Raw genomic sequence first — 72,089 nt, forward strand, 5'->3', positions numbered from 1 at the left:
TCTCCAGCGTGCCCAGTAAGGCTGTTAGCCGGGCCAACCCCATGGGCTTCCTCTTATCCTTCTGGTGTCCCTGAATACGGCGCCATCCCCTTAAAGCCTTGCGTATCATAAAGGTATTAGTGGGATCCCGGAAGCCCCTAGCTTGAGCGAAGAATGACACTGCTGCCCTATGTCTGGTCGCCGCTGCCACTGAGCGCCCCTCTTTGTGCATCCATTCTAAATAGGCTGCAAACCCATCCTCCTTCGCCCAAAGCACTTCCCACTGTGGCCCCAAGAAAGAACAATAAGACAGAAACGCCCCTTCGTAAGCCGTCTTGGTCCTGGGGGCTAGGCTAGCGACCACGAGGTCCTGTAATCTGGGGCACCAATCTGCCAAAGTACTGCTGGGAAGTGTGCTGGCGAGGGGTCTGCTGTGGGGAGATGTTCCCTGAAAACCTGCATTTTGAAGCGAGAAAGGGAGTCAGCAGCATTGTTTAAAACACCAGGGACATGTTTGGCTCTAAAGTTAGCATTCAGTTTAAGGCACCGCAGAACAATTTCTTTGATCAGACGAAGTATGAAAGGACACCGCGCCCCCTGCTGATTGATACATTCCACCACTGTCATGTTATCTGACCAAAACACCACTGATTGGTTACATAGGTGTTCGGGCCAAACCATCAGTGCCACCCATATTGGAAAAAGTTCCAGGAAGCCAATGTTGCTGAGCAAACCCCATGTGTTCCATTCTTCTGGCCATTGTTGAGCGACCCACCTATTCCCTAGGATGGCACCAAAGCCCACACTACCGGCCGCATCAGTCCATAGTCCCAACTCCGCCGATGTCGTGAGCGGGCCGGGCCAGACCACCCTACCGTTAAAATCCTCCAGGAATGCCATCCAAATGAGCATATCCTGGCGAATTTCAGACGATAGGCGCGTGCGGTGGTGCTTGTCCTTCAGCCCCCTCATCGCGTGCGCGATGGAGCGAGAGAAGGGGCGAGCCATTGGGATGATTCTTAGTGCGAAATTCAATTGCCCTACCACCTCCTGTAATTGCTGCAAAGTGACCTTCTCCTTCCGGAGGCATAACTGTAGCGATGTCTTGAATTTGCACACCTTGTCCCTAGGTAGTCTAAAACATCTCTCCATTGAGTCAATCTCGATGCCCAGAAATTCCAAGCAGGTGGTCGGGCCCACCGTCTTCCCAGGCGCAAGCGGGACCCCAAAAGCCCGCATGAGCACGCAAAATTCCTGCAATGCCAGTGCGCACTCCTGAGAACCCGCTGTACCGAGGAAGAGGAAATCATCTAAGTAATGCATGACCCTTTGATGGCCCGTCACTTGTCTCATGGCCCATTCAAGAAATGAACTAAACATCTCAAAGTAGGCGCAAGAAATAGAACAACCCATAGGCATGCATTTATCCATGTAGAACCTATCCCTAAAGGTGAAACCTAAAAGATGCTGGTCCGCCGGGTGGACTGGGAGGAGGCGGAAGGCGGATTCTATGTCTGATTTCGCCATCAGCGCCCCGGGTCCAGTGGCCTGCAATAAGGTAACAGCCTGATCAAAAGAGGCGTACTTAACACTACAGATACCTTCGTCAATGGCATCATTCAGTGACGCCCCCTTTGGCGCTGACAGGTTATGAATCAATCTGAATTGTCCCTTCTCTTTCTTGGGGACAACTCCCAGTGGGGAACACACAAAATTGGGTACTGGCACTGCGGGAAAAGGGCCAGTTATCCTGCCTAAGGAAAGCTCCTTGTCAATTTTGGCGGCCACAACAGCCGGATTGTGTTTGACTGATAATTGATTTCTACAGTGCGCACTGCCTGTGTATCCCCCGGCCGGGATCCTAAAACCTTTAGAAAAACCTTCCTGGAGTAGGGTGGCCGCTTTGTGGTCAGGGTATCTGTTCAACAATGGAATCATTGCCACCACATCCACTGGAGTGGGGGGGCGTAACCTGTCTGACTTATAGTGGCTTTCCCCTACCCCTCTGTCCTGTGTTACCTTGCTTGGACCTACAGGTAGTTTCTGGATGAGAGGGGTGCCCACAGGAGGAACATGCATGCCTAAACTTACACGCGGCCCTTGTGCAGGTGCGCCTATTAAAATCCCAGCACACCCCTTTCTTCTCTGGCCCACCTGCCCTAAATTTCCCAGGTATTTCACTCGTTTGGGGGGGCCGAAAGGGCTGCTGCGGTCTAGTGAACACCTTGACCGCACCGAACTGAGGGGGCGGTGCAGTGTCAGAGAACTGTTTGTGCCAAGCCATGGAATCTACCGAGTCCCATGGCAACGATCTATTGAATTCCAATGCCTTCCTAAAATTGACATCATAACCCTTCCATGCTTCCCCAGAATACTGTTGACTCCACCCCACAATCCTGCTCGAGTAGCAAGCCAATGCAGCCTGCAGATCTGGAGGACGCTCAGCCTTAATTGCAGTGAAAACAGCCCATGCTTGCATCCAATTATTGAGATTTTCCTCAACCCTGAATCTAGTACACTGCGCCCTCCATTCACTTGGGAGCATCCACTCTTTCAGTGCTTTTGCCTGCTCCATTTCCCTATTATCCAACAATAAAGAATAAATGTACACGTATTTATCAGCCCAAATCATTTCTTTCACAGCTAATGACACATGCTGAGCTAGGTTTTCACTCCTGGAAGGTATCACACCGTCCCCCAAGAGCGGCAATGCCACTTCCTTACCAAGTGCGGGCACCGGGGGCGGCTGCCCTTTTACTCCGTCCAGCTGGGGAACACTTGGACCTGCAAGGGGAGAAGAAATTGGCAATGCAACACTGTCGGCGACCGGTGCCGATCTGATTTTTTCTACAAACCTTGCCGCCTCTGCCGCATGGTCTGCAGAATTCGGGAAGGCTCCCCCTTTTTGGAGCCATGGCATCATGGCCGTTAACTGAGATAACAATTCGGGTGGCATTGAATCTACATTACCCCCCGGGACAACAGGTACCACTGGGGTTATGCCCAGTGGTCCTGGCACAGCTGGCAGGGCGGGCGCCGGGTGTGGCCAGCCTGTACCCGGGATTGTGGGCACCGGAGCGGGAGCAGACCCAGCGTCTACTGGTTGACCTGCCGGCACCGGCACCACAGGGGCAATGGGTGTAGGCACATGCGGGGGTGGGACCACCGCGGGCGGTGCGGCGGGTAACGGGTCCACTGGGCCTGGGGTGGGGACCGCCTCCTTGGGTCTTTTGGACCTAGGTTTCCCTTGCGGGGTGACAAATTCCCCTCTTGGCACTGGTGCCACCCTCTTGCGGATCGGTCTCCCGGACGGGCCCGGTGCCTCGCCCTCTCTGTCCTCCAACCGAGCTTCCCGCTCCTTAATTTGTCCTAGCTGTTGCTTAATGTCGCTCATCTCCCGCATCATAGCCCGCATCATAGCCTCCATGTTGGACCCCCTCTTTCCACCCCTTGGACCTGGCATGACGCTTACCCGCTGCCTACGTAGTTCCCAACAGGTCAACTGTGTGTACCTTTCAGATGGAGGGTCACCAGGGGGCTTTCAGCACCATGCAACGGCGACCGCAACACTAGCGGCTTGTCCGCTTATGTAAGGGGGTGAGTAAACCTAATGTAGACCCACCCGGCGGCCACCAGGAGCGATGAATGCCAGCCCCCCGTACCCCTCTTTCCGACCCCTCCTGTATCCTCGCCGGCGATGGTGATCTGCGGTCACAGCCCTCACCACGTTGCGTGCCCCGTCTGCTGAAATGTGCCAATAATGTAGTTAAAGTTGCCTGAAATTGAAAACAAGTCTTAGTACCGTGTAAGAAAGCAGGAACAAGTTGTAGGAAACCCAACTTAAATACAGGGGACGGTTGAACCCTCCCTGTGACCTCACAATTGCTGTGCGGTACTAAAACACCTTGTATCAATGACTTTAAAAAACACCCTTATGCAAAAGGTCGGTACACTTCCGCGCAAAGACTTGCACTTATTCCCTTTACTAGTGCGCTTTTAAGACACTACTTGAACCAAAAAGTTATTTACTAATTAATACCCCACAGTATTGAGAAACACTCTAAAAAATGTTGATCAACAATTCACTTACTAATTAATCCCATATAGTAGAGAAAACACTTTAAGAAATTCCCCCTCGTTTTTATGCAATATATGAACTGGCAATTACTTCATTAACAGTGCTATACAGTAGTGAAAAACAATTACATCCATGTACCAGCAGTCTCCTCTCCAGGCGCTGCCCTGGTCGACCCTGCCTCACTCCTTAGCACTGTAACACGACACTGCCCTGTGGCCATAAACACGAAATTACAATTGTGCAAAATTGGCTCCAACTCTCACTAGGTTTATGATAAATTTGCTCCCCCCGGCCTTATTGTGCCGTTTAAATCGAGTGCGCATGGACAAAACCGTTCTTAATTCAACCTTATAGCACAGCGCTCTTCAAGTAATCCACATTTGTAAAGCGCGTAATCATTCATCGGCACACTGTGTGGCGCCCTCACCGTGCACAAGAGCACCACTCCGACCTGACTCGATATCTAGCAACCGGCCCGCTGCTCGTCCGTGCCCCCCGTACCAACAAATACCTTGTCCGGTCGACGTGCACCCTACCAGGTGGCGCGCAGCTCGTGATACTTGTATCCCGGGCCCTTCCTCCGCTGTTGCCGCCCTGTGTCCCTCGCCGACGATGATCTCCACCGAGCACAGATCTCGCGACGCGGCTGGCTCCACGCGGCTGGGCTCCCCCTCCTCCGTAAACCCTTGGGTTCACCTGTAAAAGAAAGGGAAAAAGAAAGGGAAAAAAGCCGCCTCGCGTCCCCGGCCGACTACGATCTCCCAACGCGGTTCCACGCTGTTATCCTCCGGAACCGCTCGATAAATCTGAAAAAGAAAGGGGCAAAATTTACTAAACAAAGAAGCCCCGAACGCGGGGCACAACGTTCAGCGAGGGAGCGTCCAGGGACAAGGGGGTCTCCTGGGCGCTCCCTACCTCTTATTCCCGAGGGGCCGGGTGGCCCCTCCTATCGCCCGCCCCCCCCGACCCGGAACCAGTCCATTGAATCCGGGTCAGGAGGGGCGCCGGCCAATCGGCGGTGGGCCGCGCCCCCAGGGCACGCCCCCACCGTCGAAGGACCCGAGGGGAGAGGAGGTGAGACGGTCGCCGCGCCGCCATGCGTGCGGGGGGGCCGAGGGCCCCCCCTTTTCAGTTTCAGTACATACAGCATACATTCCTGCACAGAGCCTTTCTAATGCCAACGACTCTCCACCAGATGTTGGATCACCCTCAGACTGTCCTCGATGTCATCAATTGGGGCAGGCATGGCCCATATGCTCTGGAGCTTTCCGAAGGCTGTAGCACTATGGGGAGGGGGGTCTCAAATGCATTAACCGAGGAGACCGGCTGCACAAATGTATGCACGATAGAGGGCTCATTTTTGGGGCTGTTTAGGCTCTCAAAAACTGCATATGCCATGAAGCATTTCATTGGCTTGGCACTGCTTATGGCCCGTAAGCTTATTGCCATGCACTGGAAAGGCCAAACATTATGAGGCATTGCCCACTTAAGTGGGGAAGGGTGGAGGCTGTGGCATAAGGAGAGAGGAGGCCCATGCATTACGCAAGATCCCCATTGTAACAGATTGCAAAGTGCTGTTATTGGACTTACAAACTTATGAGGAGGAGCTAAAAGGCTGAGCCAATGCTCAAGCATGCACCTGGTCTTAGCATCTGGGTGCCTAGATTGGTACAACCCTTCCCCTCCTTCTCTTCCCCCCAATCCCTCCCACCATTTGCCCTTGTCTCACACCCCCACCCCATCCTTTCATCTAAACTATCCCGCACCCTGCCATTTGAAACTAAAGATTTGATGGAACCTGTTGTTACTCTCTGTTTAAATGTTCAGACACAGAAGGACCCTTGACTCCTGTTGGCAATATTGCGATGAAACAGAAGTATGGGAAGAGTAACTGTCACAGATTCTGATGCAATAATGTATTTGTCATACTGTTGACATTCAATACAATTGGTTAAAACAAAATATTTAGGTGGAACAAAGAAACTATAGAGTTTCTGCATCTAGGGCCTCCCAAAATGGCAAAACATGGCAGACCAACCTTTACACCAAAAGCACAGACAAAAATAACATGTTTCTTTTTAAATCATTCCATATCTGGTCTCTTAAACACAATCATTTTCTTAACTCATTCGAGCAAAAGTGGCGAGTACTCACCCATGAGTATGATGCTATGGAGAACCAAAATATATGCTAGAAACTCATGATGAGGGTGTATGCACCAGAACTAGTGAACAAATAGGATCAAACAAAACAAATCTCCCAAGGGAACAAGTGCAAGAAAACAGGGACTGACCAGTCAGGGTCGCGAAGTTCTCATGACAATACAAATAAATCAGAATCATCATTATGGCACACTGGAAAATAAGTGGAATTTGATGATGAATTTAAGAGTTATACACAGACAAACCTTTGATTGAATACACCAGAAGTAATAACATTCAAGCATTATTAACTCCCAAAATAAAAAAAGATACACAACACAATTAAAAATCAGAGGAACATACCAATGTTTGAACTGTGGACCCTAAAATAGTATAATTAAGGATCCAGCAGATCATCATCCAGCCATTGAAAAATCAAACTCAAAGCCAATACCTCCTGTGATTACACTTGCTGGGTGTGCCCACCTAAATGCCCATGTAAAGATGCATGCTAAGAAAACTGAAAGAAATGCAACCTAAGAACCTGCAAAAGGAGTTGCGGTACATTTTAAAGAGAAGATCAGATCATCAGTTAACTAGGATTTCAGGGACTATACACAACAACAATAACGCCATTTGGAGGCAACATAAGCAAACAATTATCATTAAGGAAATAGTTTGGTTAAAATGTTTGGCAACTATGCAGCTAAGGGGGTTAAATGATGAATGGGAACTAAGGCCATGATGTATCAACATATTTCCCCATAGACACAGAATGGGTTAAAATCCTTTGATATACGACGCCCTAAGTTGCTATATATAAGAAAATAATTGTAAAGCTTGTATGAAATGGGAGACATCTACAAGAAAGAAAGAAGTTCCTCACAGAAAAGTAAAGAAGTCAACAAGATACATGCAAAGATGAAGCACTACTCCTCTCAGCCCCACCAGTGTCATCACCATCTGACAGCCTTAGCCCAGGCGTGCTGTGCTCATCTACACTGCTAAAAAGGGACTTTGGAGTAACCAGTACTGCTTGTGTTTTCAAGCCCATCATTTTACAGCCTGTAAATTGATCTGGGTCACGTATGTGCATTTTCAGCCATATATTCCATGACCCAGAGAACATACAAAATCGTCACGGGGCAAGGTCAAACCTCAAGGATAGGAATAATTGCTTGTGTCTCAGCGTCAACCCATTCTGTCCTCAATAGAGTGTTTGCTTCTAGCTACAACCTTCGACTACAGTGCTCCGGTGTTGGGGAGACGCACAGCTGTATCATACTAAAAGATGTCTCACATATGAAGTATTTGACTGTATGTCAAAAAGAGGAGTGCCCACTCGACATTATGCCTTCGTGCTGACTTGGACTGTCCCTGTCACCTTGGTATGGACTGTTCCAAACTCTTTGTCTGACATCGCTGGAAAGTTATATGCTTTGTTGTATGCCTATTGTGCGCTTGTCACAACAACTGAGTTTCTTTCAAGCCAGTTTGAGGATTTGACTATGCCACCGGCACATGGATGAGGCTAAGATAACCGAACTGTTGTGAATTACTCTATGTTTTTGGTTCTCCTCATCTATCGCTGCTTTCTGCCTGAACAGTGGCCGTTAAACCTTTTATTTGGCTGTTAAAAACAAAAATGTGCACATGCATTTTACTTCATTCTTGTATCTCCTCGAGGATCCTCTGTGACGTCAGGCATTTCACCAGCCAGAAAGTGACAGTTTGCGGCACTAATGCGCTGGGAGCCATCCTGCACAGCGCATTTTACGTGCCGCCATGTTTTCTTTCTGTGGCATCTGCTGTAAAGCTACAAAGCACTGCCGGTGGTTGTAAACCAGTGGTCATATCTTTGCCGCAGGCGGTTTCTGTTTTGTTGTGTTCGACCAATCACTAGCAGTGTGATAATTAAGTACTGGAACTTTTGCCAACCAGGCACATTGCAGCATCCCAGGGTACTGTTGCGCTACTTTTTTTGATGTATGTAAGGACAAAGCAGTATTTAAACAGTGTCTGTTGCCCATACACTTTAATGTCTTCTGTCCATTTTTATTGAACTTGCACAGCTCACCATTTCTTGTGTGAGGCGTTAACTAAGGTTTGAAGTGCTGCAATAGGTTACCTTACTCCTACTCTCTGCCTCATAGAACTTGTATTTTGGGTAACATATAGCTACTCACAACACTTGGAGTCGCTACAAACTACCAGTTTGTCTGTTATTACAGTAGTTTTGGGCACAGTACCGGAGCATGTTGGACCTAATCTCTCGGTCGTTATGTTCCACTGTGGGAAATACCAGTAATTTTGGGCATACATCGCATTTTGTAGCATGTTGATGCATCTACTGTATGTTTTCCAGTATAAGTTATAACATTGCACCTTAAGTTACTCTACAGCATTGTATTTTTCAGCCCTCATGCATGAGTTTGGCGATGTGTCACATGTTACACTCCCATACATTTGGGTCGGAAATGGGTTCCAGCCCCATTCTCTTATAGCACATTTCCCTACATGGGCCAATTACGGTTTCAACCCTGACACAGGGCATCGTTGTATGGGTCACGGTCCCATATTCACTACTTTCCCATCCTTATGTCAAGTGTAGGTCATGAGTTTTAGTCCCATTTACAATAGCTTTCCTCCCCTATGGCTGGGGGTAGAACATGGGTGTTAGTCCCATTTACAGTAGCTACCACCCTTATCTCTGGGGGTAGGTCATGGGTGTCAGTCCCATATACATTATCTACGACCCTCATGTCAGGGTGGTTCGGGGTTTTAGTCCCTTTTACATTATTTATCCACTCTTATGTCAGGGTTAGGTCATGGGTCTTAGTCCCATCTTCACGCTGTAGTGGTACATTATTACCCTTTCCTAGGGTGTGTCTTATGGGGTGTTAGTCCCATTTCTGCCAGTGGTTTCCCGTACTCGAGGGTTGTCCCTTATGGGTGTCATTCCCATCTTCTACATTATCCCCTGTTGGGGTACAATTTATTTTTAGTCCACTCTTAGACTTTGCTTTTATTCAGACCCTTCTTTATGCGTACATCATATTACATTGACAACTTTGATAACGCAATGTTACGTTTATGGACTTTGCTGTTATGTACTCGCAACATAATCTTAAATTTTATTACATTCTCAATTTGAAAATGGTGAAGGATGAGTAATACTTCCTGTATTTTCTTCTCATCTTCTCTATGTTTTCCTTGTTCAGTTCTCCTTGTAATATCCTATCTTCTTTTCATCCTTGGATTCCGGACCACTTTTGGTTGTTGTTCTTCCTTGTCTATAGTCTTTCCCCACTGTAGGGTCTTTCTTTTTCTTCTATGTTTAGGAGGAGATCCTCCCACCTTTACTTTGTGTGTCTGGGTGAATAGCTTGTTAAGTTTGTGTTGTGCTACTTCTTCCTTCCTTGCATGCCTGTGTGGCCAGTGGGTGTGTTTGTGGGTGGTCATTGGTGCATCTATGTCTATCTTCTACTTGTTGTTTCTCAAGCCTTATTACTATTTTCTTCTCTTTCGTGATTCTTTGTTGGACAGGGTGGGTCATTTCTATTTGTGTATATTTACCCATTGCTTCCTCTTTGTTTTCTTCCACCTATCTCTTCGCTCTTTCTTATTTGTTTATTTCTATTACATTTATTCTGTTGCATTAGTGTTCCTCTCATTTTACCCTTTCCTGGGTTCTTATTGTTATATCCTTTTTAAAGTATAAGACTTATGCGTCTGTTGTACAAGACAGGGGGTTATGTAGTATCCTGCTCATGTTAATGTTCTGCCATTTTCACCATCTGCTCAGCCAGTGTGAATGTACTGGGTGCAGCATGGAATGTTGGAATGCTGATATGGATTGGAATGCTGGGTGCCTGTGAGGTGAAGTCTGACAGTTGAGAATGGGCTGAGCAGCAGGTAGGCTGCTCCAGGTGGGGCTGCTTCACCAGAACGGTACACAGACAAAATATCGAAAAAAAAATATCGGAAAGACAAAATATCGAAGTTAAAATATCGAAGGTAAAAAATATTGGGAAGCAAATATATCGGATACAAAAATATCGTAATAGGTAAGTAAGTAGAAATATCGAAAAAAATAATATCGTATGACAAAATATCGACAATACAAAATATCGTGTAGTAATGGAAAAAATAAATAGTGTAGGAAAAAATATAATAATTGTAAATAAAAATTTGATAAAAAGGTCTATATTAAAAAATTACAATATATTTAATATAAAAATATTTTTAAAAAACATATATAGTTTTAGGAGCGGGTTATTGGGTTTATAGGGGATAAGGGTGGGAAGTAATTTAAAAATAATTAATAAATTAATATATATTTGTAAAAAAAATGTATTAATAATTAATTGGTAACTAATTAATATTAATTAGTTAATTAATTAATATAATTTTGTACATTATTTTATATAATAATTAATTGGTAATTAATGAATATTAATTAGTTAGTTAATTAATATAATATCGTACATAATTGTAAAAAATTAATAATTGGTAATTAATTATAATTAATTAGTTAATTAATTAATTAATATAATTTTGGACATAATTTTAAATAATAAATAATTGGTAATTAAATAATAATAATAATTATATGGTAATTAATTAATATTAACTAGTTAATTAATTAATATAATTTTTAATATATTTTTAAAGAATAAATAATTGTTAATTAATTAATATTAATGAGTTAATTAATGAATATAATTTTTTACATATTTTTAAATAATAATTAATTGGTAATTAATTAATATAAATGAGTTAATTATATTAATTAGCTTCATTTAGTTTAATATATATTTTTTACTTATTGTAAATTATTTTGGAAAATATAATATTAATTATTAAATTTATTTCTTTACAGCTAATGTGCAAATATATTAACTTTATTGTTATTATTAATTAATAATTAATTTGTAATTACATAATAATAATTATTTTTGGGTAAAGGAGTATTGTTAGAGTTCAGGGTCAGTTTTCAGTTCTTGGTTAAAGGGGTATTTTTAGGGTTCAGGGTCAGTGTTCTGTTTTTGGGTAAAGGGGTATTTCTTGGGTTCAGGGTCAGTTTTCAGTTTTTGGGTAAAGGGGTATTTCTTGAGTTCAGGGTCAGTTTTCAGTTTTTGGGTAAAGGGGTATTTTTAGGGTTCAGGGTCAGTTTTCATTTTTTGGGTAAAGGGGTATTTCTTGGGTTCAGGGTCAGTTTTCAGTTTTTGGGTAAAGGGGTATTTTTAGGGTTCAGGGTCAGTTTTCAGTTTTTGGGTAAAGGGGTATTTTTTGGGTTCAGGGTCAGTTTTTAGTTTTTGGGTAAAGGGGTATTTTTTGGGTTCAGGGTCAGTTTTCAGTTTTTGGGTAAAGGGGTATTTTTTGGGTTCAGGGTCAGTTTTCAGTTTTTGGGTAAAGGGGTATTTTTAGGGTTCAGGGTCAGTTTTCGGTTTTTGGGTAAAGGGGTCTTTCTTGGGTTCAGGGTCAGTTTTCAGTTTTTGGGTAAAGGGGTATTTTTAGGGTTCAGGGTCAGTTTTCAGTTTTTGGGTAAAGGGGTATTTTTTGGGTTCAGGGTCAGTTTTCAGTTTTTGGGTAAAGGGGTATTTTTTGGGTTCAGGGTCAGTTTTCAGTTTTTGGGTAAAGGGGTATTTTTAGGGTTCAGGGTCAGTTTTCAGTTTTTGGGTAAAGGGGTATTTCTTGGGTTCAGGGTCAGTTTTCAGTTTTTGGGTAAAGGGGTATTTTTAGGGTTCAGGGTCAGTTTTCAGTTTTTGGGTAAAGGGGTATTTTTCGGGTTCAGGGTCAGTTTTTAGTTTTTGGGTAAAGGGGTATTTTTTGGGTTCAGGGTCAGTTTTCAGTTTTTGGGTAAAGGGGTATTTTTTGGGTTCAGGATCAGTTTTCAGTTTTTGGGTTAAGGGGTATTTTTAGGGTTCAGGGTCAGTTTTGGGTTTTTGGGTAAAGGGGTATTTTTAGGGGTCAGGGTCAGTTTTCAGTTTTTGGGTAAAGGGGTATTTTTTGGGTTCAGGGTCAGTTTTCAGTTTTTGGGTTAAGGGGTATTTTTAGGGTTCAGGGTCAGTTTTGGGTTTTTGGGTAAAGGGGTATTTTTAGGGTTCAGGGTCAGTTTTGGGTTTTTGGGTAAAGGCGTATTTTTAGGGTTCAGGGTCAGTTTTCTGTTTTTGGGTAAAGGGGTATTTTTTGGGTTCAGGGTCAGTTTTAATTTAATGTACGCTGGATTTGGTATAGTAATAATTAAATTATTAGACACCAACATATACTCACATTTAATATACAGTGCAAAATTTCTGATAAGATTGTTACATTATAGTAAGATAATGATACAAATAGTACAACATGATTGTAGAAACATTATTTTTATTTATGTTTCACAAATCAAATGTTATTTCATTACAAAATTCTTTTTATTACATTTGGTTTTATAAACATATTTTATAAACACAATGATAAGCAACTATACAGAAGCATTATTATTTTCATACTTTTTGTACAAAAATGAATATTATTTATTATCTCTTTTACATATTGTAATTTCATAAAGAAATGTAGAAATAACAAAAGTATTTTTTACACTTTATTTCAATACATAAAATATTTATTATGTGAGTCACATATTTTTAACACATTTTTCTATTATTATAATTTTTGACAATGTAGTTATATTTCTATACATTGTTAATATAAATATTATTCTTTTCATAATATGTATTTATTACATTCATTTACATATTTGTTAATCAAATCATTGTAGGATTAAAGTAAATATTTCTTTACAATAATAGAAACTTAATGTTCATTTTTGCATATTTAGTGAAGTATATATATTATATTTTATACTTGGGACTATTTTATTGCATTTGGGTGCTTTATTTTGTAACCGGGTTAGGTCGTTTTGGGTTATTTGGAAGAAGGGCTGATCGCGGTTGGGAGACACTTCACGTCGCTTCAGGTAAGGTTTATTTTATATGTTTTATGTGTATTTTAATGATGTTTTGAGATTAGTGACCTTATATTTTGTGTTGTTGAATGTGAGGGAGGTATGTTTTAGATTTCGAAAACAGATAATTACTTATGGTATATACACGTAGTGTTAGTTAGTTAACTCATTATATATAGAGTGAATTTTAGTCTTTTACGGTATATCTACAAGTGAAATCATCTATTTTAATATGTTTGTACCTAATTACTAGCTAATTAATGTGGGTGGGAATGTCTGTTTTCTATGTTTTTGTCATAGGTGTACGCTACATCGGAAGTTCCGTTTTTTTTTAAAGGAAGTGTTTGTTTGTTTCATTCAACACTGCTTTACAAACACTTCTTTACATTTTTCGGTTTTGCTGGAGCGATTCTTTCTATTTTTCAAATTTTTCGGGTTTTTTATGCTTATTCAATGGCTCTGGATAACGTGGATGTCTTAATTTTGGAACAGTTGTATTTTTACATTTTTTTGGGGTTAATTTGGCACTACCTGGATTACTTTGGTGGACAAGGAGGTTATTGGATTGACAACATGATTGGTAAATCCTTGCTTTCTTATTTTGTGTGGGTGGGTAATGTTATTTTTATTATGGAATAGTTTTTTACTTGTTATTTAGTTTTAATGTGTGCATATATTATAATAATATCTCTATATATTGCATACATTAAATACTTTAGAAGCTCACGTTACATATTTTTCCATACTTAGGTGATACTTTTAGTGTTTTATAACATTTTGGGAATTAATTAGAGTAGTGTTTTGGCAATGATATTTAGGTATTCTATGCCTTTTGTACTAGGGTAAAGTTTAACTTGTTCTTCCAGGTACTTGTGCATTTGTTTATTTTGCTTTGATGTTTTAGGGACAAGTTCAGTTACAGATTGGTCCATTCTAAATTCCTGGTAGCTCTGTTCTTTCTGTAGGCATTTAATGAAATGTTCTAGAGTAGGTTTGGTTCTGCCAGTTGATTGTACAAATGCATTGTGCCAACCTTCCACTGCATTGTTAGTTTTTGAATCTCCGTTAAGGGTACTTCTGTAAACGTTCCACCAGGGTATGAGGAATTTGGGATTTCGTCTGTGGCCAGATCTGTGGAGTCTGCCTACCCAGGTGTCTTCAAAGTAGTCGAGAAATGGACTTAATTTAGCTTCATTTTGTTTGTAGAAGGGGCTGTCTATAAGAATGTTGTAGTGTTCAGCTACGTCTGTTTCAGGTACATAAGCAAGTGCAATGAGTTTTTTAATTTGGAAAGCAAAAGATGAGTTTGTAGCATATTCGACACTTTGGGGTCGATTCCGATCCGGTAAAATAATCCGGCGTATGAATCGTATCCGGAGCCGTTTCCGTACGACTCGTACAGACGCCGTACGACCGGACGATTCCGATCCCGATCGGCCGACCCGTACGCGATTCGTACGGTTCACGTCGATTCGTACGGAAAATCGCGCGCTCACCTACACACCGTACGGCGCGTACCCCCCATGATCGCAGGGGTACGCGGCGTACCCCTCTGGTCATGCGGGGTACGTGCCGTACACCCAGCGTACATGGGGTACGTGCCGTACGCCCACTGTACATGGGGTACGGTGCGTACCCCATGTACGCTGGGTGTACGGCGCGTACCCCGCATGACCACAGGGGTACGGCGCGTACCCCTGCGATCATGGGTGGTACGTGCCGTACCCGGGGGGGGGCCTTCCGTACCTGTTTCGGCGCGAACTCTGCGTTTACGACTGTTTTCGGCTCCCGTAGGAAAAGGGTCGTACGGCGCGTACCCGACACGGATCGTACTTGCTGGGTCGTAAAAACATGCCGCGATGTCGCGTACTGCGGGTTCCGAGTGAGATTCGTCCGGAGATTTGAGTCGTACGGAGTCCTGTACGACTCGTACGGAGTTCGGCACCTAGTACGGATCGTACTTCATCGTACGTACGGGACGTCTACGGATACGATTCGTACGGGGAAAAAACTCTCCGTACGACCATTCGGAGCGCATTTTACCGGATCGGAATCGACACCTTAGGGTAGTTTTTTGAAGGTGTCTCCATAAACACTGGTTTAAATGATAATAGCAGCCTTGAATGCAGGTATGGGGGTGGATTTTTATGATAGTTGAGAGCATTGCTTGCTCAAAATCAAGAATGATACTTTCAGGAGAAAAATCATTAGTTTTTTGTTTAATTATATTTATTAATTCCATATATGTGGAATTATTTTTGTTTGGTAATAGTGCATATAGCAAAGGTATGTTGCAGTTGTGGTAGAGGCCATGTATTGTGTATAATTGGAAAAATGGTTTGGGACAGATGTTAAATGTTCCATCCATCATCCAATATTGGCTTTGCTGCAGTTTAACTAAATTCATACTGGTACCAAAAATTATAAGCCTTTTGTCATTGTTTTCGTTGTCGTAAACTATAAATGGTTGTTTATTTAAAGTTATTATTTGGTTAGCAGTTAAATTTATATCCTGATATGTTCTGGGAGATGGTGTTGTAGAAGTAGTAGCTTTTTTAGTTCGTGCTATAGTTCTTTTTAAGGAGAGGATATTTGGCATTTGAGTTGTGGCAGTTTTTGGGATTTTAGGAATGGCTTCTTTTAAAATGACATTTGTTTGCTTTTGGGAACCAGTACTAGCTTCTTTTATATTTTCCAAAGCTGTTCTAACTTCTATTTCAGTAACATTAGGTGGATGATTGTGTTCCCTAGTATACAGTACTGTAGCTTCTTTAGTTGTTGCTCTGCCATAGCACTTGTTAGAATAATATTTACAACATTTCCAATTAACTTGCATGCCATATTGCTTTTCTTGTGTATAAGTGTAACCCATGTAGCATAGTAATAGTTTTCCTTTCTGGCTGGTCACAAATTCGGCTCCTTCGGTCATTTTGTACTTTGTATATCTATAAAATGTATATATAATAGTTAATGTCAAATTAAATGTGATAAATAATCTATGTCAGTGATAAGTAGGAATGTTTATACTTACGTGTTTTTGAATTTACAGCAAAATTAGGAGCTGCTTGCTTCTTTAGTTGGGGATATTTATTTGTGATGTTGTTGTAGCTGTTATGAAAAACAAAACATGAAAGTAGTATATTATTAATTAATGTTTCGGTACATTTGCAATGTTAGAGCTCATTTCTACTACAAACGTGTATCTTCATGATTCACATTGTGAAGATACTTACATATTTTTTTAGGTTGGTCTTTGCCAGTATAGTTGTTTCTTCAGCTTCTGGAGAGTAGTTTGTAGTGTTACCTTAAATAAAAAAGGAACATATGTATTAGAATAATCACCATGTTGGTATGTTTTTTAATAGATTATCTGGTAATTATGTTCTTTAATATACTTACTTTGTGATTATTATCTGTATTATTCAGAATGTGGAGTTCTGTATTATGTCTGTATATCTATTCGTTGTGTTTGCTCTGTAAATAAACAATATATAATAGAACATATTTAGAACAGTTCTAAATGTTTGTATTGTTTTTCCACATTTATTTCAGTTGCATAATACTTACGTAGTAAAATGTATTGGAGAAATAGTACTGATGTCCTTAGTTCATTAGTAGTGCAGTTTTCAGTAGTAGAATCTACAGAAAAAAAGAAATATGTGGGGCAAAAGTCATTATTTCTGTGTGTTTAGATTTATGTGCACATAATGAATCAATGTGAAATTACTTACATAGTTATTAGAATCTGTATTCCTAGGGTTTGTTCACAGTTATTTTGAGTAGAATATTCAGTACTCGTTGTATCTAAAAAAAATAGTTTCATATAAATATTTAGCATGTTAAGTAGTATGAATAGCAAAGGGGCACTGGGTATTTAGCAGGTAAGTAAGTAGTATTAGCAAATAATGCATTTTCTATTTTATTTACTTACTTAGAAGATGTGATAGTAGGTTGATAGTCTGGTTCTTCTAGTTGTTGTGCAGCAATTCGGATAGAGATGAATCTCCTTCAGTGACTTTTGGCAAGTAGTTTGTGCTTAGATTTTAATTGTTTATATAGGGGAGTGTCAGTAGTAATTATTTTGCTATTGGTTCATTTAAAAAATTAGGTTTGTGATTGGTTAGTTAGTATATTTGAATTTCAGTTGTGATTACTTTGTAATAGAAGTGAAAAACAAAAACAAATTATAAAATTATACAAAGTACTATAGAATATTTTTATATGTGTAGGTGATATAATTATACCAATAGGATATTTTTGACAAATTAATAGTGTGTCTATAGTATTAATTTAAGTATTGTGTGTTTATTTAGATGTGAAAACATATAAAACGTTAATTAATTATGCAAACAGATGCATATAAAAAGTCGATATAGCTGATAATCCGATATTGAAGTGCACGATATTTTTGATGTCGATATTATAGTTAATGTCATTATTTTTTGTAGATAGCGATATTTTTGTTTTCCGATGTTAATGTAGTCGATATAAAAGTAAACGATGTTTTTGTATATCGATATTAAAAAATCGATATTTGTGTATATATCTAGTTAAGTATAGGAACCCGATATTTTTGATTTCGATATTTTTGCTCCGATATTTTTGTACGTCGATATTGTGAATCTCGATATTTTGTCAGACATTCCACAAGAACATATCTACTTGTAACTATCTTCAATAAAACTTCATAAACTACATCCTTCCTGCGTGGACCTCATTACTACAAAATTACTTGGCATAGTGTAAAAATACACAATTATTACCAGTTTTCTCTAGTTGGAAGTAAACTAGTTGAAGATGCTTTCCTGTTGATTTTAAACACTGTTGTTCTAGGCACTGTGCTTTTTCTTCATTTACTTCCATATGTCAAATTGTATCAGATGGCTATGCATGCCTGTGGTGATGATAATGACTTACAGAGCAAGCAAACGATGTTTCCCAACTGCACCAAGAACTCAGAATCTCCTACTATAATATATTTGCCATGACATCAGACTGAATACAAGTTGTTATAATTCCCAAGGGTCAGTGAAGTTTTCAATATCATCCACAGAACGCTCAAAACCACTTGTGAGAGTCTTGTAATTTTGGTCTTCATGAAATAAACTTATAATCACGAGTGGACTGTGGGATATCTGGATCTCACCAGAACATACGCAGCACTCATCAGCAAATGTCTTGCTTCATCAATACGAAGAATATGATTTTCTCTAAGTGTTCTCAGCAGGAGCTACTTCGTCTGTTATTCACCCTTTTGTGCAATGCCAATAACAAACTAAGTTTTTTCATGGTCTGATCAAGAAACAAGGACTTCGTTCAAAAGTAGATCATAGCCCACTGTGCATGATGTTCAGAAGTGTACCAGATGTGGAAACATTTGAACAGATCATATAACCAGGTAGCAGAAGAATTTCAAGTCACCAGTCACACAAAAACAATGTATTCTATCTTCACCCCAGTTTGGCCAGGGTCATCATAAAAGTTGTGTGGAGCAGATTACCGGACATGAAAAGTAGTGTGCTTTAGATGGGCATGAAGATGGAGGTTAGCACCAACCATTGTTCAGGGCCCATTTTGGTAGAGTTACAGTCTTGTCAAAAGCCAGCTACTATTTGGAAGAAATTTTACAAGAAATAAGCTAGTTAAAACTTTACTATACTAGACATTTTATTTTTAATCCATCAATTACAACTTCAGTAAACTTATAAACGAGCATTATGTTTGAGCATATGGTTTAACACAGATAAATAATTAAACCAACCAGTGATGGCTTATGTAGACAGGCTGATCAAAGATGATATTCTAATGTTGTCTTCTAAACAAGGTGATGAGTTAGACAGAGAGTAAGCTATCATTGTTGTATATTTAGGATGTAGATCACCTGTATGAAGTTTGCTTTAGCATGAGGATCAGAAATTTAAAGGAGAGCCTTAAAAGCAGGACCTGTTTCACTTATTGTTGTGGTTCTGAGAAATAGGTGGAATGAACATTGATACATTGCCAGGTCAGCCTATGTTGAGAGCCTGGTAATAAATAGGACTGAAGAAAAGACAGTCTAGACAGGTTGGTTGGTGGCACCATTACATGGCAGCTATGTTCTAAGCTTTCTTGTATATCATGGAATTTGTTAAGTTTTCAGAGGAGTGAGAATTACAAAGATGTGGACATACTTTGAGCCTCAATGTAGTTTGCCCTTCACTGTGCTTTGTCAGTCTGGTACCTTAGTTGCATGTTTCCCTTTTAGATTGAATAGTTATGAATAATTCAGAGAAAACCTCTTTCTATTCAAAGTAAAAAATGCAGAAGATATAGAACATTCTCCTAAAAAGCACAACAGGTTAATGACCTTCGCTAGGTCCTTGTGTCTGTTAAACTTGTTTAATTGTACAAATTATTTCTGTTATCAGTTAGAGTGACGATACGTCAAGGAGATGTTTACCTATGGAACCAGAAATGGAACCTTCTGTTGAGGTTATCAATGCCATCACATGATACAGCATATGAGGCAGAATAAACAATGCTTTGATCAGTAGGCACCACAAAATAATCAGCATCCAGTCCTTGGTTTGTAAAGTAAAGACATTGCACACCTCTGGGATTGAAGGACGCCCTTAGCGTGATCCAACAACTGCCAAAAAGGACTAAAATTGCTTGCCAAATTGGCCATATGACAGGAAACTGATACCATTATTTCAGGAGTTATTTAAAGGTACTAATTACACTAAAAGTAAGATAGCAGCCTATTAATCCAACAAGTAATCACAAAATTAGAAGATAACAGTGGAGGCAGGAAGTATATAAGCAGGAAACAACCAGCTTAGGATCAGTACAGAGGCAAAGATGGCAAAGCTACTCTTCCTTACGGGTAAGTCCAGGCTTCCGCAAACTCATTCTCAGAATTTAATATAATTTCTAGAACACTAGACAGTGGTTTCCAGCTTGCTGCTCATTTCTTTGGAATGGAGATTTCATGTCCTTCACCACACCTTGTGGATAGGTGGGTGGTTTGCAGCATTTCCTCTATTTAGAATAAAGCACCCTTTAGGTCTCCAACTGACCTCATGATTGTGTGCTTGTGGATTAGCAGTATCTTTTTTATTGGTAATTGAGGGCCTGGGAACGGGACATCTGCGTGCTGAAAAATTTAGCTGTTGGTGGCAGTATGATATAGTTATGGTGGCAGTGTGGTCGTTCACGGTTTTCTCACTGAGTGTTCTCTAGCTTTTCTTGGATATGGGTTAACCCCAACTGTTGTGAACAACAGAGTTCACATGTGATCTGCAGATATTCTAATCGATGGAGCCTGGGTGCACCGACAGTCTCCTGCTGTTCCTGTGGTTTAGTAGAGACCAACTGTACATCTGGTTGAGTTGTTTGCAGTACCTGTGGTCTCAGCAAAACAATAATATCTGATTACTATGTCGTGAAATGCATAGGGTAAAGAACAAGATCAGTAATTTAGTCTACTAACACCTGGTAGCAACAGAAACAAGCCACAACATTGTAGAGTTACTTTTTATTGTTCACAAGAGCAAGGCTTGTCAGCAAAAGTTGCACTCTCCAAGGTCTGAGCATAATGTTTTCTCCTCAACAATACGTTGTTAATTACTTAAATTGTCCACACTAACTCATCCTGTATATCATTGCTAAAGATAAGAAAATCAAGATATTTTCACGTGTAGTCGTCATTAGTCATTGCGATATGATTTCCGAAAACGAGCAATATCAAGACAAGAGTAGTGTGATGGAATGTGTGATGGCATCTCTGAACGCAATGCTTTGTCTTATTTCATTACATATCTTCTCCGCTCTGAAGCATTCCGGTCCACAGCTAGAATTTCAATAATTTGAAAACCAGCTTAGCACTGCTGTAATACTGTCTAAGAGTATCTTTTGGCATCATTTTATCTGAAAGAGATTTGATACCAAGGAGCATCTACAACTACACCTTTCTTAAAAAGTCTACTTGTTTAAATGTATTGACTTTAAAATCTGTGTTTCTTTTTTGTAGGTTTTGCGCTACTGCTTAATGCTCAGCTGGGTAAGTTTTATTTAAAAATTGTGCCCATTTCTCTTGGAAAGGCCTGACCTACATTAAGATTACGGTAGAATGTATTCACCCAAATAAAACAATATATAAGCTGTATAAGCATTGACACAACTTTCAGATAATACGACCCTGGCATGTCAGATACTTTTGTAAAAAGTTCCACTGCAATCTGTGATTACAGAATATACAATTTCCCTATCACTTTGTATGGTGACTAAAGAAAAAAAAAAGTTAGACTGGTCAATTTAGCTTATTTAATGCAGTCTAAGTAAACAGTTCGTCCTTCTTCATGAGAATCAAATCTCAATCTAGAAAGGTTTTGGGAAGCTAACATATGTCTCAGAAATAAAAGGTTAGGTCACAAATATATGTTTGAGGGGCCAACAGAGTATAGGCTCCCTATGATCAACAAACTGCTTTTCAGAAAATGAAAAGTAGCATATGTTAGACATTTTATTTAAAATATACACCAAGGCCAATTTATTGCCCAGAACAATCACTCATATGAACTATTGCCACAAGATTACTGAGAAGGTTTACACTTTACTCAAACTATTTTGTTGAGATGAGGTCTGAACTTGAACTGGCTTTGGAAGTGCCTAGAGGCATTTTGCTATGCAGTTTTCCATTGCTTTGTAGTTTCAAAAGCATGCAAAAATTAACACTTCTCTTAAAAGATCACATTTTGTATTAAGAATGTTATCAGGGCCACATGAAGCGACTGACAGCGAGTGCAAAGCACAGAAAGCTGGCTCGATTAGGCTGATTTATTTCTCAAAGAAACCACTTTTGTGATGGGATTTATCTTGATAGAGCATCTAATAGCAAGAATTATTTACCGGTGCTACAAGTGGTGGTCGGTTCTATACTGCAGCAACAAGCCAAAAACTACTTAAAACTCAATAAAAAAAGAAAAATTGTGAAATGTTCACAATCACCACCCCATTAAGCAAAATTATAAAAAATGGATACGCTTCAAATGCCTGCCTTCATAACTCATGGTTTTAAAGTTATATATTTTTTTATTCCCGCTGCAGGCTCTGCCTATGAGCTGACATGCTACTTCACCAACTGGGCACAGTACAGGCCTGGCCTGGGGAAGTTTAAGCCTGACAACATTGACCCATGCCTGTGTACTCACCTGATCTACGCCTTCGCTGGAATGTCCAACAACCAGATCACAACCATTGAGTGGAATGACGTGACTCTCTACAACTCCTTCCAGAACCTGAAGAACCAGTGAGTCCTGTTTTTAGTGCATAGAATTACCTTTCAGTAATTCGTACAGAGCACATGGAGGCATGCCTCACAACAAATAAATCAAGCACGGCCAAATTCAAATGACAGCAGCACAATAACCAAACAATTTCATGTGCTGGCTTGAAAATAATATGCCTCCCAATACCTATCAGATGCTACTAAGTGAATGCATTGGTGTGTTGTGTGGTACATGCAGAGCCCCTTCTTAAAATAAAGTGGAGAACTTACTTTCTTGAGAATTCCTCACCACTGTCCAGAGCTGAAGACCAGTGTCAGAGATCCTCTTCAACTTTTCTTGCTAAACCTGCACATGTTCAACACCAACCATTTTTTTAAACAAATTTTTTATGGGTTTTTATTCACACATCATATAGCAGCAATTACATGATCCACACTGTCTAACCCCTAATAGAAACCCCCTTGTTAGCAGGTTCAGGGAAGGGGCTAGGATGAAAGCCAGTGCAGATACATGAAACCTAGTAAAGATAGAGCTCAGTGTGTCCCCATCTAATAATCTAATACATTCCCCAACAACCCACCCTCCTCCCCGGATCCTGTTCAACACAAACCATGATCATTCTATGCTCAACTCTAGTCAACCTAGAAGTAAAGGGTTGACTAAATTGCAAACTGTTTACTCCTATATAAACTATCACCTCTCCCACCAACTACCACTGCAATATGCACAATAACCACCCTCACATAGCTTAAACTCCACTAAACTACTTATATAATTTCAAATCCTATTCTTTTAGGAGTAGTGTTTAAAGTGTGGTAAACATCTATTAATGTCTTACTGCTCTCTCGCAAAAGCACTGGCTTTTATTCTTACTTTTCAGTGAAAGCTGTAACGTACAATAGTAAAGCCTCTTAAAAGTCATGCACTGGCTTGGAAAGGTCCTAGTGACAAAAAAAACACTCAACACTGACATTCAGTGCCACACACAGTATAAAACATGTACAAAGTGTAATAAAAACCTGAATCTATGATCAAGGTGTGTGCATCGAATATCCAAGAAAAACAAGCCACTATATCACAGCTAATGAAGTGGGTGGGATATGAGATCACACTTTATTACAAGTGGTAAATATTGCCAGATGACGAATGTTTACGAAATATGGGAAGAAATGGATTTAATGACATCCAGTATCACCACGTGCTGGATGGATTGAACACTTTGCAAGGAAACATAGTCTTGATTGGCTGCTCTCTTTTCTAGGAACGGCAATCTGAAAACTCTGCTGGCAATCGGTGGCTGGAACTTTGGCACAGCCCCGTGAGTATTTTAAATGGAGTTGAACTCTAAGGCTTTGTGCACAACTATCCCTCAGCTGTTGACGCTTCTATCCCTATGGTCTTCTTCTTCTTCAGATTCACTGCCATGGTCTCCACCCCACAGAACCGTCAGACCTTCATTACTTCGGTCATCAAGTTTCTGCGACAGTATGAGTTTGATGGGCTGGACTTTGACTGGGAGTACCCTGGGTCTAGAGGAAGTCCCCCTCAGGACAAGCAACTCTTTACCACACTGGTCCAGGTAACATGGAGTGTAAATGGTGGAGGGGAGGTACTATGTGACAAGAGGAGCATATAATATGTACATCAAAGGTACAGTGCCCAGGTTGTTTTCTAGGTAATTTAATACCTTAGCACTCCATTATTCGTGCAGTTAGAGTCTAACAAAAAGTAACTGCATTCCTGCTTTAAAAATTACCCGTACTGGCTGACATATCAGGCAATTGTAGAGATTGATTGATGAACTAAGTCTTGTCAACAAATTGAAGGAAAAACACCATGGCATCAAACAATCTGGCTAAATTATTGTTGCATGGCAACAGAGAAGTGGGTTACCAGTGATACAATGTAGAGACAAGCACACAATATTGAGCACCTAGATGCCAGAAAATAAAAAAAAAATACATTAAAAAAATTGTAAGTGTTTGGGGATACTAGCAAGTTATTGCAATAAAATACATGGAAATTACATTTTTTACTTGCAACTATTACAAAAATGGCACTTTAACTTGGAAGTCAAAGGGCATCACAAGCAGAAGATTCATAATCAAAGATGACTGTTAGTAGTAAAAGCACAAAACTGTTTTTTTTTTTTTTTTAAAAGGACTGAAAGGAATCAAATTCGACGAGAATTAGTCTATCTAGCATTAAAGGATTAGAACATATTTCAAAAGACATTACCAAGAGAGCATTCACTGGTGCACACCTAATAAAATTCAGCTTAGCCACTGAGATCCTCTCATTAGACAATAATTTGTCGTTTTACAGTGTATGGTGTTGGAAAAGGCAGGTGTGGCAGTGGATGTGTGGCAAAGCAGATCTCTGATTGGGCTGGGAACAAAGAGGCAACATTGACTAGAAGCTATTCAATATCCATTTATCATGTTAGATGCCCTACAGTAACTCTTGGGACATCATTATAAAAGTTCTAAATGGCAACCTAGGATTCTGAAAAATAATGCAGCTGACTTACAGCAGCTTGCTACCACTGGTTGAAAGTACCGAATGTTACTTTCCTATTCACTTACACTACACAACGCACCAGATACAAATAAAATGATCACAGGTACCCGGATAAAAACATCAGCAAACTAATCTTCAACCTGCTCAAAAACCCAGAGTACCAAATCATCATGTCTATGATAGAAATTGGCTATACAATTACTAATAACTCAAGGGCAATATCAACAGATTCAACTACATTTCCAGACAAAAAAATGCAAGAGTGTGAAAACTAGAAATTAGAGGTATAAGGTGCCAAAAGACATTGCAGTTATCTTGTGTATGTTTCATACAGGGTTTACAAATGCTGGCTAGTGGTCTACATTTCTGTAGATGAGGCAAGTGAGAGACTGAAAGGGAAGTGATATGCCAGCATAAAATGATGCATTAATGGTGGCAAATTGGGACTGGAATTTGGGTTTCTTGATCCTACATGTAACTACAACTGGCTTCCCCCTCCTTGAAGACAAGAAAATCTTCTATGAGGCATAATGGTTTCAAAGGATGGATTAATGTAAGAACTACACTAACACTAACTGGATTCGACAGACATTTTAAAATAATAAATAATTATAGGCCACCCTTTTTCAATTTGGCCTTGCTTTACTTGTTAACATATGGTTTCTTCTGTTAATTTTTTGCAGGAAATGCTTGCAGCCTTCCAGCAAGAGGCCACTCAGACCAACAGGCCCCGCCTCATGGTGACTGCAGCAGTGGCTGGAGGTATCTCCAACATCCAGGCTGGGTACCAGATCCCTCAGCTCTCGGCGTAAGTACAAGTAAACTAGTCAAAGCTTGGTTCCAAAACTGCTGCAGGCACTGGCATATGGCAGTGGTTTGCCAGAGAATAGATTTTGCATATATAAGTAATGTAGCTTGTGATCGCTTCTATTACAGCTTTACAGCCTGCAGTAGCAGGCTAAGCCGGCTATTAGAGTCCTGCTCCAGCTTCGGCTCGGGCCTTTCACAAGGGAGTGGGCCTTTAATGGCCAGTGCAGCCGAACTACAGCGGGCTATGAAGCTATTAGAACATTCCGCTCAATGAGGGCAGAATGTTCTAGTTGAAAAACATTCTGCCCCTTGGGTTAAGAAACCTTCGTTTCACAGCTCTTGCAGTGAATGTTCTACATCTAAAAGCACATGCAGGGCCACAGCTGTCAGCTATTGAAAATACACAGCAAGAGCTGTGAAAGGGGCTGAAGACAGCCCCTGGTTCCCCCTGGCTTGGCTGAACTGCTTTTTGTAGTTCAGCCAAGCCAGGGAGAGCCAGGGGCTGAGCAGCATTCACCTTTCCCTCCTTCTGAAGCCCTAGTAACACTGAGCTACAGGAGGAGGGAAGAGTGAAGGCTGCGTGTGTCCTCCTGCACAGCTTCTGCCTTTCACGATCCTCTGCCTAAATATTATATTTTCGAGAAGCGGGGGAAAAATAAAGGCAGATGCTGTATATTAGGACATTGAAATGTTGAGAGCAGCGGACCTATACCAGTTCATATAGGCTGCTGCAGCTTCATTGTCTTGAATGAAGGACTCAACATTACAATGTTCTAATTTGCTATTGAAGCTATAACAAACACCATTACTTATATATGCAAATTCTATTCATTTGTATGTTGAGAGCTCTGCTGAAGACAAGGACGTAGCTGCGGGCTTACAGTGGCTGGTATAAGCTCGTAGCTCCAACATTCCAATGTTGGACTTCATGTTTCTCCCGTTTAAATTTAGAGCATTCTACTGTTAGTGGGTGAAATGTTTAATAAACATATAGCCCTAACTGCCACAGGCTATAAGGCTATAATACGATTCCATAAGGAAACTATAAGTAATATCTGAGGTAACATGGGTGCGGTCTAAAACTCTGCCTTTAGCTACCCTATCATTCACTTGTATAGCTTGAAGAACGACATGTGAAACATGTTTTACTTACTATGCAATCTTTGTCAAGATAATAATGAATGCGATATCAAACCAAATAGGGAAACTATAACAAAACAACAACAAAAAGTTGTAACAAACTCTATAACAAAGACATTCATTAAAAACACATTTAGAATGACAGTATGTTTACAATTTGCAAGCCATAGATGTCCAGATACATGACTTAAGACACATTTCCACCTCCCCTTGTGGATTGATATTAGCACTACCAGTGGCATCATTGGCAGAGTTATATACAAACATGTTAAAGTTCCATATATGTACAAAGGAATCCATTAACAATGATAACGTACTCTGCTAAGCTTAGTTGTAGAGAAAAATGTAGATTGAAATGTTAAATGTAAAAAGGGATTGTTACTTTAAAAAAAAGTACATTTGTAGCATATAGGGAGTATCCATGGAAAATACATTTCATGTCTTGTCTTTCGATGGCAAGTTTATTTCTTACAATGCCACACTAATGGCAAAGATACACCATATTTAAACCTCTTGTTTGGCCTTGGTTCACAGAGATATTGTATTTAAAGCAAATTTGCTAAAATGCTCACAAAATAGACAACGAAAAATAGAGTTTGTTTGAGCAAAATATCTGGCATTTAAACACCCTGTGTCTGCAAAAACACTTCTTTTAATAATTCAAAAGATTTCAATTGCTTAAAATGGCAACATGCATTTTTCTGGCAGGGCTCTTGACTATATCCATGTGATGACCTATGATTTGCATGGATCCTGGGAAGGATACACTGGAGAAAATAGTCCCCTGTACACCAACCCTGCAGCCACTGGAGCAAATGCCTACTTGAATATTGTAAGTATAGCTACACGTCTATGTTTTGACAGTTGAATTCCCAGTAACAGTAAATCATACAGAATGCATGAACTGACTGACATATCACATCACAGAGTTTCTGACCTGAACACAAGCATTCTCTTTGTAGGATTACGTCATGAATTACTGGTTGAGCAATGGTGCCCCAGCGTCAAAACTTATTGTTGGAGTCCCGACCTATGGACACACCTTCGTTCTGAGCAACCCATCCAACAATGGAATTGGAGCCCCAACCTCTGGAGCTGGACCTGCCGGGCCTTACACCAGACAGGCTGGGTTCTGGGCCTACTATGAGGTATGTGAGTCAGAGTACCCTTATATAGAATCACCCAGTTGTGACAGATTTTTTTAGTGGGTTAAAATATGCTGAGCAACTACAACATCGTGTTCAACAAATATGATTTTAATGCAAACTGACATATTTACACACCACGCTCCTATCACAATTCAAATGTCTAACATTGCTACTTTAACCAATAAGTAAATAGTACATTACCTTACCAACATAAATCAACAGGTCGATAGAAACATGTAACCTCACAAATTCTCTGATTCAAAGGTCTTGTTCAAACAATTAATTCTAAAATAAAAACAGTACATGCAGTCCAGCTTTTGTTAACACTCATATGATTGTCATATGTCAACAGTAAAACTTTACTTCACTTTACTCATTGAGATTCTAAACCTCGGTAACCTTATCAAATCCTTCTGTAAACCCCCACCTTTGCTTCTGTAAGCTGCGTATGGTGACACTTAATTGATCTGATCTAGGTAATAGCACTGCGCTACCCACCAGGTTTAGGTATACGACATATAAATATCCCCCAGTAAAAAAAAAAAAACGACTTTATTTAGACACTGACATAGAATAATAGAATATTGAGCACAGCATGGTGGGGTGAATTGGGATGTTATAAAAGTGTACAGTTCTATCAGTCCGCTGCCTGGGATTTGAATTATGAGACTTGATACAGCCATCTTGGAGTGTGGATATATGACAGAGAGCGATGTGGTTGCAGGACGCTGTGTTCCATTAAAGTGCACTTGTGTTTCAAATTGAGCAGCAATTCTTCATCTACTGGTGATATTTACTTTAAAGCAAACTTTATTCAAACTTAAACCCCTACAGATCTGCACCTTCCTGAAGAATGGAGCTACTGAGAACTGGTCGTCTGCTGAGGAGGTTCCCTATGCATACCAGGGTAACGAGTGGCTTGGATACGATAACGTGAAGAGTGTTACTCTCAAGGTACTAGTTGAAGATTGACCATTTATACAATTACCTTTCTAAAACCAATGCTGCTTTCCAAACATAGGGGGAATTTCCCAGTGGCAATGGATAGAATAAATAGTGAGCAGATGGCCAGTGCAAGCTGAAAGGACAAGGACACTGTGATACAAGGTGGAGAGATGTCTAAGACAGATCCTGATTTAGCCATTGCCAGTACCTTCTAAAGAGAGTCAGGCAAGAGTGGTTTAAATTTGCCCAAGGTAAAACCATTGGTTGAGAGTGATAAGGAATAAACTGCTGGCTGTCTTGCTGAGTTATTTTGCGAAAAGTCTGATAAATGATATCGATTTTTTTCTTTGTAGTGATTCGCAAGGTAAACACAAAGAGCTTGTGATTGTACAATCTCTAGAGAGCAGGCTTGACAGTTAAGGAAAGGGTTAAGCACTTTAAAGAGCTCCTTAGAGGAGTTCCCAGTCTGATTGGTTTGGAGAGAAATGTGTGCTTTGTAGGCTTTATTATGTTGCGGTGATATTTCGTTAAGGCTATTTTATATGCCTCTTTATCAATGAGGTTATTGAAATGGCGCCATTGTCTCGCAAGCTTTTTAAACAGCCTTTTCAATATTCAAATCCAGGGTGCACCAGGGTGCGTGCATTACATGGTTGGAATTAGAGCAAGGTTTTATAAGGGCTATCTTGTTAAAAGCTTCATTAGCAGCTTAGAGGTAACCTGTTGGAACTTTGTCGACATCGGAGTCAGCTGAATTAGGTCACTTTAAATACATTAGAAAAGGCACAAGTACCCTGTCTTCGAAGCCTTCTGTGAACTCTCAGGCACCTTGGTTTTAGTAATCTGAAAACAAGTTAAAGAGTGATTGTCCAGAGAATAGGAAGAGGGGCATCACAAGACAACGCGGGTGAATTTGCAAAGATTAAATCTGTTGTGGCCCGCTTGATGGGTGGAACCTATCACTTTCTGTTGGAGGCCTAATGAAGTTACATCAGAGGTAAGTTGAACTACCTCAAGATAAATGGAATCATCTCTATAGAAATTAAAATCATCCAGTAAAAGAAAATGTTGGGATGCAGCAACATGGAGAGTAATGAATGGTGTGAGCAGCCGACTAAATTATTTTTTTGGGGTTCTGGATGGCAGTATATTAGGACACCCCTCCAGCAGTCCTTTGGCGACATTTCAATTTTAAAAACACAAATCTCTACCAAGTCTGTTTGAACATTGTCTATAAGGGAGGCTTTGATGGTATCTTTAAAGAGGATGGCTATGCCACCACCTATCCTGCCTTCTCTGTTTAGTCTCAACATTTGTTATTTATCTATGGCAGTAATAAGATAAGACTATATTCCATCCACTATTTATAGGCTCAGTGGCTGATGAAGAACAACCTGGCCGGTGCCATGGTGTGGGCCATTGATCTGGACGACTTCACAGGCACATTCTGTAACCAAGGAAAGTTCCCCCTGATCACTGCGCTGAAGACTACTCTCGGAGTGCAGGCTTCAGGTGAGAGACATGATTGCAGAATTGTTTTAATATGACATCAGTGGCTAGTGCTTGTATCTTTCTTACCATTATCTTAGGCGTAAACTAATAAACACGCTGCTCAAATGTGCCCACAGATCCTGTCTTACAGTAAACCATTCCTTCAAGTTTGTAATGGCCAAGCCTTAAACCTATCAATTTTGACATACAATACACCATCTATGACCAGATCCTATGCAGACCATGCATTCAATCTGAACAAATCTACATTTGATAGTAAACTGTTATATAAAAGAACTTGCTGCAAGCACAATCTCTCCAGTTTGGGCTGCAGACTCAATTTTATTTTTTATAGACAGTGGAGACTGCTTCTCAGTTTCAGAATATCTCAAGATCCCTCCTCTTTGGAATGTCTCAAGAGTCCCCTTTTACTCATAATGCTCTTCATTAAGCAATGCAATTGGTCAGAGGATTTAGATGGGTTAGCCAGGATGGGAGTCAATGTGGGGCATGGGCCACCCAATCAAAACAGACACTTTTCTAATGATACATACACTGAAGTTCAAATGTGTCCTAAATGGCTGCCCAGATACTGCCTTCTTTGCACATGTTGGATTATTGGTTGGAGATATGCAACTTGTGATCAAATTAACAAGAGGTGTCTTCTTTAAAGAATCCATGTACTCTAGTCATGGATAGTCACACTGAAAAAGGAAGGTAATCATGTAAGAACCAACATATTTTCCTCTGAATTGCAGGCTGCACAGCTCCCGCGGTTCCTGTGGCCCCAGTCACACCAGCTCCTGCCACAGCAGCTCCATCTGGCGGTGGCAGCAGTGGAGGTGGGAGCTCCGGTGGAAGTTCTGGTGGAAGCGGATTCTGTGCTGGCAAAGCCAGCGGTCTCTACCCAGTCGCCGGAAACAAAAACGCCTTCTGGCACTGCCTCAATGGAATCACCTATCAGCAACACTGCCAAGCTACCCTGGTCTTTGACCCTAGCTGCTCCTGCTGCAACTGGCCATAAAACATCCAGCATCGGAACAAAAATGTTAATTAACAAATTAGTTGATTCAAATTGCTTGTTTCAACAATTTAATTCTAAAATAAAAACAATGCAGTATATACACAGGTGTCTCAGATACTTTGGCCAGTGTATGAGTGTAACATTTTCTTTTGGGTGTTTAGGTACCACTATGTTTTTTAAAAACTGATCATTTGATTTAACTCACTCATTTCATCAACAAATGCATTTATTTATAATAGCAATGCCTTCAAAACAAAAACTATGCCTTTGGCTCACATTCTTGGCCTGCAGCCCATCTTTCTGCTCTGGTGCACCAACACAGGTCTGTCATGCACTTGTACAAGTCAAATCTCTGCTATTCTTGGTTATCACAAATAAAGAAACAGTAATGCATTTTTGTTGGCATTATAGAAAGTGTGGCTAATGCACAATCAATGCACCTCAATCCTCACCTGCAGGATCATCTACCAGTCCAGAACTGGAATCCATAAATAGTTCCTCTTTGCATCAGAATTATGTAAAGCTGCACCCTCTACTGTTCCACTATTGTCCCTAATATATGGGGTTTATGCTGTAGTTAAAATAGTGGCAAGAAAAAATGAACAATAGGGCATTCCATTACAGAACATCTTGCACATAACTAAGGAGATGGGGACTTGAATGAACCAAATTTACATACGAGGCCATAGACTTTAATAGGATGCTCTGCTGGAGCCTATCATATTAACAGTCTACCGAAGTTCCATTTCCTGAGCCCGAAGAATTGAGAAAAGGTTTCTGACAGGGATTTGTGAGAAAAGAGAGTGCAAGTGTGCAAAGTGCATGGGGTCAGCGATATGAAGTCAGTCACAGGTTTTACTTGAGTTCAGAGGAGCTATGGGCTCTAAACATCGGTGGGTAAACCATTGGGGAAATTGAAGGATTTGACAAGCGTAATGGCTGGTGAAAACTAATAGTAAAAACAGTAGAGAGACCTTTGCAGAGGAGGGCAGTGGTCAAAATCTACTTGGATTTGATTATCTGAACTCAAATCAATCAAAGAAATCTTTATTCGATTTCCACATAAAAAAATCATAAAAGCACATGAAAGGAGAACAATTATTTCATCAATTAAAATATCACACAAGTAAAAAGTGTCAACCATAAATGACAGCAAAGTTTATACATAATGAAATTAATCATGTTTCAAAATACAGACAAAGAAAGATTAAATAGACATGCATTTCCTTTGGCTGAAGACTCACTTTAAAAAAGTTAAAATCCTGCAAACATTGTGCACATTGTCCAGCATTTGTAGTACAAAGAATGCCATTCGGCATTGCCGTAGCCTCAGTGATTTCGAGATTGGTAGCATACAAACTTTCCGAGCATCAAGATAAAATTTACAAAAAAGTGCAACGTGTATTGTGGACTGTGCTGAGTGGTTATCACAAGTACACGTATCCAGATCTTGTGCCCAATCATTCATTTTGGGGATAGCAACAAGTCTGTGAAAACCCCCCAGCCTAAATCTAGTCAATATGGTACAAAAGGGGGTGGTGATGGACGGAGCATCTGAACCAATCAAACACTCACACCCAGTCAACAGATCTGGGTTTAATCATCACCGTTCTTTAGCCCACTCTGCCACCCCAGTTCAGACATGGCCATATGCAAATCAGTCTGACCCTGTGCCTCATGGGAACAGTCCAGCCCGAACTGTCAAGCCATGCCTTCCCTGGACCGGAAACAAGCTTCCGAGGACCCGTTTCTGGCATTTCAGCCGTCTTCAGCCCGGCTTGCTTGAATGCAGTGGCAAAGTGAGCAAGGGACTCACGCCTGAGCATACCCTGCCAACTTATGGCGAACAAAGTGGTACAAAAGGGGGTCGTGATGGACGAAGCATCTGAACCAATCAAACACTCACACCCAGTCAACAGATCTGGGTTTAATCCATCACCGTTCTTTAGCCCACTCTGCCACCCCAGTTCAGACATGGCCATATGCAAATCAGTCTGACCCTGTGCCTCATGGGAACAGTCCAGCCCGAACTGCCAAGCCATGCCTTCCCTGGACCGGAAACAACCTTCCGAGGACCGGTTTCTGGCATTTCAGCCGTCTTCAGCCCGGCTTGCTTGAATCCAGTGGCAAAGTGAGCAAGGGACTCACGTATGAGCATACACTGCCAACTTATGGCGAACAAAGTGGTACAAAAGGGGGTGGTGATGGACGGAGCATCTGAATCAATCAAACACTCACACCCAGTCAACAGATCTGGGTTTAATCCATCACCGTTCTTTAGCCCACTCTACCACCCCAGTTCAGATATGGCCATATGCAAATCAGTCTGACCCTGTACCTCATGGGAACAGTCCAGCCCGAACTGCCAAGCCATGCCTTCCCTGGACCGGAAACAAGCTTCCGGGGACCGGTTTCTGGCATTTCAGCCATCTTCAGCCCGGCTTGCTTGAATCCAGTGCCAAAGTAAGCAAGGGACTCACATCTGAGCATACCCTGCCAACGTATGGCGAAAAAAGTGGTACAAAACGGGGTGGTGATGGACGGAGCATCTGAACCAAGCAAACACTCACACCCAGTCAACAGATCTGGGTTTAATCCATCACCGTTCTTTAGCCCACTCTGCCACCCCAGTTCAGACATGGCCATATGCAAATCAGTCTGACCCTGTGCCTCATGGGAACAGTCCAGCTCGAACTGCCAAGCCATGCCTTCCCTGGACCGGAAACAAGCTTCCGCGGACCGGTTTCTGGCATTTCAGCCGTCTTCAGCCCGGCTTGCTTGAATACAGTGGCAAAGTGAGCAAGGGACTCACGTCTGAGCATACCCTGCCAACTTATGGCGAACAAAGTGGTACAAAAGGGGGTGGTGATGGACGGAGCATCTGAACCAATCAAACACTCACACCCAGTCAACAGATCTGGGTTTAATACATCACAGTTCTTTAGCCCACTCTGCCACCCCAGTTCAGACATGGCCATATGCAAATCAGTCTGACCCTGTGCCTCATGGGAACAGTCCAGCCCGAATTGCAAAGCCATGCCTTCCCTGGACCGGAAACAAGCTTCCGGGGACCGGTTTCTGGCATTTCAGCCATCTTCAGCCCGGCTTGTTTGAATCCAGTGCCAAAGTAAGCAAGGGACTCACGTCTGAGCATACCCTGCCAATTTATGGCGAACAAAGTGGTACAAAAGGGGGTGGTGATGGACGGAGCATCTGAACCAATCAAACACTCACACCCAGTCAACTGATCTGGGTTTAATACATCACAGTTCTTTAGCCCACTCTGCCACCCCAGTTCAGACATGGCCATATGCAAATCAGTCTGACCCTGTGCCTCATGGGAACAGTCCAGCCCGAATTGCAAAGCCATGCCTTCCCTGGACCGGAAACAAGCTTCCGAGGACCGGTTTCTGGCATTTCAGCCGTCTTCAGCCCGGCTTGCTTGAATCCAGTGGCAAAGTGAGCAAGGGACTCACGTCTGAGCATACCCTGCCAACCTATGGCAAACAAAGTGGTACAAAAGGGGGCCCTCCCATAGAAAACCTTTTCATGCAAGATCATACTCACAGAGCACATACCGTGCACTTCCTCTCCAGACTCTGACTTACCCATACTGGCATAATCACTTATACAAACTCAGGCCAGTTGTAATCAGTGGCCGCCTTCATTGCCCCTGATAAAAAAGATACAATGTACCTTTCAGTTTCCTGGACACACTCCACTGTGGCAGGCCTGGAATGTGCCTGCAGGTGCATAGAATTCCACTGCAAACACACCTTGCACGAGGTTTCAATGCACCCTCTAAACATACTCTCATTCCTCATAGAAAGGGTTCTTACATACAATACCATGCAAGCTACTGCTGGCTTCATCTAGGACTTCATTCCATAAGTCCAGTGTATAGTGGGAATTACTCTAAAAGAATTTACCAACGGGTCATCTATTCTAGGTTTTATCACAACTAAGACTGATTACACTGATAACCTCAAATACAGTGGAACTTATTCATATGGAAAAGGATAGAAGCAAATTCATATCTACCTGCCTCCCCACGCACATGGCAATGTCAGCTAAAGTATCTTAAAGACCAAACAGCCCTAGGTAATCCTTGCTCCCTGAGTGACCAAAACACAAGAATAGGCAGAGCTACTTCCCCGTCCAGAGCAGAGCAATGAAGAAAGAGTACCTCCATTTATAACAAGTGGCCCTTGAAATATACACCAGCGTGTGTGACGAAATAGGAACGAGTTTTAGGTACAGAATTCCCATCTAAAGCAACTTAGCTAAACAGCCTTTACTTTGCTTAGTTGGAGACAAAGAATTCAAACAACCAGAAAGATGTCTATGAGCCTCAAGAGGGCAAGGTTGGTATAGGTGGGGCCAGCAGGGGGTTGGGAAGAGTCAGTGAGGGGGGAGCCCAGCATTACTTGCAAAATAGCATCAGTAGCACTTAGTCCATTTACATTGTTCGTAGCTCCCATGCACAGGATAGTAATGAAGTTCTTATAAATGTCTAGTTGGCAAATAATGAAGCATAACTGGGACAGTAAAGGACAATAATGAAAACTGGGAATTATGAGCACCCCCATGCAGGCCATGCATTTGTACCTTGCAATCCCCCGTGGGCTAATGCCCACTGGGGGCCGTGTTTTTTTTCTGCTAGGGGCTGCACTCATCCTCTCTCCAACTTCCGACTAGAGACAGCAGATGCTTCCTCTTTTCATTTAACACCTGCAGAGACCATGTCACACTTACAGTGTAACTGACAGTGCAAGCAAGACCCAATGAGCTCCTGTGTTGTCAGTAATACAACGTGTGATGTCACCACTGCCACACAGTGCGGTGAATGTGACTGCACTGCCTGCCTCTGAAACCTAAGAAGTGGGCCATGGAGAAGACTGTGGGAGGCTGCACAGGACGCAGCTGAAGTGACAGAGCGGCCAGCCAACTGAAGGCAAGGAACAAAAAGATAAAAAAAAAAAACACTTCCGGAAGTGAATGAATGGAAAGCGGTGAAAGGGGTGTGTGGTACAGTTTTCAAAAGCCATATCAGTATTAAAAACAAAACCGAAGTACTAATATGCGTACTATGAACAAAGGACTTAATGGGCAGTAAAAATCCTCCAAAAAACAATGAGAGAGGTCTAAGATGTAGGGTGCCACCCGACCTCTACAATACATTGTAGTGGCATTACATCCCGAGGGCTGGGCACGGTCCGATGAGGTAAATAAAGGATGAAGTGGCTGCGCTAAGTCACTCGCAATACACCAGTACAGTGGATATCCGTGCTTTATTTAGCACGTTACCTGCCGGCAGCCTGCTTTTGTCCCCAGGGCTGGGGGTAGTCACAACATTGGCGGGGAGGACTGCCGCAACCTGCAGCTGCAATTGCTGCAGCCCCACCTGCGGTGTTGAGGGCTGCCAGTGAAGCGCGGCACACTGAGTGGCTTCATCAGGCCTGCAGTGGGGCCTGTGCCTCGGCCCCCATCTGCTGCTTCTGCTGGGCTCACAGGGAGGGCTCCCCTGCTGCCTTCAGTCAATGCGATACCGAAGGGGCCCTACTCCATTCCGCTGCGTGTGGGCTTCTGCACTGCCGAAGAATACGGAGTAGCGCCCCCTGTTGGCGCGTGCGTGCATCGCACTACCACCTCTGAAATCCAGGTTAGCTTGTGTCCCGAGATAGTAATAGGGGTGTCCACCATGTCTTGCCTGCCGGGAGAACATTGTTGGCGATCACGTAACAGGGGCCGGCTCAGCGGTCTGGGAAGCAGCATCCTGGATTTCCGACTTGCTGGACGAAAATTGCCCATCAGTGGGCACCGCTTTCACCGTCTAAGAGACATTCAGAGGGGAGGTGCTGTAAAACGAGACACCACTGCGACCCCAGCGTAGTGTCCTTCTGCGCAGTAGCTCAACCCTTGGGAAAGCATTATGCCTGCAGGGCGAAGTTCGCACTATGTAAAACCAGCAGCAGGAGGAACCTTGCTCCACCGCCACCGGCTCCCTATGCCCACTCATTGGTCAAGGCATAGTGCCAACATTGGCACATACCCCAGCCCTCCCACAACAATAACTGAATAACAGACACAACACAATTGTTAGGTGGAGAAAGTTGTTGCAGGTTTATTTGCATAACAATATGCCAACAAGTTGAGCTATCTTACAGGCGATTCCAGGGGCAGGCAGTCCCTCGCTACCTGCCCACCTGATGAGCCATTACACCCCAGTGGTATTAACCGCGGGGTGTTGTCAATTTGGGGGAAGGGATAGCCCCTCCCACCGGCGGACCTCCAGGCCACCCTTTACTCACGCCCCTCACCGCTACAGGGGGCGGAGAGTTGCAGACAACCCCCGGTTGCTCAGGTCCACAACCGCCCGTAGGACTAACGGGTGCGTCGTCGCTCCTCCAGGATCTCCCGCGAGGACCTCCCTGGGGATAATTGGCTTTAGCACCCTTACTGTGCTCCTGTAGAGGGTACTCTTCTATACCTTACAGCCTTTGGATCGCCGTGTAACTCCGCCTGCAACACAAAGAAAATTAGTATTAAATGACGCACCCCCCACGCTGTCCGACTGCCGGGTTAGCGGTAGGGAGGGAAAACAGAGTCGGGCAGCACGGCCAGGCAGGAGGGCGACTGTTTCAAGCTACGTCCGGGAACAAAGAGGGCGCTCCAATGGCGGCAAAGGTAATTATACCCTTCCCCCGCCGGAAGTGATGTCACCCAGGGACCCTACAGGTCCCCAACATTAGACTGCAGCTGAGTCCGTGCCATGATGTGGCACTAAGGGTGGCTGCCCTCGTAGGTGGCCCCCTTCGGTGGCCCAGGGCAGCCTGGCACAGTGCCAACATCGGCACATACCCCAGCCCTCCCACAACAATAACTGAATAACAGACACAACACAATTGTTTGGTGGAGAAAGTTGTTGTAAGTTTATTTACATAACAATATGCCAACAAGTTGGGTTATCTTACGGGCGATTCCAGGGGCAGGCAGCCCCTCGCTACCTGCCCACCTGATGAGCCATTACACCCCAGTGGTATTAACTGCGGGGTGTTGTCAATTTGGGGGAAGGGATAGCACCTCCCACCGGCGGACCTCCAGTCCACCCTTTACTCACACCCCTCACCCCTATGGGGGCAGAGAGTTGCAGGCAACCCCCGGTTGCTCAGATCCACAACCGCCCGTAGGACTAACGCCTTCGCTCCTCCAGGATCCCCCGCGAGGACCTCCCTGGGGATAATTGGCTTTAGCACCCTTACTATGCTCTTGTAGAGGGTACTCTTCTGTACCTTACAGCCTATGGATCGCCCTGTAACTTCGTCATGGCTCTGGATGTGGCCCCTGCCGCCCCAGGGCCCCCCAACCTTGTACTGACCCTTCACTTACAACCAGCTGCTGCCAATGCTTTGTCTTATTCTAGCAGAAATAGGTCTATTCCTACTTTGGGCAGGTGAATCCCATCAACTTTAAAGCCCCGTTGCTCCTCCAGGGTCCAAAGTGATGACCTCCCTGTGGATTTTTTGCTTTCGTACCCTTACTGTGCTCCTGCAGCCGGTACCCTCACTGTACCTTACAGCCTCTGGATCGCCCTGTAATTCCACCACAGCACTGGGTGTGGCCACGGTCACCCCAGGGCCCCCCACCACCATAGAACTAGTTACCTACAGCCTGTTCATTCAAAGGCCTCCCTCAGATCAAGCAAGCACATATCCTTTCCTCCTCTGGACAGCTGTGCTGCCCAGCAACCAAAAGCCCCTATCAGTTCTGCCGCTCTACAGGCCTGTGAACTGTATCAGTAATGCCAATGAACGTCTCAACTATGACTGCAAACTGTGCTCTGGGGATGTCCCTATTAGTGCTCCATCCCCTCCATTTCAGCACTGTCAAGGCCAATCGCACCCTCCTGGGAATGGCTCACTCGTGCCCCCTGCATACAGAAAGGCCTATTTATGTGTAGCCCATATCCTTGCATTTATTCCCGACAGTATATCAGGATTCTGTTGAAACCTAGCTAGCCTGACTGCCGAGTGCGCATTGCTCCATCCCGGATATGATTTTTCTCTACTCCGTTTCTGGCTGCCAAGCTGATAACCTTGCCCGCCCCAACCCTGGGCGAACTAAAAGAGGCTATACTGCTATCCATGTGCCCAGCTGTTGTTGCTAATGATGGTCCCATGCAGAACTGGTAAACTAGATGCTGTACTATAGCATTTACTCATGGTGCAGCACCCATTGGCCCATCACATCAACTTTCCAAACCCAGGAGCAAGCCTGAGCTGGCTACCCCAGGTCCATGCTGCACACGCCTTACCCTAAGGAGCTCGACCCAACAGAACTGACCCATTTGTATTCCACTCGCAGTGTGTCAAAAAGAAGCGAACCAGGCCCCCTAACGGCTAAAAGGATGCCCTGGGCCGAAGGCAATTGTCCATCATGATCTTGGCGGGCCCTAGCCGCGATTACGGAAGTCCAGACTTGACAATACCATTGCCCCTGATCACCTGCTGTGTGCAAACCCTATAGTGTGTCACAAGTACTGATCTTCAGATAACTTCAGGAAAAGACCCATGTGCACCCCCACAATGAGTACCATACAAGTCTTTTGCCCATCTACCCTTGTGGTTACCCCTCCTGTCACCTATTAGCTAAGGCCAGTAGTTGCATAAGGTAATTGCGCACAACTGTGGCTGAGGTGTAAGGATGTCATGGCACTTGCACAACTGCCACACTCAACACTGCTTCTACTCTCCCTTACAAGAAGTCAGAACCGGGTCGTCACCTTGTCCCCCAAGAGCACTTAACCAGGAACAGCATTCAGACTCCGAGCCCGGAGACGTCCTGGCTATTCCTGCTTCCGTTCCCACCTGTCCTTCTCAGAGTGGTGCCTGTGTACTTGGTCCGTTTGACCTGAAATTAAAAAAAGGTTACACTCCATTCCCGGGCTTGCTGACCCAGAACCACACACACTGGCCCCAGTGTGTTCTTCCCCTGTACCTGCTCCGAGCCCTGGCAGGCCAGCCTGCTAGGCCTAGTTTGACCATTATAGAACGAAACCAGTGCGTTTTTGGAAGTGAGAACAAATCCATGAAAACAGCCCTTAACCAGCATTGACAGGTAAGCCTATTGCATGCTTTTACCACTCTGCCATTGCTTACTGAGGGAACACACCAATTATTGCCCAGTAAATCAACAAATTGCCCAGACTCATCAGTTGTTTTACAAGAGACAACATCCAATTATTGCACAAGAGACACCTGCTAAGCTCAGACTCACCAGTTGACGCCAATGTATTCCTCCCATGGGGTGTAACCTGCGCCTGCCCCCCCCCAGGCGAAGCGCAAGGAGAACGGAAAGTTTGCACCCCTCGTTGAGTAAAAGCAGCTTCAAAATTTACCACATTAGGTTACCATGACGGCAATAGCAGGATTCGAACCCCTGTCTTGTGAGAGCCTTCACACCCATAGGCACGAGACTTACACTTGAGTTATCGCTACTTGTTACAGCTACATTTTCTAATGGGTTGGAACCTGTGATCTCCCGCGCGAGGCGCACGAAGAACTAAACATTCGCGCCCCCCCCCCCCTGCACCACCGGCAGGGAAGAGAGCAATAGCGCGGTCCCTGACAGGGACAGTAATGACACCTGGGGAGAACCTGGTTGTCCCAGACCCTAGCATGTGACCCCATGTGAGTAGGGCGGTTCTCCAGCGTGGCTCCTGCAATTGAGACATAACACATCCATTAGAAGCCCTGCACCCCTCATATACCAATATGAATTCTCTGCAATGGGACAGGGGCCATCAATGCCCCCACACACCCAAGGCCAAGCCTGTTTGACAGTTACGAGAACTAGTCTGTCCACATTACCTTCTCGTAAGGGGTTCGGTGGGGCAAATACTTGAATACCTCCAGCGCCCGAAGCAGTAGTGTAGTGTCTTGAAACAAAGTCAATTATTCAAATGCTAAGTCTAGTAGTCACCATTGCACTTTATGTGTGTGATTTAGAATCACTTCTTAACTTGTTTCCTTACTCTTCCTCCCAGAACAAAATCCTCCTTCCAGGCCTTCAAAACTGACCCCAAAGTTCTCCTCCTTCAAAGACACTTCCAACTTTAATTCACGCCCTCTCTATTAACTGAAGGAAGACCGTTTATTATAGAAAATTCAATTCCCCTTGACTATGGAAGTGTCTTCCCATTGTGTTCTTGTGATTGCGAGTCTGCCATTTATTGCAGTATTACCTTATTACCTATGTGTGGTACTCGTTTGTAACATGCACCCGTCACTATTCTCTTGTTACGCACTGTTAGCTACCTCTTACATAGAGTTTGCTTTCAAAACTTGCACAATTGCCACCCTTGCCTATGTAACATATGTTCTTGTGTTTGAGTGTCTGCCAAGTATTGCAACATTTTTCCTCTACTTGTACTTTATATGCTTTTGTAACTTGCACGCATGTCACTTTTTCCTCCTGTAATGCACCGTTTGCTACCTCTTGTATTTGTTTGCTCACGTTTGTCACTTTTGGCTCATGTTACTTAGCGTTTGCTTTGTAATGTGTTCACTTATAGTGTTCTCATGTATCAGTTCTGGTCCTATTGTGAAGCGCTCTGACCCTTCGGGTAACGTCCGCGCTATATTAAAACGGATTAATAAGAGTGAGCACCAGATTGTCCTACTGCAGCGGCATGCGGAGCGTCAATAAAAGACTCGAACCGGATCCCCGCGTCAAAGTCGACCGCTTTCGCAGTAAGGCCACATCCTCTCCGCTCTATGCACACTAAGACCTAATCAAAACAAACCACTTTTTTTTTTTTTTTTTTTTTTTTTTTATTTAAAGAAACTTTTATTGGCATCAGCACGAATATACAAAAAACATACAAAAATATATATATAGGTGGAGTGTACATTAGCGGCTTTTTCTATATCTACAGTCCATTTGTGGATGCGCGCTCTTTTCGTTTGTTTTCCCTCAGTTACGAGGAGGGAAGGAAGAGAAAGAGGGGGAGAGAGAGAGGGGGGGGGAGGGGGGTCTTACTGGGGTTTCCTCAGGTGGTCGTCGAGTGGGCCCCACATATGTAGTTTGGCGTTGTGTTCTTTCGAGAAGTTGCCTGTGATGTTGTCAGCCCCTCTCAGGAAGGTGACCCAATTAATCCATGTTTTAAAATTTGCTTTGGCTGTGTTCTTCCAGTTTGTCAGGATTATTTTAAGGGCTGCTGTGAGGAGTAGGTCTAGTAGTTCTCTCTCTTCCCTACTTTTTAGGTTCGCGGTCATGTGTTCTGTCGCCAGGCTTACGAAGCTAATTGTTAGGTCGGCTTTGAGCATATCGTTTATGAATGTGTTAATTTGTGTCCAGAACCTCTTGACCTTTACACAGCTGAAGATGAGGTGTTCGAGGGTGCCTTCTTCTTTCTGGCAGTTCCAGCAGTTGCCTGATTCTGCAATGCCGACTTTGTGGAGCCTGGATGGCGTCCAGTAGGCCCTGTGGAGTAGCCAATACTTTGTTTGCGCTAGTTGTGGGGTGACTTTGTTTGTTGTCGCTGCGCTCCACATTTTTGCCCGTTCTATTTCATTCAGTTGCCTGCCTAGGAGCATCTCCCATGTGTTGGTGGCCTTCTTGTTCTGCTCCAGCGTGGAGGGGCTTAGGAGCTTGTAGATCCTTGCAGTATGGTGACCTGCTGAGTTGAGGACTTGCAGGTACTTGATGATACTTGGCTCCCCTCTGTGTAGGTTCGCTTTCGTTATGGCTGTCTTGATCTTTAGGAAGTTGTAGAGTTCTTGGTTTGGGAGGTTGTGTAGCTGCTGCAGGTTCTGGAACGTCAGCGGTTCGTGCTTGGCTTCCGCCTGGTTAGGAAGGCTTATGCCTTTCTCGATCCATGTGTCGTTGTGCAGTGTCGCTCCATGATAGGTTACTTTTGTGTTGAACCAGATCGACTCCCATGATGAGCCTTTCAGCTTCTGCGCCATGTGTCTTTCTACTTTCATCAGTGCTTCTCTCGTGTGTTTCAGTATGGCGTTGGTTTTTTGTGGGTGTTTGTTTGCTGTTAGGAGGGCTATTGGCTTGAGCCCTCCCAGGATGTCTTGTTCAACCTCAAGCCATACTGGTTTGTAAGTTTGTGTGTCGTCTATCCAGGCAATCCCCTGTCTCGCCAGGCATGCCGTTTGGTATATTTTGAAGTTTGCCAGGTTGAGGCCTCCAAGGTCCCTTGTCAGTCTTAGTTTTTGTAGGCTTATCCTTGGTTTTTTGTTTTTCCATAGGAAGATGTTTATGAGTTGGTCTAATTTTTTGTGGAATGTCTCTGTCATTGGGAGTGGTAGCATTGTTAGCGTGTAGTTTATCGCTGGGGTTATCATCATTTTGATGGTTTCAATTCTTCCCCACCAGCTTATGTATTTTGGCGACCATAGTTCCAGCCTTTCTTTTATTTTTTTCAGTGTAAGGTCCTCGTTGTGTTGTAGCGTTGATGTGAGGTCTCTTCCAAAGTGGAGTCCTAGATATTTTAGTGGTTTCGTCTGCCATGCCAGTCCGGATTCGCCTAGGACCTCTCTTGTGGTATGGACATTCATTGGCTTGCACTCCGATTTCTCCTTGTTGAGTTTGTAGCCTGAGGCTTCCGCGTATTCTCCTATTGTGGCCATTAGCGCTTTTATTGACGTGGAGGGGTTTGCTGTTGTGATTAGGATGTCGTCTGCGTACGCCGCTAGTTTGACTGTCTTCTTCTTGATCTTGACGCCTGTTATACCTGTGTTGTCTCTTATTCTGGCTAGCAGGGGTTCTAGAGCGAGCAAGAAGAGGCCGGGGGAGAGGGGGCATCCTTGTCTGGTGCCTCTTCCCAGCGTGAGCGTTTCGGATGCACTCCCGTTTACCACTATTTTTGCTTTCGGTTTGTTGTAGAGGGCCATGACCATTGCCGTGTATTTTTCCCCCAGTCCGAAACTCCCCATGCAGTTTCTCAAGAAGGGCCACGAGACTCTGTCAAAGGCTTTCTCCGCATCCAGCGCTATCATGACTGCTTGTTCATTGCTTCTTGCTGTGTGGTTGATTAGATGGCACAGTAGCCTTGTGTTGTCCTGCGATAGCCTGTTTTTAATGTATCCCACTTGTGAGGTGTGGATGATGTCTGGCAGAATTCTGTTTAGTCTATTGGCCAAGACCTTTGCGTAGACTTTGCAGTCGACATTTATTAGCGAAATTGGTCTGTAGTTCTGGGGGTATTGTGGGTCTTTCCCCTCCTTGGGGAATATGGTGATATTGGCCTCGCACATGGACTCCGTCATCTTCCCGTTCTGGATGCATGTCGAGTACGTTTGTGCCATTAGCGTTTTAATGTGTTCGCCGAAAGTTTTGTAGAGCGCTGCGGAGTATCCATCTGGTCCTGGCGCTTTGTTCTGTTTTAGTTGGCTTATGGCTGTTTCAATCTCTTTTTCCGTTATTTCGGCTTCGAGCGACTCCCTCTCCTCCTCCTTGAGTTTTGGCAGATTGGTGTCATTGAGCAGATCTAGTCCTGCATCTTTGCTCAGGTTCTGATCCTCAGTGTACAGCTCTTGGTAGAATTGTCTGAAGACTTCTAGTATTCCTTTGTTCGTTGTTTGGGACTTGTTCGTTTGATCTGTTATTGCTGCTATCGTGTGCTGCCTCTGTTTTGCCTTTAGGTAGGATGCCAGCTGTTTCCCTGCTTTGTTTGCTGCGCATAGGTGGACTGATTTGAACTTTGTTAGCCAGGACCCTGCCCTCTCGCTTAAGATCTTGTTCAGTTCGTATTTCTTTTTTGTGAGCAGGGTGAGCGTGTTCTTGTCTGTTATGTTTGCGCAGTGACCTCTCTCCAGTGCTGTTATCTCCTCCTCAAGCTCAGAGATTTTCTTGTTTCTGCTTCTGTTCATCCTGGATTTGATGTTTATTAGTTTCCCCCTTAGTGTCGCTTTGAGGGCGTCCCATATGATGTCCTTCCCTACTTCGCCATTATCATTGTGCTCGAGGTATTCTTTAATTGTGGCTTCAATTTCTTTAACGTTCTCTCTGTTCTGGAGGATGTCGTCGTTAAGCCTCCATCTCCTCGTTGGGCTTTCGTTGTGTTTGCCACTTAGAGTGAGTGTTATGTGAGCGTGGTCCGAGATGGTAATTGGAGCTATCTCCGTTTCTTCTATAAGGTGCGTGTGAGTGTTGGACATCAGTATGTAGTCAATCCTGCTGTAGGAGTTGTGTGGGTGTGAGTAGAAAGTGTACTCACGCGCTGTTGGAGCCTCCATGGGTCTGCTAGATGCTGTTTGATGCACAGGTCTTTCAGGGTGTTGTTGTTGTTGTTGGAGTTATGGCTCGGTCTGTTTGGGTGCCTGTCCGTTGCCTGGTCCATTGTCCTGTTCATGTCCCCGGCTGTGATCAGGAGGTCTTCTTGGGGCAGGCCGGATATTTTGCTGTCCACTTCCTGCCAAAATTGTTTATCTTCAGAGTTGGGGCCGTATATGTTGACCACGTGAATTCTGTCGCTCCCTCTCTGGACGCTGGTTATTAGCATGCGGCCGTCCTCGTCTGCGTCCGTTGTTTGTGTTGTTAGGTTGGCCCTCTTGCTCAGGATCGTTATTACTCCTCTTTTTTTCCCCTTTGCTGGCGAGCAGAGTACTTCCCCTATCCATCTAGCTTTGAGTTGCTTTGCTTCTTCTTCTGAGAGCTTGGTCTCTTGCAGCATGTATACGTCTCCTTTTAGTTTGGCCAGGTGTTCTAGTATTTTCCTTCGTTTGACCGGGTGGTTCAGTCCTTTAACGTTCATGGATACTATCTTCAGGTCAGTGGACAGGCCAGCTTTTGTTGGGTCTGTCATGGTGGTCTGGTGTTGTCGCTGATGCTTTGCGTTTTGCAGCCCCCCCCAGGGGGTTGAATGGGAATAGAAAGAGGGAAAAGGTAAAGGATGTATATAGAAAAAGGAAAGAGTAGAGGTATTTTGTTCATTACACAAATGGTGGCTGTATCATGTACTGTCATGTCCACCTGCTTCACTCCCCCCCTGCCCGCCCACCTCCCCCCCTCCCCCCGTCAGTAGTAACTCGGGTGTGCGACAGCAAGGGTCCTCACACTCCCCCCCCCCCAAGTCCTTGCTAAGTCTCTGGTGTTGGGCTGGCCCCCAGCCCTTACGGTTTCTTCGTTCGATCGGGTACTAGCTAAAAAGGATATGGTTGTTGGTGTTCTGCCCCTTCTTTCCGTGGCTGCGGTGGCTCTGCTGAGGTAGCTGCGGTTGCTCTTGTTGTGCGATTGTCTGAGGTAGACTTGTTCGTTTACGTTCAGAGTCTCGGTGCCTGGTTGCGCATGCATGTTACACAAACATTCCCTTTCCTATTCCCCCCCTTCATGTGTTTCGTCCGAGGATGCCCTTCGCTTCGCCCCCGGGCTTGGTAGTTCCATCTCTTCTGGTTCCGGGCCTTGTAGATATCTGTGTAGGTCGTTGAGGTCGTCGAAGATTCTGCTTCCGTGCCTGTCTGTCACTCTCATTTTGGACGGGCCCGCAAAAGTGAAGGCAATGTTCTTTTTCCGCAGGTGGTCCCTCTGGGCTAGGAAGCCTTTCCTCGCCTCAACTGTTAGTTTGGAGAAGTCTTGGGTGATTGTTACTTTGCTTCCGTTTACCAGCATTGGACGGCCCTTCCTGGCTACGGCAAAGATTGCGTCGGTTTGATTTTCTCTTAGAGGTTTACATATTATGGGCCTAGGGGCGTTGCTGTTCGCTTGCTTTCTGGCCGGTATGCGATATGCTTTGGTGATTTCGAGCGGTTTGTCGAAGCTGAGTCCAGTGAGTTTGGGTATTAGAGACTCCAGCATTAGGGCGCATGCCCCCGGTGTATCTTCCTCCTCCTCGGGCACTCCCAGGAGTCTTATGTTTCCCTTGCGGCTCCTGTCCTCTTGCTCCGCCATGGCTTTTTGTAGCGCCGTGGTTCTCTTTATCACCAGCCCCAGGTCTTTGTGTGTTGTGTTGGCATTGTCCTCCAGCAGGCCTATCCTTTTCTCTGCCTCGTCTATTCTGCCATTGGCTCTGCTTTGCTCTGCTCTGATCGCTATTAACTCCATCTGGATGCTATCTACTGTCTTTTTCGTGGCCTTTGCCAGCTCGTTTCCTTCTGTTATTTTCTTCAGGAGCGTGTCTAGCGTGATTGTACCGTCCCCCTGGCCACTGCGCTCCTTGCTCGGGGAGGCTGGAGTTTCATTCTTGCTTTTTTTCAAGTCGTTTGTGCCCTGTTTCCCGTCTCTGCCTGCCATGGCTTCGGTACCTCCTTTGGCCTGATTAGTCTTGGGTTTCCCTTCTATTGGCGGTTGTCTTTTGGCGGCTTTGTTTTCCCCCTTCCCTTCCTTGTTCCTCAGGGTGCTTATTGCTGTTAGGGGGTTGTCCCTGAACCTGGGTGGCCACTTGACCACTCTAGTTTTTGTCCTGTACTCCCCCAGCCTCTTGCGGTTCCACCCCTTGTCTTCTTGCCTTTTTCGCTTTCTCCGGCTTCCGCTCTGGTGGCTCTGCCCCCTCTACCGCTTCTTTTGTTGTGGGTTCATTGGGGATGTGGGGCCTGGCTGTGGCTTGGTGTTCCCACGGCTCCCTGGGCCCCCCCTTTCACCCCTTGCTTCTGTGTGTGCTTGCAGCTCTGCGTCTACTGCCATGCACTGCCCCTGCGTCCGCCTTCGCTGTTTGGGGGGGGTTATTGACGTGCGTGCTTGCAGCTCAGCGTCTGCTGCCCATGCACTGCCCCTGCGTCCGCCTTCGCAGTTTGTGGGGTTACTCGCTGTTTGGGGGGTTATTCACTCTCTGGGGTCGTTTTGCGCTTGGTTGGTGGCCCTTCCCTTTCTTCCTCAGGTGCTCGTGCGGTGCTTCAGGGTGTGCTCCCCGCTTCGCCTTCTTCAAGATGGCCGCCTGCCCGCTTCAGCACCTCTTCTAAAATGGCCGCCCCCTTCTGCGCCACACCCTCGTTGTTGCAAAGGTGTTCCCCTCCGGACTATACTGTTTGTTTTCCCCTCTGCCGTGCGTGAGCTGGCGGGTTGCACTTCAGCCCCGAGCGCCTCTCTCAGCCGACTTGGTGGCGGGCTTTGCACCTCCCAGCTACCGCTTCTCTTCGGGCCTCTTCCGCCCCTCCTCCCCTGTTCGCTCGTTTCTTCTGCTCGCTTTGCGCTCGCTCTGCGGTCTTTCCCCGCGGCTTGGAGTGTTCCGCTTAGGGAACGAGCCTTCCTTGCGTTGTGGACGCCCTCCGCTTCTGCCCACACCAAGATGGCCGCCTTGTTTCCCTCTTCCCACTCCAAAATGGCCGCCTCGTTTCCTCGTCTGTGGCGCTTTGGGGGGGGGGGTTGTTCTGCTCACCGCTTTGCCTACGGTGTCGGCGGGTGGCTTCTCCTCCCTTCTATGGGCCCGGGGGGGTGCGCGCCTGGGGTCGGGTGTTCTTACTTGGCTGCTCGGTGGCTCTGTTTACTTCTTCTCCGAGACGTCCGCCATCTTGCGCACGCTCTCCTCCTCTCGGCTGGCTTCTTTCTTCGCTTTTTTTCCTGCTTCCCGGTGGCGTCTCCTCGATTTGGCTTGGCTCTCTTGGTGCTCCTTTCATTCATGCACCCTCTGTCTCGGTTGTTGTGGTGCTTCTCAGCGTTTTTCCTTTCTTGCTCGCCGTTCTTTAGACTTGGGGGTCGGGAGCTCCGGACTTAGGTCTGCTCCCTCCTTGCCATCCAAGCCACGCCCCCTTTCTTTTTTTTTTTTTTAAACGGCGGCAAGTGACTAAACATCGTGCCTCAGAGGTCCCCGGAGCTCCCCTGAAATTAGAATGAAATTGGCCCGGTGACCATCCCAACACATGCACTGCCCTTACTGAAGTTGTTCACAACTCCTCAAACCAAATTTACTCAAAGGGAATCCCCTCCACAGGCAGCGACGCCGTTGCTGTGAACCTAAGGCAGTGTACCCAGGACGTGTAATCCCCCCTTGCTAAAGAGCCTGCCCCAGTATCAGAAAAGGGAGCCACGGGGAGCCATCGTACTCCTTATCATACGTGTACCTAAAATGCTGCCCTGCCTGGTCCAGGTAACCTCCCGAACACTAGCATGTGGGCTAGAAATACATTTAATGACTAGCCACCCTTTCAACTAAGCACTACTGTAGCAGCTGGCACCGGACCGGCCCCACTCCCGCCGCACAATTCAAAACCCGGGCCTCCGTGGCTGCCTCATCCCCATGCCTGGCAGCAACCACGCGGTCCGATTCACCGGCCTGCCGTGAGGCTCCGATCCCAGCCCCCGGGAGCAGAGGAGGGAATCGCCCACCCTGCGAGTTCCATACCAATACGAGAAACCATAGCGGGGGCGCGATAAACACGCTATCTGAACAGAAATTCGTGCATATCGAAGAACTACAAGCGGGCAAAAACCTAGGTTTAGGATAACGTGCCAACCCAGGGACCCAGCGGGCGGTCGCGGAGAGCGCGCTACGTGCGGACCTTGAATGAGTTAAATGATTTAATCAACGTCATCGCAAAAGTTGCATTCTCCTTCCAGAATCGTCATGCGCCAACAAACGTAAACCTATTATTTTGCACCCACAGCATTGGTGAAAAACTGCCATTAAAACCCTGCGGCGCGGTCAATACAATAAACTAGCGGTTAATATCTACAAAATCTCTTCTAACATGCTGCCTCCCACACGCACGGTGTCTAATACGGGCGCTCCCAATAAATTGGGCACCAATTAAACCGCTCGTGGCACTTGGGGGAAGGGTGGGGGGGGGAGGCTCCTCATACACCTGGGCGCTCTTTTGTCCAATGCTCATGGCCCTGAGGGGAGGGTGCTCGGGCACGCGGGTGCCATATTCGCAAACGTGTACACAAAATATAAACCCCCTATGACAACAGCTAAGTAACAGATCGCAAAGGCCGTAACCTACCAAGAAATCCCACGGTGGGAGCCCGAGACTCGCTTCACCACACCGAGGCACACACCCACAGCAAGTTGCTTGGGGTGCCCAAAGAGAAGGAGTCGCAGACGCCCAACCCCATGCCCGCACCTTCATCAACACACCTATTCTGAAAACCTGGCCACCAGCGGCCAGTAATATGTTTTCTTTTGTTTTCCACTGCAGGCGCGATGTCGGATGTGTGGACCTGGAGTCGGCAGGGAGAGTGGCGACCCTGTTTGGCTCCGCTGCAGTTGTGTCAGGCATGGTGATCCGGTTTATACCCAGGAGAAGCACGAGGCCATAGGATGAATTGTGGCGAAGCCCCCGCGTGCTGCTGCTGTTTGGAGAGCATAAGTTGAGTATGGTGCATGCAGCTGTGTTGGTTTTGCAATGCTGATCAAGCGTATGTGGGGTTTTTTGGGAGTCGGAGGCTGTGCATGGTTGGAGTTGCTCGGGGAGCTTTGAGTTGGTCCCCCCCGAGTATTTCGGAATTTGAGGAAGCTTGCCTGATTACACGGCCCGGCAGGAGGCAGGAGGAGGGCGACTGTTCCAAGCTACGTCGGGAACAAAGAGGGCGCACCAATGGAGGCAAAGGTAATTATACCCTTCCCCCACATCCCCCCTTCCCCCACGGAAGTGATGTCACCCAGGGACCCTACAGGTCCCCAACACTAGACTGCAGCTGAGTCTGTGCCATCGTGTGGCACTAAGGGTGGCTGCCCTCGTAGGTGGCCCGGGGCAGCCTGGCATTACCGCAGTTCAGGGTACTGGTGGACCCGGAGACAACGGCACCATGGTGGTGCTTCTGGGTTGGAAAGCTGCAACTTTACTTCTGCCCCACTCGTGAAACAGAAAGGGCAGTAAAGAGGTCCCTGTTCCTTCACTTTAGAAGAGCGGTAATAGGTATATAACCAGTTTGAACAAGCATTTGCAATGTAATCGGTCGCGCCTTTGGGACCTTATATGTATTTAACTATGCAGCACATTTGCCTGGGTGCTGAAACATCTACCGTTCCTTAACATGGAGGGAAAGTAAGCACCAAACTGCATGACACGCCAGGTATGGGAACACATGGAGAGAAATATTGCCTTTCAGCGAGAAACAGTATAGTCCGAAGCTCTGTTTTTAATATAAAATCAGGGCCTACGGTGGTCATGTCACTTAAATACAATTTCTATCGACTGTAATCTACAAAATGTTAAAGTGATTCTGGTATTTTACTGAACACTGCTGGTCTTTTTCTATCAAGTAACGTAAATAGAGGCAGTTACCAGGGGAAAAAAAGGAAATCTTTCAGCAGAAAGCAATTCTGGTATTTTACTGAGCTCTGCTGGTCGTTTTCTATCAAGAAAGTTAAATATCCCCCCGCAGAGGTGGGGGGATGGGCGGTGGGACAAATAGTCTCAGCCACCTGAACCATTCAGAACTGTGAGTACCAAGGAGGAGATGCGGCACTAGGGGGACTCTTTGTTGTGCGTGCAGCAGAGACTCCGTTACAAGCTCCAGAGGAGTAAGCAAGGGGTCGGGCGGGAGGGGTGAGGGGGTCCTCTTTCCCCCCAAGTTACAGGTGTATAACAGTTGGGGATTGAAGCACTCTGCTATGTTGGGGAGGCGGGTAGTTCTAGATCCGCGCGGCAGGGAGGCAGGGAGGGGGTTGGGATTGGAGGGGAAGTTCTGGAAGGGTGTTGTGCTTGGGATTGGGCCCCCAATGTTCCTGGGGTGTTTATTCTTCAATTGGACACTGATGCATGATGGATTGGATGAGATCCAGGTAATCCGGGTACAGTATGCATACATCAACACACATGGCGGGTACGCATCGAACCACTGGTAGCACATCCACAGAGACTCAGGAGGCCTGACAGCGAGCGCCGCAACTTACAGTGCCCACTGGAATGTTAATGGGCTGGGGGACAAAATAAAGCGGGGATTAGTGTTGCAATACATTAGGAAAAAAAACGGCGGTAGCACTGATTCAAGAGACGCACATGCAGGGTACGACAGTCAGGGCACTGAATAGATGGGGACTCCAAAGGCAGCACATGCCGAATTCTCCTCAGGCTCCAGGGGAGTTGGTGTCTTAGTGAATAAGCGCTTTCCAATGGTGGTATCCCACACATACAATGATGACTCTGGAAGGTTCGCCGCTATCTCCGGTCAATGGAATGGCAAGACCTATAATATGGTCTCGGTGTATGTCCCACCGACGCTGCACCAGGCTACGTGGCAGATCTAGGGTGGTTCCTTCTCGCCCTCCCGGAGGGTGAATTGATTGTAGGGGGAGATTTCAACACGGTTATAGACCCAGAATTAGACAGACAGCCTGCGAGGGAAACCAGCCGTGAGAAACATAGATTGAGGGACTTCGTGGAAGTGATGGGTCTTGTAGATGCTTGGAGAACTAAGTACCCAACTGATAAACAGTTTACATATCACTCAGGGGCCCATAATAGTCTTTCCAGACTTGACTATGTCTTCACCCTAGCAACTGGGATTTTAGGCATGACAGAAGTACAACATCACCCGAGAGGTATCTCTGATCATTCCCCGGTCAGTATCACATACACGTCGTCGAACCTACAGGAACGGCGACTCTTCCCCATAAGACCAGGCTATTTGCAAGACAAGGTGATTAGGAAAACATTACTCCAGACTACCAAGCACTATTTTGAGGAAAACGAACTTTCAGTCGCCTCACCATCGACATTGTGGGAAGCATATAAAACGGTCTTGCGAGGCAAAGCCATTTCTGCAATTACGGGTAAAAAGAGAGAACAGCGGAAACATGTAGAAGACCTTGAGGACGCAGTAGGCAGGGATGAGCGGGCACACGCAATAGATACTTCTATAGACACGGCGCACGAGTTGAAGCTAGCGCAGGAGGAATACAGGGCATACACACGGGAGGAGGTCGCTGAAAAATGTACAAAAACCCAACATACTGTTTATGGACAGGGAGACAAGGCAGGGAAGTTACTGGCATGGTTAGGGAAGAAAGAAAGGGGAAAAAACTGGATAGCGCAAATACGTACACAAGATGGCACACTGGTGCAGGGCCCACAACAGATTGCAGACGAGCTAGCACGTCACTACGAATTGGTATACACGCCAGTAGCGACAGCGACATTGGCGGATAATCGGGCCTCTTTGCATGATATACAGACCCCCGGCTGGGGGAAGAAGCGGTCTCAGAGCTGGAAAAAGATGTGACACAGGAAGAGATAGAGCAAGCCATTAGGGCTCTGCACGCGGGTAAGGCATTAGGGCCAAATGGCATCCCTATGGAATTCTATAAGCTAGGGAGAGCGCAGCTAGCACCGTGCCTGCTGGCCATGTACAATGACAGCCTGCTGCAAGAGGCCCTCCCGAGGGACCAACGTTTGGCCACAATAGTGGCAATTCACAAGCCGGGCAAGCCAGCGCAGGAGTGCGGTTCGTATAGGCCAATCTCGCTGCTCAATGCAGAGGCGAAAATATTAGCAAAGGCTCTGGCTACCAGACTCCAGCCCTATCTGGCCGACATAATCCACCCGGACCAATCAGGTTTCATGCCCCACCGCAACACGGCACTCAATCTGCGGCGGTTGTTCGGTGTGCTGGAACGCAGAGAGCTCCTGAAGGAGGACGCATCCATTCTCTCCCTAGATGCACGTATGGCTTTCGATCTGGTGGAATGGCCATTCCTGTTTGCAGTCCTTCAACATGTGGGTTTCAGCCCTAATTTCTGTAAGTGGGTGGGGTTATAATACGAGCAGCCACTAGCTAGGGTGGTGGTAAATAGATGTCTATCCAGAGAGTTCGGCCTGGGAAGAGGGACGCGGCAAGGGTGTCTGCTATCCCCCCTCCTGTTTGCGATATTTTTGGAGCCATTGGCGGCATGGGTGAGACAGGACCTAATGATAAAAGGTATACAGTGGGCGATGGGATGGGAAGATCGAATATCATTATACGCCGATGACATCCTGCTATACCTCTCCTCCCCAAGGAGATCTATTATTTGCTTACTGGACATCTGTGCGGCATACGGAAAGGCGTCGAGCTATATGATAAACTGGGATAAGTCGCTATTATATGTCCTCCGCGGCCCGCCACCTCGATTACCGAGAGGGTGTGCGCTGCAGATAGCTACAGACGGCTTCAAATATTAAGGGATCTTCATTACGCCTGATAGGGCACAATTTGTGGATGAGAATCTGATGTGACCGCTACGGCGACTCAAGCAGGATGTCCAGCATTGGTGTACGCTGCCCCTCACACTCCTCGGCCGAGCGGCACTGTTTAAGATGATGGCGCTGCCGAGATTCCTATATGCTTTGCAGAACACCCCGTTTATAGTCCCGTCCGCGTACTTCAGAGCAATAGAGACAGAAATGTCCATGCTGCTGTGGGAAGGAAAGACACCACGCATTGCTTTGAAGAAATTGCATAGAGGCTGGTTTGATGGAGGCATAGCTTTACCCGATATTAGGGCTTATTATTGGGCGGCGCATCTTGTCCCGATCAACCAATGGTTGCATGTCCCTCAAGACGAGCCAGCTTTTAGATTAGACAGATATATCCTAGAAAAAGATGGTTTCATGGATGCCCTATATAATAAAAGGCGAAAGCAGTTGGCCACCGGACCGACGCTTCATACGATCAATATTTGGTTTATGACGCAGCGCGCGCTAGGGTGGGAAGGGGTGCTTACGTTGGCGACGCTATTGTGGGACACCCGAAAGTTAGGCAGACTAAGGAACTCTAAGGGATTTAGAAATTGGGATGACATAGGGATCTCAACGGTTGGAGATTTATGGCAGAAGGGGGCGATGATTTCATTTGAGCAACTACAAGCCACCTATGGACTGGCTGAGACGGAACGCTACCGATATGCACAAATTAAGCATGCTTTGACAACGACTTTGCTGCCTGGAGAGACCCCAGAGGAGTCTTCGCCTTTGGAGGATAGGCTCCTGACTGACCACTTTAAAAAAAAAGGCGATATCAATGACGTATAAAAAAATCATTAACAATAGGCCAGACCCCACTGGTTTGTTGAAGCAGGCATGGGAAAAGGATGTGGGAGACATTGACGAAGCAGATTGGAGGGAAGCGCTCGCCTCCCCGCGAGAGGCGGCAATCCCGTCCAGACTACGTCTGGTGCAGCTCAAAATACTACATCGCACATATTACACATGGGTGCTATTACATAAAATAGGAAGCGCAGAAACTCCACACTGCCTGAGAGGATGTGGGGAACTGGGGACCTTCTTCCACACGTTATGGGACTGTCCGGTGATTGTAAGATACTGGGCAGCGGTACTGAGAATGATTTCCCAAGTAACAGAAGTCACGATGTTGCCTGTGGCAAAATATTGCTTGTTAAATATCTGGGAGCCAACAGATCTAAATGGGACAATGCAAAGCTGGGTGACCATGGGAGTAACAGTAGCAAAGAGGAACATTGCGCAAAAATGGGGCTCAGGGCTATGTCCGACTCTGGCCCAATGGTGTGCAGATATGGACCTGGCAATGGTGGCGGAGAAATCTGTCTTTATATACAGAAGATGTCCCCGAAAGTGGGACAGAGTATGGGGGAAGTGGCACTCGTATAGGGAAGATATATGTGAACCGCCACCTCCGGAGGACAGTGACTCAGATGAGAGTGAGTGAATGCCCTTTCTGTTTGGAGTTTGAACTATTGAGCCATGAACTGGATGGGCTCTGAATTTCGATGCACAGAATAGGGTCCGCAAAGCTGTAATTCTGAAGACTTTGATATATGTGATTTTCCATCTGGGGGGTAATGCAAAAATCCAAGATTAGTCACTCAGACTTTGGCAAGTCTCTCAAGCCTGTCATCACAGCTGAACAGGCTCCAGCTGTTGCAGAAGACATTTTGCTAAACCTGACAGTCCATCCAATATCCTCGCATATTGGAATGGACACCAGCATCAGTGCACCTGTTGATGGCCTTGCCGAATCCACATTGATACCAACACAAACTAGTGTCTCATTGGACAGTATGGAACACTTAATTCGATCTTTCATTTTACCTATCATAGAAAGGTTAAAAAAGGTGGAGAAACGTCTTGAGGACATGGAGCTGGGTATGGGGAGGAAGGATGGTTTACCTGAGGTCCCGGTGAGTGAGGCAGTGCAGCCTCCAATCCCGGCTATATCCGCTCTGCCCATTGCCCCTAAAGTCTCATTCCAATCCAATACAGTTACATCAAAACCCCCCAAAATAGCAAGCTTCATCCAACAAAAGTTATCTCCCCCAAAGCAGGTAAAAAAAACAGCTGTAATTCCTGCTAGTAACATCACGAGGGTTCAGGAAAAGGTTCCTGTGGGGAAATTACGGGAGGAGTGGAGAGGTATCAGACACACAGGGGTTCCAACGAATAGGGGTCCATTAGTAGAACTTCCACCGGAAGCTGTGCCCTTTGTGGTTGTCTTAACTGGGGTTCCTGTTCTGGCATACAACAAGAGGGAAGGGTTCGCCCAGCTGAAGAATAAAATTATGCACTGGTTTAGTGTATACAGACCAATCACAAGCAACATCAACAGCGAAATAGTACATGTTCACCGACTTCCATGGCTGGGTGGTAGAAGTAAGGACATTGAGGGAGATGTAGTCGTAGTCAACTTTAGAGATTCACATGTGGTCAATTATATATTAAATTGGCCTGTAGAGAATGGAAATAAAAGCATTATTCCCCGTGCTTTGACCTACTTCTACCCCAGATCCCTAGTGTCTCCCCCAAAATATACAAGTGGACAATTGCATACCTATTCATATTTTCCAACCCCATACAATACAGGGCATTTGTCACACGCACAATACCAAATACCTTTTGCTGATCGCTACGGGTGGAAGACTGTACCCCCAAGAGTCAACACAAATTTTAACAGAAGCGTGGACCATTTGAGGCCCTTCACACCCCTGGAGACATTTAATAGGTTCGATGTGTTTAATGGTATGGATGATTGCGACTGAAGTTTACTGTCCAGGTGGGGCATGGGTGGTCAATCCCATACCATTAGCCCAGAAGGTGTAGCCCATGGGGTTCCAGAAGAAATAATTTCGCACCCTATGTTATACCAGCCTCTGGGGGGAGAAATGTAGCTAGCTACACTCAGGGAATACCAATTTGTTCACCCCATTACAAGGTAAGGGGTATACTGATGGGGAATCAGTACTTGTTAAACCCACTAATGTACACACTCTCCAAAAAGCGATGGCATTGGTAGGAACTTCTGCGGAATTGCAAGATAAAATTAGAATACACCCTCAAGTAGTTAGCAGTGGGGCATCAGTGAAAGACGGTACAACATCTGGGTTAATGTCCTATAAATATAAAAGGAGGGCATTAGGCAGAGCAGCAGAAGCTGTCACAAGATCAAATGATAGTTCACAGAGCAATAGGTCTACTAAATTCAGTAATATATTCCGAACTACAGTCTCTCAGCGGGATGCAAAAGCACAGTTTGACCAGGACCACAAAGAATTGAGAAATGACATGGCTGGTCAGTTTTTTTTAGTGTCCTGGAATGTAGCTGGTCTTAGGAACAAGATAGTTTCCCATGATTGGTTAAATTTTATTGATAACTACACTATAATCATCATGCAGGAAACTTGGGCAATGGAATCCCAGTATCGGCTGGGTTATTTAAATTTTTCAATACCTGCAACCCATACGCAGAGGGGAAGGACAATGGGGGGCCTGACCACCTGGGTAAAGCAGGATGTCAGGTACACTACTGCGTATATAGATTCCTATTCCAAGGACATCCTAATTGTAAAGCTTCACTCCCCTGAGTTTGGAGACCTAATAGTATTCAATGTATATGCAAGGGGTAATCCGGGAGGAAAATCTTCCGAGACAGTTAAACAATTGGGACTGTGTGTAAAATTACACAGGGGAAAGGCAAATGTATTGATAGGTGGTGATTTCAATTGCTCTTTTGAGCCTCTGGACCAATTCGACATCGACCTTACAGAGGCAGAGGATGATAGCTGGCAAATTCCCCCTCTAAATATACCACCTATAAAGAAGTGGACCCAAGCAGCTCTCCAGCTACCGACTTTCAGTCTTGAGTATGGACTTAGAGCAGTGAATGGTCTAACCAAAGGGGATAAGGACGGATGTCCAACCTTTAACAATGGTACACGTTCAAGTAGGATTGACTATATTCTAGTTAATCTGGAATTCTGGTCATCTACCCGGGATATGAACATTATAAATAGAATTGAGAGTGACCATAATCCTCTTAGTTTAGAGTTCCAGCTCTTTTAAAAAATAGGAATAGTTGATGCAGATACATCCAATGATATCGTTATTGCAACTGACACAAGAAGGCTAAAATGGGCGGAATGCATGGATAATTGCCAATGCATTACAGAAATGGAAGCAATGGTGTCAAGCGCAACCAGTGAGTTACAGTGTTGCATATCCAATGATAACATTATGACTAGGGTGGTTCCAATTCATTCAACCCTTTTTTTAAATCTTAGTCAATTTTTTATAAAGCAAATAAACGATCCTCCCCGTAAAAGCAGAAGGAAACAGGAATCCTGGTATGGTAAAAGCTGCAGAACCGTATATAAATCTCTAGCACTTGCCGTGAGATCAAAGGACAGGCTCTCAATATGTGATGCTAGGCGTCACTATAAAATGACCCAGCAGGAAGCAAAAAAAACCTGGGATGATAAATACAGGGAAGAGCTATATGAGGCAAGCAAGTCTAGAAATATGACAGGATTCTGGAATTTAGTGAAGGATCTTATAGGTCCCAGCCAGAAAATTCCGTTCCACCCGAATGCTGGGTATCACATTTCAAATCACAGTTTGCAAACCCCGTCTGGGCAAGTGAGGAAAGTCTGGATCCTATTATAAACTATGCAGCCACCACTCCGCTAGTGTTCAATCGGAGTGATATCGAACACGCCTTAAATACAATCCCGAGAGGAAGAGCCCCGGGTCCGGATATGATTCCGGCAGACCTTTTTCTTCATTGTAGAGGTATGGGTGCCGTACTTAGAGCTGTTGGCGAACTCTATCTCTAGGGGCTCCCCGATACCAGACGTTTGGAGGGGAGCCGAAATCATCCCAATTTATAAAAAAAGGGGATCGTGCTGATCCAGCGAATTATAGGCCAATCAGCCTAATTGCATGTATTCAGAAGGTGGTGGCTAGGCTTGTATTACATAGGATTCAGAACTGGATAGAGGATTCTGGGGTTATGTCTACACTACAGGCAGGCTTTCGCCCTTTTACGAGCACTGTGGATCAAGTTTTTAGATTTTCTACTATATATTGGAAATGGGTAATCCTGGGAGGAGGCACTCTTTACGCAGCCTTTGTCGATTTGAAATCGGCTTTTGATCTTGTCCCGCGTACTAGGCTGTGGCGAGTGCTTCATGAGCAAGGTATGCCACACGAACTCCTCACCCTCTCGATTAAACTTCATGAAAATAATTATGCACAGGTCAGGTGGGGTAACCAGGGCCAGGTTACTGATAAATTCGAAACAGAAAGGGGAGTTAGACAAGGGTGCGCCCTGGCACCAACTTTGTTTACGTTATACATAAACAGGGTTATTGAATATTACAGGGAGGTTCACACAGATGCACCAAAACAAAATGGCATCCCAATACCCCTGTTAATGTTCGCAGACGACACCCTTCTAATTTCTAAAACGCAAGAAGGGCTTCAAAAAGCAATTGGCTGTTTTTTGGCTTTCTGCAATGACCATGGTCTAATCATTAACGTGTCAAAAACCAAATTCATGGTAATGCACAGACACAAGAAAGTGAGGGGCACAGTCTTTATGAATGGTGAGCTTTTAGAACAAACTGATTGTTTTAGTTATCTGGGCATTACACTGGGGTCTAGATTGGAATGGAAGCCACACATGACCTATCTAACTACAAAACATGCACAGCTAGCAGGTGTCCTTTTGAGAGAATTAAGATCATCAGTTACTCAACCAATAGCCCCAGCCTTAAAAATATATGATACGAAAGTTAGGGCTTCAATGTTATATGGGGCCGAACTGTGGGGGGTTTCTGATGTATCAGCCCTGACAAATGCACAAAATAAATTCTTGCGGTGCATAACTAGACTCCCAAAATCAACACCATTGACACCGTTGTACACGGACTTGGGTTGTCATAAAATTCAGGACATAGCTAGCTTTAGATCAGTTGCATACTGGAGGAGGCTATGGGTGACACCTGAACTATCTCATTATGCTTCAGCGCTCCTAGAAACTAGGAAAATGGACACAGGGGGTAAAATATCATGGTTCAAACAGGTCAAGTTGCAATATAAAGCCCTAGGAATGGTGGAACTATGGGAAAACCCATTAGAATATATTTTCCCTCACAAAAGGCCCTAAAAGAGCTGTATTGGGCTAAAATAACCCAAAGGGAATTTCAGAAGCATACTGATGCATCACTTACCAGGGCCTTTATGGAACAAAAACACATCCCTGCATATGAGCGATACTGGGACCTTATTACCATCCCCAATGATAGGAAACTTTTCCATCAATACAGGGTAGGAACCCTTCCTATCAATACATTCACAAGCAAGTGGTCAACTAACAAAGATCACCATCTGTGTCCATTCTGTGCAGCCCAATCCGAAACTATAGCTCATGTTTTGTTTATATTCCCAGCATATAAAGCCCCGCGCCACAAATGGATAAGCCAAGTTGTATACAGAAAGGCATCCATAGTGGCACTGTGGCACTAAGGATTTTAAAAACTGATTGTACTGATAGCTTGGTAATTGCACTTGCAAAGTTTCTAAAATGGATGTGGTCAATACGCAGAGATAAACTGAAACTATTGTAGACTGCATTGTTTTAAACTGGCCCTTAGAGTAGGAAGTATGAGTTGCTAATTATGTAACAAATTTTAAAATGGTTTATAAAATTTTAAGATCACAATATATTTTTTTTTAATGGTTGTGTTTGGAACACCCTGTATAAAGCATTGATTGGATAGATTAATTAACAAACTTTCCCTTGTCACTATGAACATTAGGATCTACCAAGTATGAAATGTTGAGTTTTTTATTGTTTTACTGTGTTGTCTTTTATGACTTATTGTCGAAATAAAGACTTATTGACTGACTGATTTTCCATCTGTATCCATGTCACACATTTATAAATGTACCGTTTTGCTTATCTTATTTAATAAAAAGTTTTACAAAAAAAAAAAAGTTAAATAGAGGCAGTTGAACAGAAAAAAATGCCCCTAAACAGAAGGGCTGATCTCCAGAGCCTTCGGGGGTCATATTACTAAAAATACAAGATTTGAAAAAAATATTTTTGTTTACGGGTGCTCGTGAAAGACAATTTCTTTGGACTGGAATCTAGAGAATGCTAAAGTGATTCTGGTATTTTACTGACCTCTACTGGTTGTTTTCTATCAAGTAAGTTAAATAGAGGCAGTTGAACAGAAAAAAAGTCCCTAAGCGGAAGCAGACAATTCCTAGGGCTGATCTCCAGAGCCCACAAACTACATACACATATAAGTATATAATAAGTATATACTAAAGTATATACAAGAGGTTTCGAATGCGTGACCTAAAAACTGTCCAACATTGATAATGACACAGACTTTGATGATGCCATTGCAGCTTTGAACTGGAATTTTGACTCTCAGCTTAACCCAGACTATGAGCGGTTTAAGCTGCAAAAAGCTTGACAAATGGAGGATGAGTCAGTGGACGTGTTCTAAGTATGCCTCAGGAAATAGCGAGTGCATGTGTCAACCCTTACCAAACCAAAGAGATTAGGGTGCAGCTGATACTGGGTTGCAGGGCTGCAGTCCTGAGACGGCTAATTCTATGTCTGCTGGGAATCATCCTGGATGCCATTCTGGTCCTGGACCAGTCACATGAGCTGGTGAACAGCCAATCCAATGACATGGAGGTGGCTCTGGCGAGAGGCACAACCCCACCTGGTGCAGCTCGTATTTTGAAGGTAAAGGAAGAGCAAGTGGATGCCATCCAGAGATAGTCCACCAACAGTCCACAACAACTGGAGAACAGATGTGGCAACTGAGCCTTGGGCATCAAACGCTAGATGTCTGGCCCATTCAAGGGGTACTTTGCCAAAGTGTGCTGGAGCAAAGGAATGGGGACAAAAACAGCAGACAAAGGCAAGCTGGAAGCGGCCCTGTGAAAGTTGTCAATTGCAGAGAAGAAGCCAGAGAACCATTCATCAGGGGGCAAACCGAGATTCAATCCTGGTGACGACAATGATAGTATCTCCTTTGCGGGCAAAGAAGGCAACCGAAACCATCTGCCGTCCATGTGCACTGTGGAGTTCGGAGGCGCATTTGTGAGGGCCCTAATTGACATTGGAGCCTTGGTCAGCGTCATGGACACTCCCCCAGCTCAGCAGGATATCTCCATGCCTAACCTGGCTCCCACCTGAGGGAGATTATCCACTTACCGAGGCACAGAACCACTGCCACTGGTAGGAGTAGTGAAAATGGTAGTGTTGAGTGAAGGAAGGTCAACACAGGCCTGTTTCCACGTCACAAAAGGTGACACTGGCATCCTCTTGGGCTGCCCCATGGGGCTCGTCTTTTTAACAAGGCAAATCCAGGAGTCGCAAGTTGCTGCAATCAGCTTAAGAACACCAAGGTGCGGCTGCACATTGATGACAGTGAGGCCCACAGTGCTCCACCACCGGAGGGTACCCTTCCACCTCCGGCCACTGTTGGAAGAGGAGCTGTGGAATCTAGAACAAAAAGGGATGGTCACTGGCCCCACACCCTGAGTCTCAGACCTGGTAATCGCACCCAAACGAAAGCAACCTGCAGGCCATTCGGCTCTTTGTGGACATGTGACTTCCAAATAAGGGCATTTGACATAAACGGTATATTACCCCAACTATGGATGACATTGTGGCAGACAAGAAAGGCCCACAGTGGTTTTCTAAACTTGACCTCAATGCCGGTTACCACCTACTAGAGTTGGAACCAGCTAGCTGCTATATAACTCAGGCTTCCTGTTTTCCATTTTTACTGATTTTTACAAATACATACAGTCAGGAATCCTTTTATTTCCTTGTCTGTATTTATTCTTAAATGTGGATAAAAATGGAAATTGCTTTTTGAGTGATACTAAATACTCTCTACCATAAAAGCTTGCTAATAGCTGTGCAGATTGCTAGGTAAGGGGGATACAAAGTAAAGAGGCTTAAACACCAGTAGATATGCACATGGTTGATAATTAAATTTGCATTCTCCTTTATGTTCTGTGGGTCATCATATCACTGATACCGGGCAGGCATTCAAGCATGAGCACTTATTTATCGATTAAATAAATGTGGAAATATACGGATGAAATCCTTGAAGCACTAGCCAGCATGAAGTCAAACAGTGCTCCGGGAGCAGACGGCCTTAAGGCGAGCTTCTATAAAGCCTTCAAGGATCAACTGCTCCCGCACCTGTCCACTCTCTTTGATGACATATGCATGGAGGGCAGCATGCCACACTCTATGAGGGAGGCACTCCTGGTTACAATATTGAAGCCGGGAAACCTCATGATGAGTGCAGCTCATATAGACCTCTGTCACTGCTAAACGTCGATACAAAACTGTTTGCCAAGGTCTTGGCCACCCATTTGGCACTCCTTGCTGATGGTCTGGTAGCCCCGGAGCAGGCAGGCTTTATCCCTGGCAGGAACCTAGTCTACAATTTACGTACGGTCCTGGGCACGATTCAACATGTGAAACAGGACAGGAAAGCACTGGCTGTATTCCTAGACATGGAGAAGGCCTTTGACTCGGTGGAGTGGCCTTTGATGCGACTGGTGCTGCAGCGCATGGGTCTGGGCAGCCTTTCCTGCAGATGATAGGGGCACTATATCATGACCCGCGGGCCCGGCTCCGCATGGGAGACCTGGTCTCGGACTCTTTTCCCATCAGTAGGGGCACTAGGCAAGGGTGTCCACTCTCGCCCCTCCTATATGCCCTGGTGGCTGAACCACTGGCGTGCGCTCTGCGAGAATACCACTGAAACGAGGGCATTGGATTTCCGGGTTACAAGATTATAGTGTCGATGTACGCAGATGACACATTGCTGTATATACGCGACCCTGACAATAACCTGTCATCAATGCTCAGGGAGGTAGTCCGTTTTGGGGCTCTCTCTGACTTGAGGGTCAACTGGGCCAAGTCACTGGCCTTTCCACTTACACCGATCACGCAGCCTACGCCAATGGAATATCCTCTCCAGTGGACCACAGACACCGTCCGCTATCTGGGGATTCAATTACACACTGATGCGGAAACCCTCTTCAGGGCTAATTACGGCACTGCTGTAAGTAAACTAGAAGACGATGTAGTTCGCTGGAGTAAGCTTCCTTTGTCCTTACTGGGACGCATTTCAAAAATGAAAATGGTTGTGCTCACCAGATTTTTGTTTCTGTTCATGACCATCCCAATTGTTCTCCCCAAATCATTCTTCATGCGGCTGCGGCAGCAGATGATCAAGCTAGCTTGGGCAGGCGGAACACCACGAGTCCGGTGGAAGACACTCACTATGCCATATTCGATGGGGGGGGGGCTTAGTGCCACGGACATGTAGGCATACTACCGCGTAGCTCAGGCATCACATCTACACACTTGGCTTCACGGGGACCGGAACATACCACATGTCCGCATGGAAACTCTGTTTGCAAGCCCTGGCTCACTTCAATACACGGTCTTCCAACCGCTTGATTGCAGAACGGGCCGATTGGACTCAATTACAGCCACCAATCATGCATGGCACAGTCTATTGCAGATGCAGAACGCCGTGCTGCTATACTCTCCGGAGATGCCTGTGGATTGGGCCAGATGGTTACTCCCGCTGAGGGAGAAGGGAGTAGTCGCTACTTTGCAGAATCTAAACATAAAAATGGCGGGTGACCTATTCATTGATGGGGTTGCAAAGACATGGGTACAAGCCCTGGGAACCTGTGACACTCCCCCACTCCTGACCCGATTTCAGTTCCACAGGGTGCGCAGCGCTCTCAGTGACCTGCTGGGCGGCGATATGGCGGAGCCCCCCTGAAGTTCCTGAGCTTACATATGTCCTTAAAATTGCTTCTTCCCGGAAACTGCTGACCAACCTATACAAACTTACGCAAGCGAGCACGCTACAAACATACACTAAGGCGCGATTAGCGTGGCAGACTGACTTAGACGCTGTGTTGGACAATGACACATGGAGCTACTGCTGCACTAGCACTAAAAAAGTATCACTCAATGGCCGACACAGTCTGATTCATTTCAAGTTCTTCAATCGGATGTACTACAACCCAGTTAGACTATGTAGATATGGCTTGAGGGACTCTGCCCGCTGTGAGAGATGTGGCGCCCCGGATGCGGACTTCCTGCACCTCGCATGGCAGTGCCCTGGCGTCTGGGATTTTTTGGGGAAAATATTCACTCTCTAGCACCACAATTGTGTAAGTAGGGAAAAGGATATAACTAGAAATCTGTAATGGGGCAGGGTCAGGGGGAGTGGTATCAAGCGAGACTGAGTCAGGGAATAGTGCTCGTAAAAAGGGTTTTATTTTCAAGTAAGCTTTTCTCCTTTTGCTAGTCACTCTCAATCTGGCGAACTCGTTAGGCTCCGTTCTGACTCCTCGTGGAAACACCGAATACTCCAGACTGATGCCGTCCCGACGGTAGACTGGCTCCTTCCGTCCGGTCTTGAATGGGGAAGGGGTGGCTCTTCAGGTTCTGTTTCCGCTCTCCGGCCGTACCGTTGCAAAGAAGAAAGGAAAAGAGGACGTCAATGGGGCGCCCTTGACGGGAGGGTTTACAGGGCCGGGCGTGAGGGAAACCAAGTGCTCAGATATATACAAGACCTGCAGTGCTCGTGAAGGGGAAAGGGGCACAGAGGCTTTACACTATATACACTGGCTACAGGGTGTTTGGCTGGCCGCTACGCCCCACCCAGCCCGCTACTTTGCCCCGTACCTTGTGCAGCCACGTTCCTCCCGTGGGACCGTGGCAGGGAGAGTCGCCGAGTCGGTGGCCTCCTGGCTTGATGGTATCAGCTGGGCTCCGCTCGTCTTCTTCCTCTTCGTCTCCAACGCTCGTTCGGTCTGCTCTCCGTCTCCACTCCAACACTCCTTCCGCCTCCAGGGAAACGCCGTCCGCTGTCTCGGAGTTTCTTCCGGCTTTTAGTCCTGCATCGACGTCAGGGGGCGGGGCCATGACGCTCTGTGCTCCAGGCTTAAAGGAACCCTGCACCTTTTCCTCCGGGCTGTACCACACTGTTTCTCCTTCAGTGGGAAACCAATCCGCTGGGTCAGATTCATCAGTCTGTGCAAGAGGAACAGAAAGGGGGGTCAACGGTACAGCAGACCACCAGTCCGAGGCAACCACCTTGTCCATATCAGAGGCACCCACCTCCCCGTCACACACCTCCCCCCCTGGACTCTCCCGATCGGGGAGAGAGTGGACCCGGGACAGATAATCCGCGTTCCCATTCGCGGACCCCTTCCTGTGCTGCACGGTGAATGAATAGGGCTGCAAAGTTAGGAACCACCGGAGCACCCGGGCATTAAGGGACCGGTTCCGGTACATCCATCTCAGGGGAGCGTGGTCAGTTTGTAGAATGAACGGCTTACCCTCCAAATAATATTGCAGCTTCTCCACGGCCCATTTGATTGCGAGGCACTCGCGTTCCACTGTGGAGTATTTACGCTCCCTAGGGAATAGCTTTCGGCTGGTGTACAAGATCGGTTGTTCGATCCCTTCGCTGTTTACCTGCGACAGGACGGCCCCTATGCCTATGCTGGAAGCGTCTGTGGCCAAAACGAATGGTTTGGTGAAATCAGGGGATACCAGTACAGGAGCTGACGTTATGATATTCTTCAAATTCTGGAACGCTTCTAGGGCTTCCTGGGGGGGGTTCCGTATTTCCCTGGTCCTCACATCTTTCTTTAGGAGGTCTGTTAACGGGGCGGCCTCTTCGGCGAACTTAGGTATGAATCTTCTATAGTACCCTATTAGGCCGAGGAAGGCCCTGAGCTCCCTTTTGGTGGACGGAAAACACGTATTCCGAATGGCCTTAACTTTCTCTTCCTGGGGAGCGATGTTGCCATTTCCCAACACGTAGCCTAGATACTTGACTTTGGTAAACGCAGCCCGTGATTTCTTAGAATTGACGTGAAGTCCTGCGGTCTGGAGGGCCTTGAGGACTTCCTGTAGATGTTGTAGGTGTTCGCTCCAGGTTTTGCTATGGACCACAATATCATCCAAGTAGGCTGCGCAAAAAGAGGGATAGGGCTTCAGTACCCGATTCATGAGTCTTTGGAATGTGGCAGGGGCCCCGTGAAGTCCGAAAGGGAGCACCATAAACTCAAAGAGCCCCTCATCAGTGATAAAGGCCGTCTTTTTTCTGTCCTCCTCTCGTAGGGGCACCTGCCAATACCCTTTCGTTAAATCGATTGTTGTTATGTATACAGCGTCTCCTAACTTCTCAATCAACTCATCGACGCGGGCGATGGGATACGCGTCGAACGTCGATATTGAGTTTAGGGCCCTGAAGTCCATGCAGAAACGCTTTGTTCCGTCCGGTTTGGGGACCATCACTATCGGCGAGGCCCAGTTACTGGTGGAGGGTCTTATCACCCCCAAATCCAACATATCCTGTACCTCTCGTCTCACCGCCTCTCGTCGGGCCGCTGGGATCCGATAGGGCTGTTGTTTCACTATCTGGCCCGGAGTTGTTTCGATGCGATGTTCACCCAGCTTCGTCTTTCCTGGCACATCAGAAAAGATGGGAGAGAAGGGGAGCAAGGCTTTCCTCAGTTCGTGCCTCATGACATCCGTAAGGTCTGGGTTCACCACTAGCTGATCGAAGGTGGATTCCTCCGTTCTCTTGTTGGGGATAGCCAGATGGGCGCTACGGGGAGGAGTACCAATCCATTTCTTTAACAGATTTATATGGTATGATTGTGTTTTGGAAGGGGAAAGCCGTAGTCTATAGGTGGTATCTCCTATGGTCTCTGTTACTTCATAGGGTCCAGTCCATTCATTTTTATTCGTAAGGGAAGGCAATAACACGAGGGCCCAATCACCCACCTTCAGTCTTCTCAGTCTGGTTCCCCGGTCGTAGTATTTCTTTTGTTTTTTTCTCTGTTGTTCGAGGTTGGTATACTCCAGGTTCCTGAGTTTTCCCAGTTTGGACCGAAGTTGGGCAGTGTATTCCAAAGGCATGCATTTTTCCTGTTCTTCTTGGGTTTCCCAGGCGGTTTTTGTTATTTCCAGGAGTGTTCTAGGAAGCCTCCCGTACAGCAACTCGAAAGCTGAATAGCCTAAGCTGCTCTGTTTCTGTGCCCACAGTACGTACAAAGCCAACGGTAGCAATCGGTCCCATGCTGGGCCTTCGGAGGTCAGCATTTTTTTAAATGTTGCCTTCAACGTCTGGTTGTACCTCTCGACGAGTCCGTCTGTCTGGGGGTGATAGACGGAGGTCTTCAGATGACGGATATCGAGAGTCTTGCAGACCTCGTTCATGAGGCGGGATGTAAACGGTGTTCCTTGGTCTGTGACGACCTCTTTTGGAAACCCCACCCTCGAAAATAATTCCACAAACCTCTCGGCTATATTGGCTGTAGTGGGGGATCTTAAGGGGAACGCCTCTATGAACCTCATCGCGTAGTCCACAATCACCAAAGCGTACAGGTGTCCTCTAGGTGACTTCGGTAGAGGGCCGATGAGGTCCATACCTACCCGCTCGAAAGGGACCCCAATGATAGGCATGGGATGTAAGGGAGCTGCCTGGGGTCTGTGGATATTCCTTCTCTGGGAGATCTCACATTTTCGACAGTAGTCCTGCACGTCTCGGTAGATTCCTGGCCAGTTGAAATGCCGGACTATGCTCTCAGTGGTCTTCTCTTTTCCCGCATGCCCTGCCGTTAGATGGGCATGAGCAAAAAACAGCACCTGCTCTCTAAAGGACAACGGTACCAATAGCTGTAGTTCTTTTCCCTCTGCTGCTTCTATGTATAGAAGGTCCTTTTTAGGTTTCGACTGCAAAAAGCTGCGCAAGCAGCTTTTGCGCAGGAGAAATCTTATGAGAACTGTAGTGTGGCTTTGGGTCGGCCCTCGTCATTCATTGGCTGGCTCCATAAATGGAGCCTAGCCATTGGACGAGGGGCCTGTCCATCAATGCCGGACCAGACACGGGGGCGTTCCCGAGATTCTTTGCCTTTTGCCGACGTCACGCGACGCCGGGAACGCCCCCGAGTCTCCTCCGGCCGGGCCGTGCTTGCTGCTGTCCTGCCTTGTGTCCCTCCTCCCGCCGTCCCCACGTTTCCCGCCTCCCTCCCGACGTCCGTGTCCTTTCCCGCCCCCCTCATCCTCTCCCGCCCGCCCCCCTCGTCCTCTCCCGCCCCCCGTGTCCTCACGCTGTCCTGCCTTGTGTCCCTCCTCCCGCTGTCCCCACGTTTCCCGCCTCCCTCCCGACGTCCGTGTCCTTTCCCGCCCCCCTCGTCCTCTCCCGCCCACAAGAAGTATGGCGGCCAGGCTCAGCCATCGGGACTCCATGGGAGGGGGAGAAGCCGCGCCTCCTCCCGGGCTCCTCCAGCAGCATTGGCGGCGGCTCGGGGTGCGTGCTTGAGTTGCTGCCAGCCGAGAGCGGAGGAGGGAAGCCCGACTCGCCCAGCATGAGCCACGAGCCCTGTGGGAGGCACTAGGACCCAGGGCCGCATGAAGGACAACAGGTAACCATTATTTTTCAGGACATTCCCCCGAGCCGCAACCGGTCCCGATGCCGTTGTTTTGTTGAAGCCGAAGTATAGAGCAGACATCCTCACATCTGACTGTGGATCGTAGAAAAAGTAACAGGGTAGCAACTAAACTGAAACCCCTTCCAAAAGCCAGCGTCTCGCCCCCAGAAACCATCCTCCACGCAAGCCGCACCCACCCTCGCCAATATTTACGTTGACATAACTTGTCTCCGGCGCCTCTTTGAATCTCGCACACCTACTTGCACATTTTCACAGCAGGACTTTGACAATAAATTGAAAACATTATAATATAATAAATAACTCGGACTACCAGCCGAGATTTGCAGCGCTCGTGCGTTTGAGTCAATCGATTCTGGAGCGGGACAAGGTGAAAAGAAACTTTATTTCGTGGGTTAAGCAAAACTGTGCGGAGAAAGATCCTCTAAAAATGGCAGGAAAGCTCATGTTGTGATGCTGGTCCCCCCTGGAAAGGGCATATGGAACCGATTTCAGACCTTGACACCTAGAGGCTAGTTCCTGCAAACCCTGAAAATGCCCCTAAACCATTTGCTACTCGTCTCTCGCAGTCGTGTCCATCAGTGCACGGTCCTGGGGGCTGGGGGTCTTGGAGGGAGGAGCATCCAGGAAGGTGCTCCGGGGGCGCTCTTTTCTGGGTTGGGCTCTTCTCACAAACTGGGGGTGGGGGTCGTAGTAGGCTTGTCTGGAACAGGTCGCGCTCCTAATTCCACTTCTGAGTGTTGTTATTGTCTGCTCTCCAGAACAGGTACTCCCGGCAAAGGTGCCCCCCTGCTCAGGACGCACGCAGCACGCTCACAGGTAAGCATGCCACATGCTTCTTGGTTATGTGAAAGCTTTATGTCTTAAGGCTGAATAAATCAGCTTAAAGTTTTAAAGATGAACAGCTCCGATAGCAAAAATGCATTTGTGTGTAAGTGTGTATTATGTGCACACATTACACCCTCACTCAAAGTATTTATTATAAAGTGCCTGCATTACATATGTTACAGCTGAGCTGTATTGCTATTAATTGTTTATTTTTAATATGAGTTTGTGATATATACACACGCTGCATGCACTTGTGTCTTTGTGCGCGTTCGGGTGTTTTATGTCTTGGAGGAAATGTCTTTTTTTACATTTAATTTTCACCTCCACCCTCTTTCAGAAAGGCCCTGCAGTGGTGCTGTTCTGGCAGAGGGAGAGGGAGAGGGTGTTAAACATAACAATGTGATTTATGGCCTCACGAAGTTTTGTTTACATGAATTAACTCCTAATTACAAGTGCTCTTTTTACTTGGAAAACACGACAAAAAACAAAGCTCTTCCTGGGGCCCTGGTGTGTGTTTCTTTCTTTCGTTCAGTTCATCTGGCATGTGTTCTAGCCGATTATAGCTTTGCACTATGTACCCTTCTCCTTTGTCAGCCATGCTTTTTAGTTCAAAGAAAATGCTGAGATGCCGGTTTCCATTTTAAGGAAATGACCTGGTTTCTTTATAGATACTGACAACGCTATACAATTTCATCCTCAATGGAGGGGTGGGGTCAGAACCAAATGACGTATCTACACCCAAATGTTGGCTGCACACAGAAGGGAAAACGGTACCTTCACGGGGCCACACTAGAGACTGATGCTCGCACTTTCATGCCTCCTGATCTGGTTTCGATGAATTGCTTTTCGTTATTAGTGGCAAAGGAGAACATCCGACGCATTTTGTTTTTCGGGTCCTGGAACCCCGCTCCTATGTTTAACTGTCCTCATGAACTCTCCTATGGACTCCACTTGGAACATAAAAGGCCAGGGTTTTTAGCATGCAATAAAGTATTTAACCAAGAAAAAAAGGAGCTCATCATTTAACGGTCAAGAGTCAAGGGGCCTTATTTATGAAGGCCTTGCGCCGCCGGTGCGTCACTTTTAACATGGGAAAAAGTGACGCAC

The 72,089-nt window shown here is 45.4% G+C and overlaps 1 protein-coding gene across 1 annotated transcript; it reads left to right on the plus strand.

Moving 5' to 3' along the window:
• Positions 1-19,887: 19,887 nt before the first annotated feature.
• LOC144755597 (acidic mammalian chitinase-like) lies at positions 19,888-31,594 on the plus strand. The gene is made up of 11 exons (XM_078644706.1): positions 19,888-20,012; positions 21,159-21,188; positions 22,235-22,436; positions 23,678-23,734; positions 23,830-23,995; positions 25,620-25,744; positions 27,595-27,718; positions 27,849-28,034; positions 28,869-28,988; positions 30,350-30,491; positions 31,229-31,594. Exons 1-11 carry the CDS (start codon positions 19,988-19,990, stop codon positions 31,492-31,494), a joined length of 1,443 nt encoding a protein of 480 aa, XP_078500832.1. The 5' UTR covers positions 19,888-19,987; the 3' UTR covers positions 31,495-31,594.
• The last annotated feature ends 40,495 nt before the right edge of the window (positions 31,595-72,089 follow it).

This window comes from Lissotriton helveticus, chromosome 5_1 (assembly GCF_964261635.1).
Source record: "Lissotriton helveticus chromosome 5_1, aLisHel1.1, whole genome shotgun sequence".
Lineage (NCBI taxonomy): Eukaryota > Metazoa > Chordata > Amphibia > Caudata > Salamandridae > Lissotriton > Lissotriton helveticus.

What these genes read in the sequence shown, in the direction of transcription:
- LOC144755597 (XM_078644706.1), top strand. Translation starts at nt 19,988, where the DNA reads ATGGCAAAGCTACTCTTCCTTACGG. An exon ending in CAAATGCCTACTTGAATATT is followed by an intron (nt 27,719 to 27,848) that starts GTAAGTATAGCT and finishes TTCTCTTTGTAG; the next exon opens with GATTACGTCATGAATTACTG. An exon ending in TCTCGGAGTGCAGGCTTCAG is followed by an intron (nt 30,492 to 31,228) that starts GTGAGAGACATG and finishes TCTGAATTGCAG; the next exon opens with GCTGCACAGCTCCCGCGGTT.